Here is a 72,089-nt window from a genome sequence, read left to right as displayed (position 1 = left end):
TTTCACTCTTGGGACGTAAAGAGTGGAGAAGTTGGAAACAGTGAGCAACAAGACCCATCCAACCCCATGACTTTCTTGCTTTGCTCAGTAGTCAATGTTATATGGATATGGCACCAGATTTTTCTGTTAGGGACATGTGCGCCCCTGATGTGCGGCCTTGAAACACTTCCAGCTCATCCTGTAATTCCCAGTTTATGGAGCTCCCTTCTTGTTGCTTTGGTGCTGACCGAGTTCGCGAGTGAGAAATTCAATTCTGCAGTGACTTTTGCAGCTTTCGTCCTTCGAATTTTCGTCACAAACCTCTTCAATTCCCGTCTGTCACGATCAATCAACTAATAATTTCGTTCGCGTTGCAACTTAGAGGACGACCTTTTTCCGCTTTCGCTGTATGCGGTGTAAGTCTTCGATGTGGTGTCTGTTGTAAGAACCATACAAGCATCAACAATCAGTCCACGTTCGAATTCACTTGGCCCCGGCATAATACACTCACATCTACACAGAACACTGTTCTGACAGGGAGTGACACTTGAAAGGTATGAGCACACTGTACGGGTGCCGTTCGTGGTCAAATACGACAGCGCAACCTACTGGTCAGCATCTGCATTTATGTTCAAAGATGTATTTCACGGGGTGTTTCGATAATTTCCTCGTCAATTAAGAAAAATGATACCGCGTTGTCACGATCCCATAAACTTAACATGAAAGAGAAGCAAATTAATACACTGAGATAATGTTAATGTGAATGCATCGAAATATAAAGTTTAAACGTTTCTTCTGACGCCTCAGATAGTTGTAAAACCTTTGTTGGCGTTAGTATTCATAATACAAAAGGATGTCAAAGTTCTGTCTCTCAGAATTGTCCATCACAGTCCTGAAACGTTAAGAAAGTGTGTGCTGCAATAATTAAAAATGTGTGCGAGTATAGCTCAGTTATTCTCGTCTCCCATTACTTTCCCTGGGTCTATGTATTTGCGTTTATGTCATAACGTCTTTGCTATCTCGACCAGTGCTCAAATCAACGTGACCTCTATTGCTAGTTTGCTCAACTTGCAGTTTCCTGATAATAATTCTAGTACTCAAATTTACATTAAATATTAGTGAATTCCTGGTTTTCAGAAATGATTATCATGCTATGCCCAGTCTGCATTTTGTATCGTCTCTGCTTCGGCCATCATCTGTTATTTTGCTCCCTAGTAGAAACATACGTATGCGAACTTTTAGTGTCTCACTTCCCAAAATAGTTCTTTCAACAACATCTGATTCATTTCGACATTTCATTAGCCATGTACGTAAGTGAAACATGGACGAATGGATGTTCAGATAAGGAACAGTTTTTGGGAAGAAGTGTTACAGAAGAATGTTGAAAATACGATGGGTCGTTGGTGCAACTAATGAGGAGAAACTGAACAGAAATGAAGAAAAAAGAAATCTATTCGACAACTTGACTAAAAGAACAGAACTGTTGTTAGGACTCATCTAGAGACATCGACGAATAGCCAGTTGGGCAATAGAAAGAGGCATCGCGCGTTTGATTTACTGCATTACGCCAATTATAGACAATTTAGATCACTAGAAACTGAGCAGTTACTCAGATTTATACGTGCGACGCTGTATCATTGAAGACATTCTACGCTACATCATTGCTCTGGAACTGTGAGTTTTCTTCCTGAATATGGTCCATTTTCTTCACATGGCTGCACGACGTCGGCCTAGACTCATGGTACTGTTGATACAGCACTAGGCTCGTAACGAATTTTAACCATTCGTATATAGATTAGGAATATTTCATTACAGCTTATAAATAATTAATAACGGTCACACATATTATTAGATTCATAGTAGCGCTTTGTCTAACTAATTTTCTATTGCTAATATCAATTATTACCCATGCATAGATATGTCAGACGGATTGCACACTTGCATAAAGCTGTTAAAACATCTGATATGGCGACTAAATGCAAGTTAGAACATTTAATGAATTGCACTTAAAAAAATATAGCAATTTTGAAAGACTGTGTTATGTAGTCAAGCAAACCAAGAGAAAAGGTTACCAAATGCAACATGCCGCTTCAGTTTTTTGTGCCACAGTTCAGAAACATACAGAAATTTCGTTGTTGTCTATCTTCATTGTGGAGTAGTGTGTCATGTTTAGAACACAGGTACAGTCTTTCATACACTCATTTTAATGTGTTATTAGATAATAAGTCAATGACTATTCTTCATTTTTCTGGAATGCCACTTCTGAGTTTTAATTAAATGTTTTGTTCAAAGAAAGAGCAGATGGTGAAATATAGACTGCATACGAACTTGTTGTCTAGTCGTGATACAGAGAGCAGGGCGTTTTCTGTAAGGAACAAAGTTTTCATTCGGTTCGCAATTTATTGGGGCCCGGAGAAACTCTCAGAACTTTACGGCATCTCTTCTGGGCCGATAACCCTTTAAAGTAGGATCAAAGCATTTTTGAAGTTTATCTATAGGGCAATCTAAATACTTGCTTCCCAGAGCTTAGTTTACATTTTTGACGTGTTGTGGAACATTGTACATGAAAGAAGATAATTTCTTTTCGCAACGCTAAGTAGAAAGATTCATGCTCACATCCATGACAATGAAACAACACGTTGATTTGGAATACATGAAAAATAGTCTGAAATTAGATGATTGTAATTTTAGAGATCATTTTCAACTCTTATTTTAAGTGAGAGTCCATTGAGGCAAATCTTGTTCCCACAGAATTTAATTACTCTAGAAACCAGAGTAAACAAGGAACGTTGATACCTATAGATTACTGAAGATAATTAAAGCTACTTACTTTTAGTAACTACCATCAAGTGTAATTAACCCTCTTTACAAGGTATCAAAAATGGCTCTGAGCACTACGGGACTTAACATCTGAGGGCATTAGTCCCCTAGACTTAGACCTACTTAAACCTAACTAACCTAAAGACATCACACACATCCATGCCCGAGGTTACAAGGTATCACAAACAGCACTATGTAGCAGTAGGAAATACTTTATCTTGTAGTGAAATTGATGTACGTAGTTTGTACAAGTTAGTATTTATAGAAGTGAGAACTGGGATAAATTACTAAATGGTTCCTTTTACCGACGCCTGTCACCACCACCACCACGGAACCCACTCAGATGATGTAGTTGCCGAAAAGTTCAAGGAAATTTTAGTCTCATTTGGAATACATACACAACTCACACAATTATAATTGGTGGTGATTGCTGCCGGGAAGAAAATTTAAAGTCTGCATAAGGCTAAAACTTCGCCTTAAATTTTCCCATCATGATGGATACAGAAATTAAAGACCACAAGATCGTTTTTGTGAGAGTAAATACCATGGCAATCAAATCCAGCAAAAATAAAGGCCAAAACACATATAATTAAATAATCAGATAAAAAGTCACTTGACGTCTTTCTAAGAGACAGCCTCCTTTCCTTAGAAACTAATTATGCAAACCTAAATTCAGATACAAGGTGACGATTGTGAGTTTTATACCAAGTAAGATAGAGAGACAGAACAAATCCCAGGTAGAGTACAAAGTCCAAGACACTGTTGTGGAAACAACAGAAAAATTCATTTCATGAGTAAAAGAAAGCAAAATCTTCAAAAAGCTTGAAATTTAGCATTGACTTCAAAGCGAGATACATTTAGTAGTGTCCAAATTGGAACCGTAACAGAAAATCCAAAGAGATTCTGATCATATGGGAAGTATACCAGCAACAAGACACAACCTATGCTTTCAATGTGCGCTAGCAACGATAATATTATCCATCACAGGACGAACAAAAGGATGCAATAAAAATTCTAGAATTCGAATCGAGGGTAGCCTCAAGATAATTTATATGTTGATTCACTTGCTGCCGCAAAGCGAAAGTCACTCTGTAAACGGAAGTATTAGAGTCCTGGTTCTATAGTCCTGTTTCTACACCAGTTAGCTCAATTGGGAAGTAAATACATGATCTGACGCACGGGGTAAGCGGTAGCATGAGGCTGTTTGCTGATGACGATGTGGTGTACGGGAAGGTGTTTTCGTTGAGTGACTAGGAGGATACATGACGACTAGGAAAAAATTTGTAGTTGGTGAGATGAATGGCAGCTTAGTCCCCATTTACTTTAAAGTCTGTTAACCCGCCACCGCCCGCTTGGTAGCGCGGAACACAGTCTCCAAAGTGGGGTCTGCCCGGAACCTATTTACATTTTTGCTCCGTAAATACATCAGAAACATCATTCAGTAAATTTAGAGGTGCCTGTTAATATGCCCTTCAAATTTCGAGCCTCATGAAGAAAAACTGCCGTATTTAGCACAAAATGAAAAGAACCAAAACTGTTAAGTATTTTAATGACACCAGAAAGAAATATAAACTTGAGTAAACAATGAATATGATAACATCCTTATTTCTCGTATCAACAGAAATACAAACCTCCAGATTTTCATCGAAATTCAGACTTTTGCATGAACTTCGGAACTTTTTTGAAAATTGCCATCTCAATCAAGTTAAACGACCCAACTATACTGATTAAAGAACCAGGTGTAGAAAAATATAGAAACCCGAGGTATTGTATTGACATCAAAAATAAATGTACACTCCAGCACACTTTGAGTAAAACGGCACGTTTATAGAAACTGCCATTCCAGGGACGAAGTAAAAGCAACTTATACTACTGACAGTACCACAATCAGACTTAGAAAAGTATATAAATAAACTAACATTGCTAACTTGCATCACTCTATGAATCCGCAGCATCATATATCAAACGTAATCGACTTATTTTTCATGCTCCCTGCAAACTGGACGATTACATGTGGTGTATATGTTGGATTTCTCATTCTTTTTTTCTACCTCACATTTGGCATCTCATTTTCTTGAGAAGCGCCATACCAGACCATCCCTACTACGAGACGTAGGGTTCTCTTACTCCCCACATTAGCTTGCCACCGCTTCATATGAGGTTCATCAAGCTGCAGATAAGATTTTTCAAATATCTAATCGACGCAGTTTACTTCCAGCTAACGTGAATAAAACCCAGCTGTTTTTCTCATCATCGCAAGTGTGCCATCAAAATACCGCAGTGGCCAACGACAAGAGTCGAAAAATTCAACTCATTTTTTCGACAAATTATAGAACTGAATGACTTAAAGTTTCCGTGTATCAGGATTTACGGTTTCTAACTCATGTTTCATTGGTAAATGTATTATGTTTTTGGTTTTCTTTTCAGAGAAAGTTGTGAGCATTTTGTAGGGCTGGTAAACAGATGTTAATATCGTAGGATGTAATCCTTTCACAGCGAGCAATCCAGTACGTATTTCTCTTTTGTTTTTCCACATGGTGCCAATAAAAGTGACCTTACGTTCAATAAGCTGCTCAGCCAGTTCTTACGACGCAAACCAGTTGCTGGCTGTTATATCGATTGGAATTTTGTATGTTTTCACACAGGCGAATGACGCAGCATTCTGGCAAAAGAAGGGAGCCTTCCTTCTGGATTGTATTTTTGGCTACGTGGGGTACCACACCACACAGAGAAAATAAAATGTGCGAGCTTCACAAAGTGACACAGTCTCCAATCAACATTTATCTTTTTTTTTTTTTTTTAGGGATGCACATTTTAAAGCGACATCTCCCTTTCAAACTAAGAATTTATCGACAATCACATACTCGGACGGAGTATATACGTAATTCCCCACAGTCTTCACTGAAAATGTCCGATACCTCAAGAATGTGTGCTAATTTACACTTTCTTCTTCTCTCATTGCGTGTTTGCTTAGAATCAAATCTCAAATGTGGAAGAAGGAATTTTTGGTTTTTGGACATCACGCATCTGAAAATTTCAGACCAAATTTTCTGAAATAAAGACCATCGAGAGTCACATCAGAGTTCTTGGGAGCCCCACAAAGAAAGGTGAATCCGATAAGTGGTTTCATTCCAATGTCATCTGGGTCCAGTGTAGCTCTATAACTTTGGGGCTAAAGCCTGTCTTTTACTGATTTCTTTATTAGTGTGAAATACAATTTTCTCGATAATACTTTCAGTCACGAATAATTCAAGAAAGAAGAGAGGTGTTTCGCCTGTTCGGGCAAATCCTTTTGCACCATTACGGTGAGTTCTGGTTTTATAATTTCTCACATCCACGTCATCCGAATTGTCTCTCTAGTCTGCCCTAAAACGAAGTCTCTACCTTCACAGCCGTCCAAATCTGTCTCTTGTAAGGGATCCATCAGAATCAACGAAGATTTCGTCAGGCACCATATTGCACTTCACCGTCTGTTTCTTCAATATCCTCGTTCTCAGTTGGCTCTTCTTTCTCCAGTCTTTCCCACTTATCAACTATTATCTCCTCACCGATAAACCAAGGACCCCCTCCCCCCTGCGGCAACATGACGTCTTGTCAATAAACCAAAACCAAGAAGAACAAAATGTTCGGTTCAGGATGGCAAAATACCAGTATGGACAAGAAACCACTCTTCCTCATTCTCAGTTTTATCCATGACATATACAGTGAAAGTAAGCCTTACATAGCTCAAAAGAAGGAACATCTAAGAGCACAAAAGTTTCTGCATGTTTCAAATATTTTTAAACGGACTCCCACGTAGGGTTCTCTCAGAACAACGCCACAAACGGAAAAGTAAGGGTTACTGAGCTGCAGAATCGATGCTGCCTTGTGAACTTCTCAGGTACTACTCAGGAGGAAACTGTTCAAGAATGGGCCTACGAGAGGCAAGATGGCGATTGAGCAGTGAAAAGGAAGTGCACCTAGGACCGCCACGATCCCAATTGGCCGACGTACAATGTAAGCATATGAGTAGAAAAAATAATCCCATAATGTTCGAATAGAGAATTAGTAACGTACAGCTTCGATTAAATATCTAAACATAGCTTTGCAAAACGAAATGTAACAAGCAGCTAAGGACAGGTGAATGTTTGACTTCGGCTTATCGGGACAGTTTCAAAAGACCTCCAAGCAAACACTGGTGTGACCCATTTTTGAGGGCTGCTCGAGTGTTGGGGTTCGCCGCCTGATCTGATTAAAGGAAGATAGTGAAGTAGTTCACAGGCGGGCTGCTAGATTCGTTATAGGTAGGTTCGCACGTCACGCGTGCCGCGTTAACTGAACTGGGAATCTCCGAAGAGAAGACCTCTCCGCCAAACACTGGTCAGAAAATTTAGAGAACGGTTACTTGAAGCTGACTGAAGAACGATTCTACTAACGCCAACGTATATTCTGTGTATAGACCGCGAAGACAAGATAAATTAGAGCTCGAATGAAGGAATGCAAACAGTCGTTATTCATTCGCTAAATCTGCTTATGGAATGAGAAAGGGCATGACAAGCCTCACTCAGCCATACACCATATGGTAGTTTCCGTAGTACGTACGAGTGTAGATGCAGATATAGATATACATCAAATAGTTCCATTTTTAGCGATCATTCACAGGCATTTACATGGTGAAAGATCTGTACCTAATGACTGGAAGTTGCACTGATCAGTCCAGTACACAAGGAAGGAAATATAAGTAATCCGCTTAATAATAGACCATGTCACTCACATCGATTTCTAATAGCATTTTAGAAACATAGTATGTTCGAAAATGATAAAGTACTTCAAGAAAATAATTTATAGGCACATAACCAGCACTGATTTAGAAAATATCGTTTTCAGTAGGAAAAACAGTCTGGGTTGCAAAAATAGGATAATTCACCTTTTCTAGGAATCTTCACAGTTCGCATAGGAATATACTGAGTTCGAACATCATAAAGTGCCTCTAGAAAACAATCTATACTCGCATAAACAGTACGGATTTAGAAAATATAATTTTCAGTTGGAAGGAAAACATGGGTTCAAGAAACAGCATTAAGCTTTATTGACGTGATTCGACTTTTTTAGGCATCTTCATAATTCATATAGGAACTAAAGGTAGCGCTTTGGCGAAGGTGCACACCAGAATTTCGACTACTCACGACTAATGAGTTACCTGTAAGTTCCTATACTAATTCTGAAGATGCCTCAAAAAGGCGAATCTCGTTAATGAAGCTTATGCTATTTTTGCAACTTAGGCTGTTCTTTCTATTGACAAAACATTATGATCACTGCACCATGGACACAGAGTGGACGATTTATAGAAAACATCGCTCTTATGAAACAAAACTGACTCTCCATTTCTACATGGGATCTGTCAAGTCAGTTCCATATTTCTAGATCTCGACTGGGATTTTGACACCGTTCCTCGCAAGTGGTTCGCTGCGTGACTGTGGAGTATAGTCTCAACTCTGGGAACGGGTTCATGATCTTCTGTTAGAAATGGCAGTTCTTAGCAATTAATGGGGAATCATCAAGTGAAACAGAATTTATGTGTTGGCTTAACCAAGGAACTATTACAGCCCCTCCCTTCAGTTTTTAATCTGCTTAAATGTTTTAGGAGACATTCTGATCAGCCCTCTTAGATTTTTTGAAGGTGGTACTGTCGCTTTCTTACATTGATACGACAGCAGAGAAGGATTCCCTCATAAAATCGTAGAGGGAGACCAAGAGACGAATACACCAAGCAGATTCAGAAGGATGTAGGTTGCAGTAGGTACTGGGAGATGAAGAAGCTTGCACAGGATAGAGTAGCATGGAGAGCTGCATCAAACCAGTCTCAGGACTGAAGACAACAACAACAACAACAACAACAACAACAGCACAACTTTGCTCTGCACTTAACGTCTAGGGTATATTGCTACAACTTCTTGAATTTGTCCAGTTGTGTGGAACATATCCAGTCTCTCTATGGCTACTAAGTAATCTTAAATCTGTCCCTAATAAGCAATAGTGTAATTCTATCAATCATTACATTTATATCGACACGAATAGCCACTGAAGTAATAACGTCAACTTGATCACTGTCGCTAATGTAATAACGGCAATATATCACAGTTTCCTTGCTTAGTGTTAACTGCATCGGAAACCTCGAGAATTTTGTAACAGATGTATCTGCAACGGTGGCCTGACTTAACAGATCCCTGTTTAATTTATCAAGATAACCATCGTATAAAGAATTTGGAACAATATCCTATAAATGCCTGTCCAAACGACTCACCTTAATCAGTTTCTCAAAGTTTATAATGGTGGGTTGCAAACGTGCCCCAGAATACAACGTGATCAGAAAATTTACCATCGATCTTCCAAAAGTTCACTCCAAAATTGCGTCACTACCGCTTATAAAGCGGAGGCACTATAAAAGCACGCAATTACTGCCTTTAACATCTTCACTCCAGTTATTTTGAATCTGAGTTTGTAGTACCTGCACTAGAAATTATTTTATTATTTTTCGTCTATAAACACGGTTTCGCCACCGCTGTCCAATACACAGGACGAATCACCTAAAACTTGCACCGCCATTAATTGAAAATGGAAAGTTCCGCTGAGTGCGGTTTTGACAGAATGGACCGGTAGTCATGGGCTCGTATCGTTACCAATAAACAGATTTTAATAATACTTAGTTTCTTTTGTGATAACATTCACGATGGAACGATGCCTACTGAGACTAATTAACTTGAGAGATATAGTATTTTGAAAAGTTCCCACATCGACACTTGTAGAATACCTGTAGTAACACATACTAAAGAACAACACAAGTGCCGGCCGCGGTGGTCTCGCGGTTCTAGGCGCGCAGTCCGGAACCGTGCGACTGCTACGGTCGCAGGTTCGAATCCTGCCTCGGGCATGGTTGTGTGTGATGTCCTTAGGTTAGTTAGGTTTAAGTAGTTCTAAGTTCTAGGGGACTGATGACCACAGCAGTTGAGTCCCATAGTGCTCAGAGCCATTTTTTTTGAACAACACAAGTGCATACTCCAATTATGTGGATTCTGACCAGTAACGAGACAACTGACAACCAAAGGTTTCTTTTCAAAATTGCCACAGGCAGCGGTAATCACGCACCCAGTCTGATATGGGCCACCTGGAAAACATGTGCTTGTATTTCAGCGGAAATATCCGAGCAGACTACAGTAATACATGGTTGCATATCATCAAGTGAGTTGGTATGTCCTTGACGACAGCGTTTTCAGATTTCCCCAGAAAAAATGACTGCAAGAGTCAAATCCGGGAATGGACAGGCAGATACAGGTCCTCTATGTCCATTCAAACGATTTGGAAATAATTCGTGAAGACATGCCGTAGTATTTCGTGCACAATGGTCTGGACGGCCATCATGTTGGCGCCACAGTCTGCAGCGGAACTTTTTCTAGCATCCATAGAAGATGGTCTCTTTGGGGGTTGCGGTGCTTGTGCGCGTTCAGCGTTCCGTCATGAGAAACGGGCTCATGAGCTGATTGTTCACTATCCCACATCACACGCTTACACTCCGTTTACGCAGACGTTCCACATGAGGGTGCCAAAGTTGATTGTCAACACACCAACAGTGCACATTTCGGCGATTTACCTGGTCAAATTTGGAAAATGCGGCGTCATCAGTTAACTAGATGCATGATACATCTGGAGTATCCTGTTGTAATGTCCACGCACAGAAGTTAACACGATTCTCATAACCGTTTCCATGCAGCTCTTGATGGAGAGTGTCACGATAGAAATGGAATCATGTCGATGGAGAATGCGTAGGGCAGTTGCCTGACTCATGCCACTTCCTCGTACGACTGCGCAGCAGCTAACGTGCGGATCAACTGCAACAGAAGCAAAAATAGTGGTTTTCCCATCTTCTGTCATCAGTTGGGTCCTCCTGCTATATTGGCTGAGTGTTACACTATCCCTTTCACGTAACTGGTTGAAGCGGTTCTACATCTACATCTACGCCGATACACCGATATCCACCGCACAGCACTTGGGGGAGGGTATCCCGTACCAATACTAATGATTACCTTTCCTGTTCAACTCGCAAATAGAACGAGTGAGTAACGACTGTCCGTATGCCCCCGTATGAAAGGTATATTCTCGTATTTTATGCAAACAAAGGCTTCCGCGGCTTTTGTCACAATCAATAAAATTCTTCTGGGTTTGAAGCCGCATTGTCAACTATAAAACTCGGACTTTTCGGCGACTATTGCAAGACGCTTTCTACAGGGTGTACTGCTAACTGCTGAATGAACACTAGTTTGGCCGGGGTGGCCGAGGGGTTCTAGGCGCTACAGTCTGGAACCTCGCGACAGCTACGGTCGCAGGTTCGAATCTTGCCTCGGGCATGGATGTGTGTGACGTCCTTAGGTTAGTTAGGTTTAAATAGTTCAAAGATCCAGGGGACTGATGGCCTCGGCAGTTAAGTCCCATAGTGCTCAGAGCCATTTGAACAATTTGATATTAGGTGTTCTTTTATTCCTCTTTGCATTGCTTGTTGTCATTGGTGGAGACAGGCGTTTTCCATTGGTGTTTCTTTTATTGGTTGCCATTGGTGGGAATCGGCGAGTAGGAGGACGGCAATAGGAAAATGCAGAACGAAGCACAGAACACCGTCCTGCTACCATACGTACGAGGGGTTACTGTACGTATGGGCAAAATTCTCCGTCGGGCAGGTACTAAGCAGATTTTTCGTAGCAACAACAAAATCTGGGCTCGACGATAGATACAATTGAGAAGTTTCGTTCCGTCGGAGTTTATGAAATCGAGTGCGATTGTGAACTGGTGTATGTAGGTGAGACTGGGCGTCCAATAAATACATGCTTATCTGAACACGAGAGATATATCCGTCTCAAACAATACGACAAGTTAGCGGTGGCAGAACACCAGGAACAGTGGAGGATGAAGATCGAATTTCGAGAGGCCCGCGAACTCGCGAAACAGCCGTTTAATTTGAGGAGAAAGATTAGAGAGGCTATTGAAAAAGCCAAGCGACCCGACAACATGAATAGAGAAGACGGGCACCGACTCCCAGCGTCTTGGCTGCCAGCAGTGACAGCTTTGCGGAAGGACAGCTCTCACAAAGCAACAGGCGTGCATTAGGTCACAGCTGCGGAGGGTACACAGAGTGCTGAAGTGCACTAGTCGATAATAGACAGTTAGTAAACAACGCTACGTTGCAGTCGCCGCTCAATTTCCTATACACCGATTTCCACCAGTGGCAAGCCATAAAGGAAACTCCAATGGGAAACGCCTATTTCCGCCAATAACAACATGCAATGCAAAGACCTATCAAAGAATACCTAATATCCTTAAGTAACCAAATTAGTGCTCATTCATCAGTTAGCAGTACACCCTGTGGAAGGTGTCTTGCAATAGTCGCCGAAACGTCGGGAATTTACAGTTGACAATGCAGCCTCAAATCCAGAAGAATTTTGCTGATTGTCTAGTATTTTATCTTCGCGGTCCTTATGCGCAGTGTATGTTGGAGGAAGCAGATTCGTTCTTCAGTCAGCTTCAGATTTTCTCGTAAGTGTTTCAGCATGGGACTTGGGGAAAAGCAGGATTCGGTGTGGACCGGGCCTTACTCAGCTACCGTTGATTGCTCAGTTAAAAAAAGAAAATCACGTAATCTTTATTTGGAACCAATTGCAAATGAGATTGACAATAAGGAACAATTATCAAATTTAACTGTTAAGACACAGTGTCTATAAAAAATTCTTAAACAAGTTGCACTCCCGGCTGAAGGTCTTATTGACCACAAATTCAAATTATTTGTTGGCTGAAGGCTGCAATAGTAACAACTTACAAACAATTTGACGGCTGAAGGCCAGGATAGTGAATTCTTAAAAACAGTTGAACTTCTCCAAGAGATACTAAAATATATATATTCTTTAAAAATAACAATAATCAAATTTACTATTAAGAGACCATATCTAATTATTGGCAAGAGATTCAATTTGTTTGTCGGCTGAAGGCCCCAATAGTAATTACTCAAACCCAATTTGACTGCTGAAGGCCTAGATAGCAAGTTCTTACTAAAATATTATAAAAAAGGGACTGTCATATTAAGAGACAATGTCTAATTAAAAATTGTTACGTCAAATTGCATTCACGGCTGAAGGCCTTACTGACGATTATCACAATGTGACCAAATCAAGAGAGAAGTGGGCCTCAGACAGTGCTCCGAGGATCGGCCTGAGAAAGCCGCTCAACTTCGTAAACGATGAGACAGGCAGCCAAGAGTTGTATTCGCTTAACCGGGTGGCAACTCAAACTACTGACAGTTTAAACGCAGGCCAACACTCTTGCAAAATCTACCTAACGTCTGGTAACAAACTCAACGATGGAATAGCCCAGGAAAGACGGAAACGGCGGGCAGCACTGCGTCTTCAGAATCAGGTGTTCAGAACATCCAGAAGTAGAAGTAACCACTACGACCAAGGTAGTCCAAAAGAACAAAATATTCGAACCACAATCAAGTAGGCTGTCGAACTACACACCTTACCGGACAGCAGCGGCAAGGCGACGAAAAGTACACTGCAACCTAACCTCGAGGGCAGGTAACTGGGGCTTTAGCGGCCACTAGACAGAAAAATACCGCCCGTTGAACTTCATGAATAAACACAAGAAATTCAACGATTGATAATAAGAAGTGGAGGACAGCTAATAAATTTTGCTAACTCCAAACACTCCAATCGTTGCTCTTCGTCTCAGCGACCCTGCGAGCAGCAACGCAAGAACAAACGGCGTGATCTTAAAATAGTGAAAGTTTCACTACTGCGTTAATGTTCACTCAACTGAAACGTCCTGAGCATTTAACACCGCGGAGCACGAAGCAAACCTGGCAGTTCCTGCCACTCTCTTGTCTGCGTATTCCATCAGTTCCCCTCTGTCCAAGTTGTGGGATATCAACGACCTCCTGTCCCTGTCCATTACTCCTGAAGATCTTAGGGAAAATTGGGAGGGGGCAAACAACATTAGGTTCGCCCACCGCAGCCAGGCACGGCGATATAATGGGAATAGACGCCGCTTGAAGTAGGAGAAGAGGTTTTCGTGAAGAATTGTGCCGGTCGGGTGGGGTAGAGCCAAGCTCGGGATGTTCACTCCTTGTTTCATAAGCCCACACTCCATCATGAAAGTTCTGTGTTCAGGTAACCTGCTTTTCAGGAATCGGGCCACTGGTAAGATCTGCAGAGTGCGTCTTAACCATTTTGAGTCATCAGTCTTCTGACTGGATTGTGCGATCCGCCACGAATTCCTCTCCTGTGCCAACCTCTTCATCTCATAGTTGCAGTTGCATCCTATAACTTCAATTATGTACTTGATGTCTTCCCTTGCAGTTTTTGCCCTCTACAGCTCGCTCTGGTACCATGGAAATCATTACTTGATGTTTTAACAGATGTCCTATCATCCCGCTCCTTCTTCTTGTCAGTGTATTCTACAAATTCCTTTTCTCTCCAACTCTGCGCGGAGTGTCCTCACTCCTTACCTTATCAGGCTACCTAATTTTTAACATTCATCTGCGGCACCACGTCTGAGCTGCTTCGATGCTCTTCTGTTCCATTTTTCCCACAGCCCATGCTTCGCTACCATACAGTACTGTGCTCCAACCATACATTCTCAGAAATTTCTTTCTCAAAGTAAGGCTTATGTTTGGTATTAGTATTCTCTTGGTCAGAAATGCCCTTTTTGACAGTTCTAGTCTGCTTTTAATATACTTCTTTCTCCGTCAGTCATTGGTTATTTCGTTGCTTAGGTAGCAGAATTTCTTAACTTCATCTACATCGTAACCATCAGTCCTGACGTGAAATTTCTCGCTGTTCTTATTTCTGCTACTTCTCATTTACCCTCAATACAAATTCTGTACGCAGTAGACTGTTCATTCCATTCAGCAGGTCATATAACTCTTATTCACTTTCACTCAGGATATCAACGTCATCAGCGTATCTTTTCATTGGTATGCTCTCACCTTGAACAGTAATCCCTCTCCTGACCCTTTCTTTTATTTCCATCGTTGCTTCTTCGATGTACAGACTAACGAGCACTGGCGAAAGACTACATCGCTGTCTTAAACACTTTTTTAACCCGAGCATTTTGTTCTTGGTTGGCCACTCTTATTATTCCCTCTTGGCTCTTGCACGTATTGTGTATCACCCGTCTCCCCGTACAACTTACCCCCATTTTTCTGATGATTTCGAACATCTTCACCATTTTACATTGTCGAACGCTTTTTGCAGGGTGACAGATCCTATGAACGTGTCTTGATTTTTCTTTAGTCTTGCTTCCATTATCAACCACAACGTCAGAACTGCCTCTCTGTGCCTTTCCCTTTTGTAAAGCCAAACCGATCGTCATCTTACACATCCTCAATTTTCTTATCCATGCTTCTATATACCATTCTTGTCAGAAACTTGGATGCCTGAACTGTTTAGGTGATTGTGAGATAATTCTCGCTCTCGTCAACTCTTGCAGTCTTCGGAATAGTGAAGATGATATTTTTCCGAAAGTCAGATGGTTTGTCGCCAGACTGATACATTTTACACACCAAAATGAATAGTCGTTTTCTTGGCACTTCTCCCAGTTATTTTAGAAATTCTGATGGAATGTCGTCTACCCCTTCTGCCTTAGTTAATCACTTCATCTTCTCTAAAGCTCTATTTCTCATACTACACCACCTATTTGTTCTAAATCCACTCCTGTTTCATATTCTATCACATCAGACAATCTTCCCCCTCATAAAGGCCTCCAATGTACTGTTTCCGATAGTCCGCTCTCTTCTCTGCATCTGGCCGGAGTGTCCGTGCGGTTCTAGGCGCTGCAGTCTGGAACCGAGCGACCGCTACGGTCGCAGGTTCGAATCCTGCCTCGAGCATTGGTGTGTGTGATGTCCTTAGGTTAGTTAGGTTTAATTAGTTCTAAGTTCTAGGCGGCTGATGACCTGAGAAGTTAAGTCGCATAATGCTCAGAGCCATTTGAACCATTTTCTCTGCATTTAATAGCGGAATTCGCATTACACTCTTAATGTTACCACCCTTGCCTTTAATTTCACCTAAGGTCATTTTGGTTTTCCTATGCTGAGACAGTCCTTCCAACAATTATTCCTTTTTCGATTTCTTCACATTTTTCATGCAGCTATTTCATCTTAGATTCCCTGCATTTGTAATTATGTATTCCTGAATTCCCCTGAACATTTTGTACTTCCCTCTTTCATCAATCATCTCAAGTATTTGTGTTGAAATACTTAATCAACTTAAGCCTGTTAATTAACCTTCCTCTTCTTCTTCTGTAAGCTGTTTAACGCAGGAGTGTTAAGCTGTGGCGGGGAAGTAGGCGTCGTGTTTCGAATTTCTTGCCCCACCAGCTCGATCCGTTATGTGACGTCCCTCTAGTTTGAGTCCACTAGGGTATTTGCTCGAATTTGTTGATGGGATGGGATGTGTTGTGGCGTGGCGAGTAGTGGAGTGGCAGCGGAAAGCGGAGTCCGGTGTGAGAGGTCCATCCGGCGAGTAAGGGGAGCACTTGCGTAGCCGCCGTGGCCACTGCGTCCGGTGGGTGATTGCTGGACACAATTGTTGGCCGATTTGAATCCGTGGCTGACTTCGAGTGCTGTCTTCGTGGGTAGCCTGGCCAGCCAGTTGTGGGGCGTGACACACCGGTAAGAGAGTTGAAGCCAGTTTCGCTGCCCTGTGCTGAATTCTTAGCCCGTTTGAAAATATCAGGCTTCAGCTTCGATTCGTGAACTCCAATTAATTTTTGGATTTTGGGGTCTTAACTGTCACTTTATTCGCGATATCTATAAGTCAGTTGCGATCATTCCAATTTCTTAGCTGATCTATTTCACCACCAGTTCATTCCTTGAATTGTGGCTGTTGTTTGCATTTCCTCGGTCGATACTGGCCTTGGTTATATGTTAACTTCTTGAACTGTGCGAGCCAGTGGTGTTTCCTGAGGTGGATAGATAAGGTGTTTCTTCTACGCCGCGGCCAGACCCCCTGTCTCACGCAGTACCTAGATTGTTGTCGTGCAGCTGATCTCCCTGTCAAACATCTGATATCTATAAGTCAGTTGCGATCATTCCAATTTCTTAGCTGATCTATTTCACCACCAGTTCATTCCTTGAATTGTGGCTGTTGTTTGCATTTCCTCGGTCGATACTGGCCTTGGTTATATGTTAACTTCTTGAACTGTGCGAGCCAGTGGTGTTTCCTGAGGTGGATAGAGAAGGTGTTTCTTCTACGCCGCGGCCAGACCCCCTGTCTCACGCAGTACCTAGATTGTTGTCGTGCAGCTGATCTCCCTGTCAAACATCTTCGAACATCAGACAAGGACCTTTCTCTTGTGTACGGCCGGAAGCCGGTTTCGAGAAAGCTTCGAATATTACAGACCTCATCGCTCTGTTAATTATATTGGCTTAGGAGGTTCATTGGTCTCAAAATTTGCAGTTATCGAGGCTATATAAGTGGGTGTGGCAGCTTAGTTTTCTTTCTGGCGCTTCGCCGTCGTTGTAGAGGTGGTATCTTTCAGTGACGCGGGTATAACGTTTGGCTAGTTATTGTTACTTTCGCGTAATTAACCTTGCTGTGTTCATATTTTTTTTGCCGGTCTGGAAACCAAGAAAATGGCCTTGGAAGGCTGGTCCTCTCGTTGTAATCTTTCTTGGCCTTCCTATTCGGTGTAGTGTTGTGCCTCTTGCTTTCTGGTGAATATTTGTGAGAAGGCAATTCAAACTCTTCGGTATTTAACTGAAGCAGTTATTTATGAAGGCGTACCTATTTGGTAGTCTTACGTAACTGAAGCAATTATTAAAGCAGTCCTGCTATTTTCTGTTTGTTAATCTTACTTAACTGAGACTGCTGTCATTGAAGGCCTACTTGTTTTATATTTTGTAACTTTTAGTTAACTGAAGCTGTTATCGTTGAAGGCCTGTTTAATTTGTTCAAATGGTTCAAATGGCTCTGAACACTATGGGACTTAACATCTTTGGTCATCAGTCCCCTAGAACTTAGAACTACTTAAACCTAATTAACCTAAGGACATCACACACATCCATGCCCGAGGCAGGATTCGAACCTGCGACCGTAGCGGTCACGCGCTTCCAGACTGAAGCGCCTAGAACCGCACGGCCGCACCGGCCGGCGTTTGTTTTGTATTTGTTAATTTTACGTAACCGAAGCTGTTATTAAAGAAGGCCTGGTTTTCTATTTGGTAATTTTACTTAAATGTTGCTGTTATTACTGAATGCCTGCCTGTTCCCTTTCAATTAAATTAAAAGCTATTTGATAATTAAGGTTAGCTGAAACTCTTATTAATTAAGGCCTGTCTCTTTTTATTGCTCTATTATTGAGATCTGATATCTTACTCAATCTGTGTTGTAATTATCTGAAATTGTGATTGCCAGAGGCCTACCTGTTTCAGAGGTATTTATGTGGGTAAGGCAGTAACAGGATATGACACATGATGGTACTTGGGCCCTAACCTTTGGCCCTACATAACTGTCGGTTCCAGTGCCGAGCTCGTGTATGTTTCCTTTTAAAGACTGTTTTATATTAACTCACCGGTTTAGTGAAATATTTAATGTGTGTCAGTTATTTAATTTTATTTGTGTTAACTGTTGTAAACTGTGGTGTGAAGCTGATCTTCAAAAATGGCTCTGAGCACTATGCGACTTAACTTCTGAGGTCATCAGTCGCCTAGAACTTAGAACTAATTAAACCTAACTAACCTAAAGACATCACACACATCCATGCCCGAGGCAGGATTCGAACCTGCGACCGTAGCGGTCACTCGGCTCCAGACCGTAGCGCCTAGAACCGCACGGCCACCCCGGCCGGCGAAGCTGATCTTCGGTGGCCGGTGTTGGCGTTCAGTGAGGTCCTGTACTTGGCTGTTTCATCAGCTGGAAACATTTGCTGAATGCAGTGTTGTAGTGGTTTAATGTAATGAATTTCCATTTTAATCAATTTTGGAACTGTTTTTTTGGTAATAAGTTTGCGAACTCAAAGTTGGCTTCTTTTGGATGGTTTTCCTGTTAACTCCCAGAAAAGGTTATCAGCTGGTCAAGAAAATATACCAGTAGACGAAATAAAAGCCTGCTTGTAGAAGAATGTTTGCGCAATTTTAGAAGCTAGCTTGCATTGCCCTTATGTAGGTTCGAAGACACAGCCACTGAATTAATTGGGTCTCTATCACTCTGTGACAGTTTGGTGAAGGGAATCATCATCGCAATTGAGTACTGCAGTATTTTCAGTAAAACTTAGTTTGTAGATATGTTTGTATCTATTGATGAACTGATGTTAACTATTCCTCCAGTTTAGCTGCGATTTGCCATCTGCCGTTCTGATGAAACACTGCACAGCTAAGGTTACATGCTCTCAAGTATGACACTAAACGCTTGACAGTAACTTTATTACTGTGTTAATGACTAGAACCTATATTATCTGTTCACTTATATCGTCCTCAGAAACGAGATTTTAAAGTGGTGTTTCCAGTAGTACTGCTGAGTAAGGGGTTAAGGCTAAAGATAAAATTATTAACGTGGGCTTATCGAGGATGTAATTCAAATAAGTGTGTGAAATGGGAGTGTCTTCTGTAAACAAACGATTTAATTTCACTTACGGTTGGCCTTTGGTTGGACGCTAAACAAATTTCAGGGTGTGTATCTTCAAATGTCTGACATCCAGTTTCGGGTAAGTGTTTCTAGGACAGTCAAATTTACGTGTCTTGTTCAAGTGTTAACAATACGTACGTGTATTGTCTGGAGGTAACGACTGTAATATTATCTCCCTTAATGTATTGTAAATAATTGACGATTAACTCAATTATTTAAAAATATAACGAAAGTGTAATGGAAGAATTGCGCATAGGGTGACAGAACTCCCAATCAATCCAGTGAATGTGACTTCGAACATACATAAGGGAAATACAAGCTAGTTTCTATAACAGCGCAAGAGAACTTAAATATAGTTACCTATTTAGAGCTTACTATTCAGATCGTACAGAGGGAGAGTCGTCAACTTGTACTGCTACAAAGTACCCGTCATCAAATTCTATACAGCATGCTAATGTTACTTATCCTCGAAAGGTTACCTGGAAGCGCTACATGACTGCTTTTGTAAATTTACATGTAAGCCCACGAACAAAATAGATTAATTACATCAATAAGAAGGACGAGTATGCGCTTTCTCACTCTGTAAAGTAGGTTAGATTTTAGAGTTACTGGCCGCATATGCACAATTCTTCGATCAAACGATACAAAGAAAAAGATGCTCCCGTGGGGCCACGAAAAGGGTGAATATGGTTACTCTTTGAAAGGGTATGACAGAGAAGTGGTAAACCCACTGCCACAATCGTTATTACGCCTCCCCCAACAAAAATTTTGTCGTACTAACAAATTTGGGCTCTTTTAACAGAAAATTCTTAATGTTTTATACAGTCTCTCTTAGTAGTTAAACCTCCATATTTAGCATCATTCTCGCACTGCCACTGTATACAAATGTTTCTTTCTCACTGTCTCCCTTTTCCCTCACTTACACTATCTTCTAATGTGTTTCTGTCTGACTCCCACACTCTCCACCATGCCTCAGCAGCTCAAAAATTCTGGCGTTTAGAATTAATTTTTTCTCCTGTATCCACGTGTTTAAAATTTCGGTCCAAAATATGCCATTCCCTGTACGCACTTGCTAAAGTTTGGCTGTCTGGAAGAGTTCAGACCCGCCAAACCTATGTCGGAGTCCAGTGATCTCCATTTTTCATTTTCAATGTCTCTTCTCTCTTTTGCTCTGACTGATTCTATGTCTACAGCTCTCTCTTTCTCTTTCACTGCCACTGTCGTTCACTGACTCTTTCTTTGTCACCCACTGCTATTGGCTTTGCACACCTCTCTTTTCCACAACCACTTTCTCCCCCACCCCCACCACCACTGTCTTTCTCTTCCACTGGGATTGTCTCCCCTTTCTTCTACCGTCACTGGCTCTGATACATTCTTTCAGCACTAAAAAAAGCTAATATATTCGAATGGCAAAATTTTTCGTGACGATGGTGGAATGAGGATTGAAGTAGCTGTTCCCCACATTTCTGTCAGTGTCTTAAAGAAACACATTTGCCTTTCTTGTGCACTGAGACTACCATTTTTCTGCTGCTTCCCTTCTTTTCTCTTCTACAGCAGGTTGTGATATATAAAACGAATTCTATAGACCAGTAAAGTTTTCATAGTTTATTTATATATTTCGACACGTTTATATACTTTGACACATAGAAACAACAAGCAATTGCGCATAATTTAGGTTAACGAAAAATCATTTGCTTTGCTTTTTCTCTATATACGTTGGTCATCGATCGCAATTCATTGAAAATCCCTGATTCATTAATTAGTTAGTTAGTTAGTTCGTTAGTTACATGTTTCGTATTTCATTTGATCGATTATTTCGCCGGCCGGAGTGGCCGTGCGGTTATAGGCTCTACAGTCTGGAACCGAGCGACCGCTACGGTCGCAGGATCGAATCTTGGCTCGGGCATGGATGTGTGTGATGTCCTTAGGTTAGTTAGGTTTACTTAGTTCTAAGTTCTAGGCGATTGATGACCTCAGAAGTTAAGTCGCGTAGTACTCAGAGCCATTTGAACCGATTATTTCATAAAATTGATGTGGGATGAGTCAGTTTACAGGATACGTATACATGAGTAGTTTTAACACTAATGAATACATTCTCATTTTATTCCTCCTCGTACAACTACACTGAAAACAATTTTTTTTTGTTTTTTTTTTTTGTTTAGAGTCTACGACACTTTAAGTAGAAGTTTGTCAATGGAATAAGAATTCCCCAGGAGAAATGATTTTAAATTAGATTTAAAACTTGATTCGCTATCTATCAGAAATTTTGATATTGGGCAAATGATCAAAAATTGTTAGTGCTGCGTACTGAACTCCTCTCTGAGCCAGTGACAGTTTTAACAATGGGTAATAAAGGTCATTTTCCTCTCTAGTGTTGTAGGTATGTACATCACTGATTGTATCTTAAGAGACTAAAAATGATATTAGAAATATGATACTAAATTTGCAGTGTTTCCAGTTGTACATAATTTTTGGCTGTCATTTTCTTTTCAGGCATGTTAGGACCCTATTTAGCCCACCGCAGTACCACTTTGTGCATACTTGTATAGGCGTAAAGCGCTCATTATACAGAAACAGCGCATCATTAAGTTTTATATGCAAAAAATACTGAGTGAACACAGTTTGTGTGGCTTCAGAACACTTGACATGACCCTACAACCCTTGTCACGTGCTCACTACGTCAGTTAAAACGACGCTCATGCCTGAGATCCGATATTAGGCGCATGTTTTAAGAGCGTAAGTACGGGAACCTTGCGCCTCTGTATTTCTGTAACGAATACTGATATCGAAAAGGTTACAGAGTTCCTCGATAACATCATCTTAAGAAACGATGCAAAAATTTTGACGATCAGCCATAAACAGAAATTATAGATGTGGCCATCCTCACAAATGGTACTTCTCGTACCCAAAACTTATGGTTTTTCGGGGTTTTCTCAGGATCCACCGCAAAAAAATGGTGTTTTTAGAAGCCGTATACCACACCCAACACAAAGGAACCAAACGATTTTCAGTTTGTCTGCTCTGAAGGAATGTGCGAATTTGAAGTGTTGACCTTATACTGTAGAATAGCTACAGTAAGCTCGTTCTTCCGATAGGTATACAAATGGTCGCTAGGTCAAGATTATCCAAAACACCTGGCACCTTATGTCTGGTCAATGGATACTGAGATATGAACTGTGAAGAATCGCATTTTCGGGCGCGACCATGTGGAACATATTGGTACCGTGCACTGCCACGCACAGACCGATGGAGTCAACATTTTTACGATTGATCAAAATAAAAGACGTATTACCACTTGGGGTCTTTAAAGTGACGTATCAAAGGACTCTAACGCCGAACGTGCAGTATGTTATAACAATGAGTGAAAATAACAATATGGGAACGTCAGGAATAGTACAGCGGAAAACAGGTTTTCGATACCGTACAAATGCTAGGAATGGAATGCAACATTTTGAAAAAGGAAAGCCTGGAAAGTGGCTGAGATTTATATGAATGAAAGCAGTTTCAATAGAGAGTAATTTCAGTAGCTGCAGTCTTCCTGCTTTGTGGCTTCCCGCCAACACCGACGTAAATACCCATGCATAGTGCGCGGCAAGCAAGCAAACAAACACCATCAGGCTAGGCGAAGTGGTCCGTAACAGGAACTAACGTGGTCACATGATTAGGTACAGTTACACTACGATTAAGGAAGTGTGCGTTGTTACGTCTCAGTGCAAGCGCGGTAGATTAGCGCCTCAACGCCTTCACGGGCAGGCGCGACGGCTTGCGATTAGCGTAGTTCAAATGGTTCTGAGCGCTATGGGACTTAACTGCTGAGGTCATCAGTCCCCTAGAACCTAGAACTAATTAAACCTAACTAACCTAAGGACGCCACACACATCCATGCCTGAGGCAGGATTCGAACCTGCGACCGTAGCGGTCGCGCGGTTCCAGACTGTAGCGTCTAGAACCGCTCGGCCACCCCGGCCGGCGATTAGCGTAGTTAAATTTGTTGCCAAAGATAAAGGAAGGGCCGGCCGTTGTGGCCGAGCGGTTCTAGGCGCTACAGTCTGGAACCCCGCGACCTCTCCGGTCGCAGGTTCGAATCCTGCCTCGGGCATGGATGTGTGTGATGTCCTTAGGTTAGTTAGGTTTAAGTAGTTCAAAGTTCTAGGGGACTGATGACCTCTGAAGTTAAGTCCCATAGTGCTCAGAACCATTTGAACCATTTGATGAAGGAAGGTGACGGAAAGTGCAAGATTTATATTTGCAGATTACGGAGGGAGGAAGCTGAGCACTGTGAAATACAAGTGCCTACGCCAAAGAAGGAGAACCAAGGTGCTCACAATCGATATTTCACTGTCGATATGGATAAATGTATTGTCAGGCGTTACTACGCTTTTACCGACAATATAAGCAAATAGCAACTTTGCACAGAACTGAACTTAAAGACCAGCAAGGAAACTCGTAGGAAAATGGTTCTGTCTTCGTGATTTAGTTTTAAAAAGTGGAACATAAACATGTCGTTATGATGAACGAGAGGAGAGAGCTGCAAGAAGGGCATACTACATTAGGTTTTTGCGGAAGAATGAAAGCGAACAGTGGTTTACTTAGATGAAAGGAGGATTTACAATTATTACACCATAAATAAACGTTGCAAAGTGACCGTGTGTGAGAAGTATTGTCGAATAAAATTTCTGGTCAGCATTTTACTGTTGTGCATGCAGGCGGCGACAGGGGTTTCATTAATGGTTCACTCCACATATGATTCACAAACCAAAACATCGGACTTCCATTCAGAAATGGACCATGAAGTCTTCTTAATTTATTTGAGGAGAATCGCCTTTTACCTTTCCTTGACGATACGGGATACATAAACGCTTAAATATTTTCTAAAAACAAAACCAACTATCTCAACCATAACAGATTACTTTGGAGGCTAATATGTATATTATTTATACACGTATTATCTCACTGGAAAAACCTCTCGTCTGCACTCGTTTGCTTGTGCCAAAGCCCCACATAACTCACAAGGGAAGGGTTGGATTTGACTTTTAGGCACCATCTATACAGTGGTGGGCAAATAAAAAAGTTAATACAACGATTAAAATGACGCAGAAAGGATTAGAAATAAATTAAATACAATTAATAGACTTAAAGCAACGAATAAAGTCATTTTGATAAATATTTATAAATTAAAGTGCACCGAAGGGAACTGGAACTGACAACCTCTAAAACCCTTCGCTCACGGGATAATATAATTATTGTTATAGAGCATCAAACTAAACATGTTCTTTTCATCGCTCGGAATAGTTTTGCCCATTCGGAATACTTATAGCCATTGCAAGCTTCCAAAACGTTCAGGCACTTCGCTTTGTAAATTATGTAATTTCCATAATGCCCATGTTCTGGAGATAGTAATAAAATACTCTTTCATGGATAAGATTTTCGAAGATTGCGTCTTGGACAGCCTCCTATCCCCCCGCCCCCTCTTCTTATCTCTCTCTCTCTCTCTCTCTCTCTCTCTCTCTCTCTCTCTCTCTCTCTTCACTCTCTCACTCACTCTCTCCCTCCCTCCCTCCCATCCTCCCTTCCCTCTCCCTAAGAAATAAAAAAAAATTACTAACAAGACAGTGATATTTCACTGCACGGAGTTGACTGAATCGGAACAGTAGATTTATGTTTTCCAGCTGTGTCAGATAAGTGAATTTGAAACCGTTGTTTGATCGGGTTAGCAGAATAGATTTACGATAGCAAAGATCGCGTTTGAATTTCGAAATTAGATTTCCGTCTTCGGCAAATCGCGTGACGTGTAAACCTGACGAGACTCGAGCGGCGTGTGACAGCGTTCCACTGCCACCATGACGAGATTAACGGTAGAAGTAGTGGACTTCGCCGTACCCCTTGAAATACGACGTATGTGATCCTTGACTCTTAGTGGGAAACTGCGTTTTTATTGATGTTTGCGTGGTGTTTTGGGTGTCGCTATGTTAACAACACGATTAAGATAACTCTGACGTGTAATCAGAGGATAATGTGGCGTCTAAAGTGAATAGTACACTCTCAGAAATAAATTTTCAGAAATAACCAATTTTTTATTTTAAATATTACAGACGAAATTCCTCAGTGTTTTATCAAACATCATTAAAAGTAGAGAGCAAAACAATGTTTCACAGTTTTTCTGTGTAAAAATACTGAAACTGAGTTAAAATACCCTGTCTATAGGAGTAGTAATAGAATTTTTACTTTTACAGACAAGCAGCATGTGACTAATATGCTCTGCATGTGTTCTTGCTTACTACAATCAAGGAACTAAAGCATAAGAAGAAACAATTTCGTTCTGGAACTAAAAATGTTTCGAAATATTTAGGAACAAAGGGAAGGACGTAACTGTCTAAGTCGGAATGGGCTCACAGTTAACACATTACACAAGAGTTTTAGTTTGGCCGCTTTAGGACACACACACTTGTTGCACTTGAAACATACACGTGATGTTTTATTCCCCTTCTGTTCTTTGCAGGAAGCCTGATCTTAACAACGTTTCGTATTTCCATGTTGGCCAGCGGCGCTACCTAGAGCCTGCAAGGGGAGAGTGCTCATTTGTTACTCCGAGCGTTAAGTCGCGCTGTGGAATCCCCTTAGAAGTAAGTACATTAAAACTGTCTGAGAATTGGTCATGGTGAATTAACCAATGTTGTAAAAGACATGCACAGGCCATCGGTAGGTGTCAGCTCGGACTCTGAAGAGTCTAGTCATTAGATCAACTGTATCGTCTCCACCCATAGTTTCATTATCAAAGTTCACAGTTTCTGGAAGTGACATCCAGCATGCATGTTACTCAGAATGACAATTTTTTTCTTTTTGCCTCGGTATACTATAAGAAAATTGTCACCCGACTTGCACAAGTGTATACCATACAACGTGTAGTCTCCACTTAGCGGGAAAGATCTCTGAGTGTTTACAGAAGAGTGCCAAGTCAACTTTCCATTTTTTGTTTCAGCTCATCCATCAGTTTCACAGAGGTGAAGAAGTTGACAGTCGTTACGACCTAATTGAGGAACGGCTGTACCAGCTTCATAACAAGATGATGACCAAGACCCCTGCTTCCATCACGGGTGTAATGTTTGCCACGGTAAGCGAATCAATTCAGGCAGTAGTGGTCCAGCATCACACTTGAGCCAGTATTTTATCCCTTACTTATTAGCTTTACTCGGAATGTACAGTATGAAAGGGCACCAGCAATTGCAAAGATACAGCTGCTCATCAACAGTCATGAGGCAAAATTTATCAGTTACAGAAGAATGCTGATGATTAGAGGGGTAGATCACATAACTAATGAGGAGGTATTGAATAGAATTGAGGAGAAGAGGAGTTTGTGACACAACTTGACTAGAAGAAGGGATCGGTTGGTAGGACATGTTCTGTGGCATCAGGGCATCACCAATTTAGTATTGGAGGGCAGCGTGGAGGGTAAAAACCGTTGAGGAAGACCAAGAGATGAATACACTAAGCAGATTCAGAAGGATGTAGGCTGCCGTAGGTACTGGGAGATGAAGAAGCTTGCAGAGGATAGAATAGCATGGAGAGCCGCATCAAAGCAGTCTCAGGACTGAAGACCACAACAATAACAATCTTGCGTTGGTTCCTTGATGACATAAAATGAAACCTAAGATGACTGCATATTTTTGCAAATCTTTTCCTTGACATGTCAGAGTAGACTTGCATCCCACGTTTTCAGCTATGTGCTGCATTTATTTCAGTCTCTGGCTTCCTCTCCAGTTATTACCCTCTACAGCTCCCTCTACTACCGTGGATGATATTTCGTGATATCTTAACAGATGTCCTGCCATCCTGCACCCTCTTCTTGTTAGTATTTCCTTATATTCCTTTCCTCACCGATTCACCGGGGAACCTCCTGATTCCATACCTCATGAGTCCACAAAATTTTCAACATTCTTCTGTATTACCACATCTCAGATATTTTGGTTTTCTCCTTTTCCGATTTTTCCTCAGTCAAAATCTCACCACTGTTGTACTCCAAACGTACATTTTCAGAAAGGTCTATGTTTGATAATAGTAGGCTACTCTTGGCCAGGGATGCCGTTTTTGCTAGTGCTCGACTGCTTGTGTCCTTCTTCTCCGTTCGTCATGTTTTCTTTTCCTGCATAATTCTAAGTTTACTGACATTTCATAGCAGGATTATAAAATTAAGCTTTGAGTTTTTTATTTCTTCATTTCAAAATGTCTTTTTTTATTTAGCAGATTAATTTTACGTCTGAATGCAGAAAGCTGAAGATCATTATAACTAAGAATTACCTGTTTTTTTTAAACAACATGAGTATGCATTAAGTGAATAATTTAATCAAGGACTGAGACAGTCTCTTTGAACACAGTAACTCTCATTATTCGTACACTAAAGGCCATTAAAATTGCTACACCACGAAGATGACATGCTACAGACGCGAAATTTAACCGACAGGAAGAAGATGCTGCGATATACAAATTAGGTTGGCGCCGGTGGCGACACTAGCAGCGTGCTGACATGAGGAAAGTTTCCAACCGATTTATCATACACAAGCAGCAGTTGACCGTTGTTACCTGGTGAAACGTTGTTGTGATGTCTCGTGTAAGAAGGAGAAATGCGTACGATCATGTTTCCGACTTTGATAAATGTCGGATTGTAGCCTACCGCGATTGCGGTATATCGTATCGCGACTTTCCTGCTTGCGTTGCCCGAGGTCCAATGGCTGTTAGCAGAATATGGAATCGGTGGGTTCAGAAGGGTAATACGGAACGCCGTGCTGGATACCAACGGCCTCGTATCACTAGCAGTCGAGATGACAGGCATCTTATCCGCAAGGCTGTTACGGATCGTGCAGCCACGTCTCGATCCTTGAGTCAATAAATGGGGACGTTTGCAAGACAAAAAAACCATCTGCAAGAACAGTTCGAAGCATCGATCATCAGCTCGGAGACCATGGCTGCGGTTACCCTTGACGCTGCATCACAGACAGGAGCGCCTGCGATGGTGTACTCAACAACGAACCTGGGTGCACAAATTTCAAAACGAGATTTTTTCGGATGAATCCAGGTTCTGTTTACAGCATCATGATGGTCGCATCCGTGTTTGGTGACATCGCGGTGAACGCACATTGGAAGCGTCTATTCGTCCTCGCCATACTGGCGTATCACACGGCGTGATGGTATGGGGTGCCGTTGCTTACACGTCTCGGTCACCTCTTGTTCGCATCGACGGCACTTTGAACAGTGGAAGTTACATTTCAGATGTCTTACGACCCATGGCTCCACACTTCATTCGATCCCTGCGAAACCCTACATTTCAGCAGGATAATGCACAACCGCATGCTGCAGGTCCTGTACGGGCCTTTCTGGATACAGAAAATGTTCGACTGCTGCTCTGGCCAGCACATTGTCCAGATCTCTCACCAACTGAAAGGGTCTGGTCAATGGTGGCCGAGCAGCTGGCTCGTCACAATACGCCAGTCACTACTCTTGATGAACTGTGGTTTGAAGCTGCATCGGCAGCTGTGCCTGTACACGCCATCCAAGCTCTGTTTGGCTCAATGCCCAGGCGTATCAAGGCCGTTATTACGGCCAGAGGTGGTTGTTCTGGGTACTGATTTCTCAGGATCTATGCATCCAAATTGCGTGAAAATACAATCACATGTCAGTTCTAGTATATTATATATGTCCAATTAATACCCGTTTATCATTTGCATTTCTTCTTGGTGTAGCAATTTTAATGGCCAGTAGTGTAGGTAGCCGCATTCTTAACTTCATCTACTTTGTGATCACCAATTCTGATGTTAAGTTTCTCGCTATTCCCATTTCTGCTACTCCTCCTGTATTCATCTCCATTTTCACTCAGGATATCTAAGTGTTCAGCGAATCTTAGCATAAATATCCTTTCTCTTTGAATTATAATCCCTCTCTTGAACCTTTCTTTTATTTCCATCATTGCTCCTTCGATGTACTGGTTGTGGCGTAAGACTACATCCCCGTCCTACACCCTTCTTAATCCGTGCACTTTGTTATTGGCCTTCCACTCTTGTTGCTCCCTCTCGGCTCTTGTACATATTGAATATTACCCGTCTTTCCCTTATTTCTCAGAATTTCGAACACCTTACACCATTTGACGTTTTAGAATGCTTTTTCCAAGTGTACAAATCCCTTTCAGTTTTGCTTCCACTATCAAGCGTAACTTCGAAACTACCTCTCTGGTGCCTTTACCGTTCCTAAGGCAAAACTCATAGACATCTACCATGTCTTTGATTTTTTAAGTTTCTTGTGAATGTTACTGTTGTTTCAGCTTGGATGCATGAGCTCTTAAGCCTATTCTGCGAAAATTTTCGCACTTGTCGGCTCTTGCAATCATCGGAATTGGATGGATGATGGTTTTTTCCGAAAGTCAGGTGGTGTATCGCCAGACTCATGCACTCTACACACCAACGTGAATAGTCATTTAATTACCGCTTCCACCAATGATTTTAAAAAGTCTGATGAAATGTTAGTTATGGTTTGATCTTATGGCTTCCAAACCTCTTTTAAATTCTGACTGTAATATTGGACCCTGTATCTCTTCTGTATCGTCTTCTGTTTCTTCTTATATCCCGTCCTCAGACGAGTCTTTCCTCCTCGTAAAGGCTTTCAATGTACTTGTTTCACCTATCCGCTCTCTCCTTGCATTTAATAACGGAATTTTCATTGCACTCTTAATGTCATCACCTTTGCTTTTAATTTCACCAAAAGTTGTTTTGAGTTTTCTGTAAGCTGAGGCAATCCTTCCTACAATCGTTTCTTTTTCGATTTCTTCGCATTTCTCATAAGCTTATTTCATTCTTAAGTATTCCTGAATTTCAGTGAAGATTTTTATACTTCAGGCGAAGTATTTCATCTGTTACCCATGGTTTCTTCACAGTTACTTTCTTTGTACCTATGTATTCATTTCCAGCAACTATGATATCAGTTACTCTTGAAGTGAACTGCCTAACGAACTTTCCTTATCGCAAAATCTATAGCGTCAGCGACCTTCAAGCATATCTCTTCATTCCTCAGTAGTTCCCCACTGAGAAGTAGAAGTAGTATCCCACTTCTATGTCCAATGGTTCTTCCTGACTCGTCTCTTAAATTTCAGTCTGTTCTTCATCACTACTACATTTTGATCTGAGTCTGTAACTGTTCCTGTGTACGCTTTATAATCCAGGACACTTTTGAATTTCTCCCTGACCATAATGTAATCGAAATGAGACCTTGTCATATCTCCCGGCCAAGTATACCTCCTGTTGAACAGAGTATTTTCAACTACAAGCTGAAATTTATTGAAGAACTCAGTCTTCCTCCTCTCTCACTCCTAGTACCAAGCCCATATTCCCCCGTAATTCTTTCTTCAGCTCCTCGCCCAACAACCACAATCCAATTCATCTTCCTTTACTTATTAAACTGTCCGTTCCATATCCCCACGTATTGTTCAATGAGTTTTCTACAGAATGCCCTCAGCACCATTTTCTTCACAAGCGAAAGCTAAGCCAAAGAATCAACTGGTTTTTTCAGGCTTAGGAACCACTCATTGTTACCAAATGTGCAGTGAGCCTTTTCTTTAGTGTGGGTTTTTATCAGTTTCAGGATCGGGTCGCTGACATATAGCCGCAACACAGAGTGTGCCTACGCGTATACAACATGTCGTTTGGCATATCCATCGGCCCGGGTGTCTCCAGCAGCATATTATGGGCGCTGCGCCCCTCACAATCTCGTGAATAATGTCCAGGCACGCCAAGTCAGTAAGAAGTTTGAAAAGCGTGTTACTGATATCAAACTGCTTTAGACTACGTGTGGGTCGAAAAGGACCTACGCGGTACTTCAGGTGCAACAGGTAAATTTTTCATACGTCTGGGTGCGCTAGGGGAATGAAATTTTGGAGAGTTGTACAGCCACATAAATGATTAAAAGTCACCGGTGGGTTTGGTCCTACGATGATTATGGAGGGGTAGGATCCTCGACAAACACTCTTGGGTAAAAAATTACCCACGTGGTACTCGTAATGTTAACATTCACATTGCCGACTTATTTTGGGAAACACTCTTTCTCTCTTCTCATTTCTCAGTCACTACGTATCCAATACCGATGGTTCACCAATAGGACAACTTTCACTCAGTATTCACATTTCTTCAGGACAAGCGCGGGAAAATTCTCTTTTATAAGTAAATACGACACTGATCTTTGACAGCGTTCAGGTAGCTGCGGATACCAGAAGGTTCTGAAGAAAATTAAGGCAGGGGGTCGAAAGAGTTGTGTAGGAAAAAGTTTATGATGTACTAGGTACACCCTAGGAACCTAGAAGGTATTTTGTTTGTTTGACATAATCACTTTGTAACGTTTTCAATTAATCTGTAAATTTGTTATCAACACAGAATACTTGAACGAAGAATCTTTGTCATTCATTTCGATTAGTTACATCTACTGTTATTTCTGAATGCATGAAAACACTGGAAGAACCATCTACGTCAATGACATTGGGGACGGAGCACAAGCTCCAGTTGGTTCAAGGCTGGGGATGGAATTCGGCCGTGCCCTTTCAATGAAACCAACTCAGCATTTGCCTGAAACGATGTAGCGAAATCACGGAGGACCTAAATCTAGATGGCCGGAACGGGATTTGAGCCGTAGTCCACCCGAATGTGAGTCGAGTATACTAACTGCTGCGCCACTTATCTCGGTTCAAATAATGGAAGCAAGGCATAAAGTAGAGAAGCTTCCATTCGAGGTTTCAGGGAGGCCTACATATTCCCTGTGCGATGGTTTCGGTTTTTACTACAGACTGGTGTTTGGCGGAGCGTGAGATTTGCTTGAAATAACGATACTTGAGAGGGTCGGAATTCCGGAGTCCAGGCATACTTCAGCCGAGAGACTTACTGTTTTCGGAAGATTCGCTTCAGAGCACTCTGCTGCAGAGGAAAAAATAACCCTACGGCGGCAACTGCGGCCGTTCTGTACATTGTTAGTCACGCCTGCGTACTCTACATCTGACGTTACGGAATATTTACCTACATTTCACAACCTACTATTATAAGGGATCATAAAGTCATTGAGTTTTAATCTACCATTATACTTATCTAGAACGGTCAAGCAGAGAAACGAGAAAAGCATCTCCTTATTAGTAAATATTTATCATTATTTTATATATTTGTGGAACATATGGCGAGAAAGATGTGTACAGAACTTAGAAAACTCGATGAGAAAAAGTGGATGTTAGTAATATGCACTCCATACTTTAAATATGCGGTTGTTACGGTAATTTTAGCAGACGATGATAATTTGACGTTCACCTCGGAAGATGTCTGTCAGGTTAATCGAGAGAAAATAAAGGAAACGTAAAGGTATTCCCACTGGGAGAAATGATTTTCAAGATAATTACTGTAGTGGGATGACACAAAACTGAGGAAGTAAACAGATCGAATACAGTTTAGCTACCTTAATACATTAGAGCGCGGCATATTGTCATGTAAGAAAACTATACCTTCTGTGACGAATAAAGTATATCCAAGAAAGGAAAAGTTCACATAATGCAAGTGGAAACTACAATTGATAAATGATCATCCAGGTGTTTTACGTAAAGTGTGGCTTGTAATGTCTCCTGGCAAAACACATATTATATGTGGTACAAAAGAAAACAGTAATTGAACTGGATAATTGTAATTTTATTTCTGCATGGACAATGATTGTGTGATCTCTATGTACTAAAGAGAAACCATTATGTGTTATGTTCTATACTTGTATAGAATATTGTACCGATTTTTTTAAAGATAATGTCTGTGTCGGCAAGTACAGAAACCGCCACAGACGATACTTATTAAATATTAAACAAAGATGAGCCGAGTATAAATAGTAGTAACCGGGCATTAATTTCTCTGTTGTCTTTCTGGAGTTACGTGAGTAGGAAGAGCCTGTGACGCTGTACTGTGTGCTCGTGTAGCATTCTTTTGTCAAAATTGAGAGAAGGACCCCATTTAATCTGTCTAAATGTTTTGAATAGAGTTACTTAGTGAAAACTGGCATTATGATTTGTAATAAGCTTGCCTGGCATTTTATCCCATCCTTTTAAGACATTTTCATTTATTTAAATATTATTCGTGGTGCAGAGCTGCGCTACAAACGAACGAGCCGCTGACGCGGCGCATTCAGACTGCATTAAATGAAACAAATCATACCGCAAAGTAGCGGACAGGTAATAGTGAACTAAAATTATTTCTTTCAGCTTTCGGGATTGCAGGGCAGAGCATCAGATTTTGTGATGTGTTTTACAGGTGGACGCGGGCTGCGGATGACATATTATTAACAGTGCAAGAAGATAATTTGCCTTCATGACATAAAAGGAATCTTGCTGTGCTTAGTTCTGGTCTGGCAAACATTATAGTAAAAATATTTTTTCTCTGATAATAGTCTCATGTTCTCGTGGTCGTGGTAGTTATTGGTGTTTTAACAAAAATCCACTGGAAAATTTTGATGTTGAACAAACATTGCGTACTGTAACCTCAGTATTGATAATGAAATAATTTTCATTAACTTTTTCAATAACTCTGAAATAAGGAAGATATGTTGAACTTTATAGCGAGTTACAGTAACGAAACAATGTTCTTTATATAGAAAGCCAGATCCAGAATAACAAGAATATAATATATTTTGTTGAAAATTAATGTTCCAAAGAAAGTCACAGCACAGCATCCCTAAAAAGTATTTCAGTGCTCTTTTCGTAGCAACGTATTTTATCTCATATATTAGTTGTTACAGGAGCGATAACCGAGCAAAGACAGCGAATCTGATGCCCAAAAGCATGGGACAGAATTTGCAGTGGCCACGAAAATAATAAGTGTTTTATGTGGTTTGTCTCATTGTCTTGTTCATGATTAATGCCATGTGTTAATGAATGTACAAAACTTCTTTCATGAAAAAACGCACCACTGTAAGCGAGTCAGAGGAAAAGATCCTGATAGTACTGAGAAACTGTAACAGGTACATAATCCGGGGTAGCCGAACCCCCGAAATCAGATAAACTAGATAAACTAAAGGTAAGACTACAGTGTAGTTGTCCTGTTCGTAGAAGCTTAACTCCAGTGAAGCGATCGCATATCGCTAGTTGTGTGCGTAGTTTGACGTTAGTATTTATGACAGGGCAAAATTGAGTGTAGATAGTAATTTTTAGTGTGCAGTGTATTGTAGATAAATTACCATACTTTGTGTGCAAGTGGCAAAATTGACAGATTCTGTTTTCGAGTAGGTAATTGATGAATATGGTTACATTGCGTAGTCAACGTCCGAGCAATATGGATACTGAGGGACAACAATTAGTTAGTGCAGGAAATGTAGAAACGGGTGCATTAAGCAGTACAAGTACTCTCTTTGAGGATATACCATGTGAAAATCTGGGGACGGGGGCACAGGAAGTGATGCCACCGCCCACCAGTGCTCAAGGAGATGTAGATAAAGAAACTGTACCACCCCCAGAATAGCAGGAACTAGAGAGTGGTAATCTGCCTAGTGGGTATTCACTTCAGGCAATATTAGAGCGTGTGCTGGATTACCAGTCCAAATTAGCGCAACAACAAGCTGAATAGGACGAAAAAATTGAGAGCTTTCTCGCACAGCAAGCTGGGCGAGATCGTCAGCTAACGGAAAATTTCCTTACCCAGCAAACAGAGCGAGATGGCCAGCAAAAGGAAAAGTTTCTTGCCCAGCAAGCTGAGCGTGACCAGCAACTTGTGCCATCGTTAGAAATTATGAAAAAGAGAGATTGCCTGTATGAAACAGAATTACGAGTCGATACCTAATACCGTGCTGGAGTTGATTGTACAGTTCAACTACCTGCAAGTAGCAAACACTAATATTGCATACGAGATGGGTGTTTTGGCCAACCGATTAGAAAAGCTATAAATAGATTCCACACAGCTTGTGGAGCAGAAGTGGAACAAACAAACGACTAAAACTGAAACCGAATTCAACTCACGGTTAGAAGCGAAGGAGAGCGAGATCAACATAAATATTCGTTCTAAGGTACAAACAGCCATGGCAGATAGAGATTCCGAATCGTTCAGTACCGCAGTAAATAGTCAAGTACAGAACGACGTGCAAACCACCAAACAAATACTCAATGAGGATATTCCGCATTGGCAAGTGAATATCACCAAACGGATATCCGACTTGGAAAAGGGTTTAGCACACAGCAGCAAACATCTTGAGCGTGAAACTATGTCGCCAACAGCCAATGTTTTTGGCAACGCACAAACTTATGCGCGACGCAACAATGGTGAATCTTTAGGCGATAATGCGAAGAGCTGTCGCTTCTGTTCGGAGCACACAGCCTATGTCCCAGGAGCAAACCAGTATAGTCCAAAAAATATTGGTTGAAGAAAGTTTGATCAAAAATAGGCAGTTTCAAACGTTTACTACTGAACGGAAATCAGTACATCCAGTAGTATTCATAAAAAGCTTTAAAATTATCTGTTCCACTAGGCATAGTGTGGGGAACGAAGCACAGAAAATTCAATATGTAATATACATTCAGGGTGATGCAGTGTTGTGGGCTACGGAAGTAGCAGACAGCTGCATGAAGTATGAACAGTTCGAAAAGGCGTTTTTGTCGAAGTACGCCTTGTATACAAGAGCGGCTAAGAAAAGAAGTATACAATCGCGAGCCGTACTCAGCCCGTCTTGGGAATCTGAGACGGTATTTCGAGAAGTATATAAACAGGACACGATACTAATATGAGCCTATCTCATCAAGAGACATAATAAGACTCCTAAAATCACATTTACCCATTCATATCAAAGAGAAAGTAATACACGTACCAGAGAACGACATGGAACATTTCCTGTCTGTTCTAGATTCAATAGACTTAATGCAGGAAGACGCAAAAGCAGCGTATGATCACTCACGGAACAGTGGATCAGGGTGTAGAAATGACAGGAATAATAGTGCACCAAACCACTACCATGGAAGTGGTGGGGTGGTAACAAACGGCAAGAGCTCTCGCAAAATGGTAATAACGGTAGAAGTCAGAACGGCTAGGGGCAGCCGTCTCATAACAAAAAGCGTCGACTTGATTACTGGTGCAGTTCCGGGCCGCCTGGGACCAACTGCTGGAAAAGTGCGTGAGGTCAGTGGCATAGCAATTACAGCGATAGCAATTGCAATTGGAATCAGAATCACCGACCAAGCCCAGAACAGCAAGGTAATGACCGGTACGATAACGACAGACCACCGCTTCAAAACGCGCCTATTGCGCAGTCGTGGCAGCCTACAAATTAAAACGTACACATAGTAGAGGTCACGGACAGTAGCCGTCCAAGTACCTCGCAAGCAAGCCATCCAACAAACTAGAATTAGCCTCGATATGCTCTCCGTCGCTGGCCGAGGGGTGGAGTGAGAGCAACACGAATGACAATACATATGCTGCCATACAACGGCGGTATCAGTATGGAGCAAGATCTACTGACCGAACCCCATTAATGTAATAAAGATAGCAATGAAAATGTGCAAGCCGTAATAGAAGCGAAAATAAATGATGTTGCAGTGAATATAATCATCGACACAGGTGCCTCAGTGAGTTTAATGAGTACAGAATTGTTTAAAGCACTGGGGAACGGACGTAGCATACCGACTTTCCTGGTTAATAATTGCAAGGTGTCTGGAGCTAGAAGTGCACAGAGCCAATTAGTTAAGCACAAAGTGCAGGTAGAGATTTGTAAGGGGGGGGGGGGCGAAGCCCTAATGAGCTCGTTCCTCATTGTTAAAGGGTTAAAAGTGGCCTGCATTCTGGGAATAGATTTTCTCCGTGAGAGGGACGCAGTGATCGGCCTCTCCTCGGGAAAACTAAGCATAGTTAATAAAGGTAGGAGGATTGTGTTGTCAATGATGAATTTGAAGGAGGTACTTGTGCCATGTTGCAACCGGATTAATATCAAGTGTAGGAAACCCTGGGTACTACACCTAGATGATTATTCACATGTGACAGATCTTTATTATCCTAGTGTGGAAGACAGAAATTTTGAAACAAATGTTGATGCATTTCAAACCGAAGTACAGGAATCTGAAAGTTTAAGCAATGTACAAAAGCAACAGTTAACACAGCTTCTATCGGAATATACCATGGTATCTACCGCCGACCAGGAATAACCAAGGGGTACCACTATCACTTAGAGGTGATGCCCCACAAAACGTACTGTCGCCCATATTACTCCATCCCTTGGTTGAGGAGGGATGTAGTGGCTAAAGAGATTCGGAAGATGTTAGAGTGGGATAGTAAAATTATTTATTCAGTGACCTGGCAGATGTAAATAGTAGCAATGAGAAGATTTCAAATGTGTTTTGGAGTGTAAGTATGTCAGCTTTAAGAAAGAATTTGTGCGTATTTAAAATTTTGAGAAAGCAAGACATTTAATACGTAAGCGTCGCATGAAAGTAGGATCAATAAACTGAGCAATAGCATGCAAATTGAAGATTTTGTTTATCGGCAGCTAGTTGGTTCAAATGGCTCTGAGCACTATGGGACTTAACTGCCGAGGTCATCAATCCCCTAGAACTTAGAACTACTTAAACCTAACTAACCTAAGGACACAACACACATCCATGCCCGAGGCAGGATTCGAACCTGCGACCGTAGCGGTCGCGCGGTTCCTGACTGAAGCGCCTAGAACCGCTCGGCCACACCGGCCGGCAGACAACTAGTGTCAGTAAAATACTATATGCTCATCAAGCAATGAACAATCTTTTCGTTGGCAAGGTAATGAATAATTTCTTCAATCATTTTTCATTTGTAGTAAGTATGTACAATTAATGATGAGATTTCATTTAGCAATGTAACAGGTGTAATTCTGTTAGAATTAAGGAACCCTGAGGGAGTCTCTACTGGACAAAAAATGACTTTGTAGTACGAAATAATTATGTGGAATAATATTACTGCCAATATTGATCTGAGAACGACACTGGAGCAGAATTCAATCAAAGACAAACCCGTTTCTTGTATTCTGCACTTTCTACGTAATTATGCTTCGGTTGAAGCCCGTGTACTTAGTACACGTCCTTGAATATTAATTAAGCGGTACGCGAATCAAGTCAATTTACGCGGGAAGTACACTGTAGTCCTGTAGGAAAAGATCATTCGAAGAAAAATTCTAATACTAAATGAAATATTTATTGAGCAATATGCCCAAGTCCAGCTGTTATGAACATGGTAAAATCTTTTTGCTACATGGGTGATAATCTGGGAAGCTACACCGAAAAAGGAAAAGAAAACTATGTACCAAAAATCACACACCTTTAAATAATTACAAAAAAGCCATATACGCCTAGTAACATTACTAAAAGTGTGTAATGAACTTGGTAAATACAATGGACTCAATATAGATGAGAGTGATTATGCAAAGAACAGTTGATATGCATTAAAAATAAACTATATGCACAAATAATCTAGGAAAGGACGAAATATTGTGTGTAGCATGGACAGAAAATGACTATCGGATCTGCACCAATATGTTGTTTGTTGTTGTGGTCTTCAGTCCTGAGACTGGTTTGATGCAGCTCTCCATGCTACTCTATCCTGTGCAAGCTTTTTCATCTCCCAATACCTACTGCAACCTACATCCTTCTGAATCTGCTTAGTGTATTCATCTCTTGGTCTCCCTCTACGATTTTTACCCTCCACGCTGCCCTCCAATACTAAATTGGTGATCCCTTGATGCCTCAGAACATGTCCTACCAACCGATCCCTTCTTCTGGTCAAGTTGTGCCACAAACTTCTCTTCTCCCCAATCCTATTCAATACTTCCTCATTAGTTATGTGATCTACCCATCTAATCTTCAGCATTCTTCTGTACTGCACCAATATATACGTCGGAATAAGTCAAGTGTTGAGTGACTAACTGTCATAGTGCAGTGCTCAACGAACAATAAATTTACTGTGTATAAAAATGGTAGATATTGATCCGTTCCAAGTCGATTAAAACAAACATCGCTCGACGGAAACATTTAGAGTGTGTGATCCGAAACATTTTCGCGTGTTCAGAGACGCTATGGTAGCGCATCGACCGTGAGAACAAATGAAAGTGTGTAGTACAGCGTGCGTGTGACGAACCCTAAATGGCAGTGTCACAGTGCATTCAATTGTGAAACCACAAGAAACCAGTTATCACGCCAAAACATTCTGTGCAGACCAGCGAAACGACGGCTTAATGAACAATAAACGCTTTTAACCAAGTTGCATTTTCTTCCACATCTAATAACCTATATCCTTAAAGACAGTAATCGTTGTGGAATATTTGTTTCATGCGTTTTGACGGGGAGCCCTACGGAGAAGCAGAGACGGGTGCTGTGCCGCCCGCGGGAAACAATTGCAACACGCCGACATTGGTGAATGCTTCCGCACAGTTCGCAACTGCGCGGGCGCCACCCCAACGCGCCGTCGCTGTTTTTAGTACTGTGTATAAACTCAAAATATTAATTTGTTAGATGATATATGTTATGTTTTCGTCACATTAGTGAAGCAAACTGAGACGTTTGCCATACCATGGTAGAGCATTTGTAGTGAATAATAGTAGAGACAAGTTATTATACTACTGTAAAACTATTTAATGATTGACTTTCTGTGTGACTCAGAACACACACTCAAACATTACCACGGATGTGGAAGAGTATAGAAGGTACATTTTCAACAAGGCGACTAAAAGTTTAACATTTTGTCATCAATAACTTTCGTGTGTGACACTTTATCTATGAACGTTTGATAAATGCCAACCTTATTTGATGAACAATCAGACTGCGTTTCACTGCAAACCAGGCGAGGTGACCATGGCTCCGGCGCAGTTTTCCCATGTTTCCAGACCGCACATAACCCGAATGGGGGCGACAGAAATCAGTAATGACCCTGGGACTAGGTTTTCGGTCACCTCGTAAAGTTTGAGAAAACCATTAACAGTGTAAATAAAACTATAGTGCAAAAGAGCAAACAAAGTGAATAGTGAATATCCCAAATAAGGTGAGAAACAATGACGAAACGGACGTTAGTGGCAGCGTATTGCTGAACATTCTTAAGGTTAGTCAATTGCTGCTAGGGGGCATTGTAACGTCTCCTGGCGAAACACATATATGTGGTAAAAAAGAAAAAAATAATGTAACTGGATAATTATAATTTTATTTCTGCGTGGACAATGATTGTGTGATCTTTATGTAATAAAGAGAAACCATTATGTGTCATGTTCTATACTTGTAAAGAATATTGTACCGATTTTTTTAAAAATCATATCTGTGTCGGCGAGTACTGATACCGCCACAGACGATACTTATTAAATAGCAAACAAAGGTGAGCCGAGTATAAATAGTAGTGACCGAGCATTAATTTCTCTGACGTCCTTTTGGAGTTACGTGATTAGGAAGAGCCCGTGACGCTATATTGTATGCTTGGGTAGCATTCTTTTGTCAAGACTTAGAGAAGGACGCCATTAGGCATTGATTTCTAAAGGTGCGTAAGAATTTAATCTGTCTAAGTGTTTTGACTAGAGCTACTTAGTGAAAACTTCAATTATGATTTGTAATAAGCTTGCCTGACATTTTATCCCATCCTTTTAAGACATTTTCAGCTATTTAAATATTATTCATGGTGCAGAGCTGCGCTACGGACGAACGAGCCGCTGCCGCGGTGCATTCAGACTGCATTAAATGAAACAAATCATGCCGCAAAGAAGCGGACAGGTAATAGTGAACTAAAATTATTTCTTTCAGCTTTCGGGATTGCAAGGCAAAGCAGAAGATTTTTTGATGTGTTTTACAGGTGGACACGGGCTGCGGATGATATATTATTAATAGTGCGAAAAGATAATTTACCTTCATGACATAAAAGAAATATTGCTATGTGTAGTTCTGGTCTCGCAAACATTATAGTAAAAACATTTTTTCTCTGATAGTAGTCTCATGTTCTCGTGTTAGTCGTGGTACTTATTGGTGTTTTACTGTTAACAAAAATCCACTGCAAAATTTCGATGTTGAACAAACATTGCGTACTGTAAGCTCAGTATTGATGACGAAATAATTTTCATTAACCTTTTCAATAACTCTGAAACAAGGAATACATGTTGAGCTTTATAGCGAGTAACAGTAACGAAACAATGTTCTTTTTATAGAAAGTCAGATCCAGAATAATAAGAATATAATATACTTTGTTTTGTTGAAAATTAATGATCCAAAGAAAATCACAGCACAGCATCCCTAAAAATTATTTCAGTGCTCTTTTCGTAGCAACGTATTTTATCTCATATATTAATTGTTAAGTGAACAGTAACCAAGCAAAGATAGCGAAAGACTCTATATGCGGCCGGGACATGGACGTTCAGAAAGAACAGTGAAAATAATGACATACCATGTGAGACTGGAAGAACTTAGAAAAAATTAACTTCCTAGGAAGGGTTAGCATCACAGCATTAATGTATGTGGTTGCTGAAAGTATGAATTATCACTATACATTATAGAGAGATGGAGATGCTTGTTAGAAAACTATCCAGAACGACAACGCTTACTGTCACATGCATTGGTATGAATAGAGATAGAAAATGTAAGAAGAAAGAAATAAGTGCAAATAGGTAGACAAAATGAAAATGCAAAATTCATGTAATGACAAAATTTATGCCATAAATGAGACAAGAATGATGTGCCTATATATTGTTATATACAGGAAGTAGTGACACAGAAAACTCAAAATTCCGATGGAATTAGAAAAAAATAGAACCTCGGAGAATGTTTGTGAGGTTCTTACGGGGTCGACAATCATTTGTTGGACAGTATGTCAAAAAGGAGAGAAAATAAAATAACTGATTATAATCAAGATGATTAAACCCAAAGGGTACTAATGTTGAGTTCATACATGATTCCGTCTATCTCACTAAATTGTAAAATAGTTTATTTACATCATAAAATTTTAATACCATTAGAAAAACATATTAATGAGAAGTGATGGATCGCAAATGTGTATAAGCATAAGTCAGGTTTTGCAATCGAGAAAGAATAATTCTATCCGAAAAGAATATGGCAGACACAAAACACAGAACCAGCGAGCGCTTACCACGAAAATACCAAGGAACGTAAAAGAAAACACAAAAAGAAAAATTAAATTAGATCCACGAACATGCTACTACTGCAGACTGATGAAAGCTACTCAGTCCGCTCAATTACACTACGTTTAGTAATATTACTTCAACACAGAACACTGCTTCCATTCAAGTCACTATTTGCCCCAAAATAAATTGCAACGCGTTTCACAAACTGACATGGAAAGGTGTAAAAACCAATATATGTTAAAACACCGTTGATCTAAAACATTAGAACCACTGCTCGTAGCGAGATTGAATGCAGTTTTGAAAGCCGGCTGTTGGAACTGTGGGCACGGCACGCAGGAGGGAAGTATATAAGCGGTGAGAGAAATGATTCTAGCGACTGTACAGGGCGAAAGACGGTATATGCATCGACTTCAGCTACTTTGATAAATGGAGGTTGTCATGGCCTCTGGGAATGAGCACCTCCATTTGTGAGAAGTGGTTTGCTGAAAGGCGGTATCACGCGAAGGCGACAGGGTGTTTGTCATTTGCGGCTTATCACAGAACGTGAAATTTGGAGACACACCGTTAAGCGCACGTTGTTGAGCATGGTGTTCCACAGCAAACGACCTCAGAGTTGTATAGTCGATTGACGGAGAGGGACAAAACAGCGAGGTCCTGAGTCCCATCGGATTAGGAAAGGATGGGGTAGGAAGTCGGCCGTGTCCTTTCAAAGGAACCATTCCGGAAAACCTATTTCAGGATGGACGGACGCGGTTTTATACCGTCGTCCTCCCGAATGGGAGTTCAGTGTCCACTGCGCCACTTCGCTCGTCAATGACCCCGGAGTGCCCTCATGTTGAACAAACGACAGCATCAATTACGTTAGTTATGGGTACGGGAATATAGAGATTCGATCATGTATCAAAGGAACGTATGTCACCTGGTCAGTTACATTACGTTTCTTGTTACACGACTAAGAGGGTCGTGTTTCGATACACCGTCATCCAGGTGCATGACTGCTTGAAACATGACAACCCAGTGGTATAGTTTGAAGTGAGCGCGGCTCAACATGGAAAATCAACAGGTTGTCCAAGAACATCCGACGGCCTCGTTGAGCTAGTGAGACAGCGTTTTGTCAACAGCCCTACGAAATCGACCCGGTGTGCATCTTGCGAACTGCAGATCCCGCATACGACTGTCTGTCATATGTTGAGAAACCGTTTGCATTTGAAACCGTACAGATTGACGATTGTACGGTACACTGATAAAACTGCTCACAAGAACGTCTATGAAGATATGTTAGATAGACTGGATGAGGATGGACATTTCTTGGACAAAATCATCTTTTTGACGAGTCGACTTTTCACTTAAGTGGCAAGGTTAACACACATAGATGTAGGATCTGGGGCAGTGGAAATCCACATCAAACATGACATCATGTTCGTGATAGCTCTTAACTGAACGGTTTTTGTGCATTGAGCAAGAACAAAGTGTAGGGCTCCTTTTTTTGCCGTGAGAGACCCATCAACGGAATAGTGTACCAAGATATGTTACAACAATTTTTAATACCGCAGTGGGGTGACGATGAATGAAAGGTTTACTTCATGGAAGATAGTGCACCACCCCACTACCGGGCTGACGTCCGGGATTTTCTTAGTGATCGCTTTCCAGGTCAATGGATCGGCCGTGATGCACCAGTTGCATTGCCCTCCACCTCCGCCAGACCTGACATTACGCGATTTTTTAAATGGGGATTCATCAGTTTAGAGCTAGAATTTGCGCCACCACTAAGCAAGTTACACCTGCAATACTACAACGAGTGTGGGAAGAAATTGACTTCCGATGGGATGTGTGCAGGATAACCAAAGAAAGCCACATACAATATCTTTAGTTGAAGGTAAAAAAACTTGATGTGTTTCCCTAGAAACTAACACTAAACTCAACTCAACTCTGTATATTCTTTCAATAAATTTACATGAATTTTTAAAGTTGTAAGGTCGTTTCTGAAACCCCTGATACTATGTTCTATTTAACCAAATGTGATTTCTTATCGTAAGTCTCTGACGAATGAACCAAAAACTACTGTAAATTAAGAGAATATTCTTTTCTGGAAATACATATATCCGAATTACAAATAATTGCTACTCTCTTGCGTGTACAAACTGAACCTCTTTAAAACGCAGAGATGTTGTGGTGGCATCGACCGTACTCAGTAAGAACACAAAAGTCTAATAAGCAAAGGCCTACTACAAATAAATAAGGGTCCAAGACAGTGTGCCACATAGCAGCACCTCTCCGCTTATTTTCTACAGTACCTAATACGAGCAGCCCTGAATCACGTAAATGACTGGACAACCCGACGATCATTGAGGTGCAGCTATAGCAAGCATAATCGATCTGCAGAGACAATTCACTTTCACTATAATTTTAAACAATGACAAAGAAAGTTTTAACTCTCGGTGTTAATGCTAAATGCGCCCACGTGTGTGTCATATGAAACATTGTGCCTTGTGCGTGAATCTGATTTATTAATGAGACTGGACTCAGTCTAGAGAACTGTATTCCAATGAAATCTCTAGATTTTCATTTCTTCTAACTCCTAAGTCCATGTTATTGGTCGAGATTACGTTGTCATTATTACCATTAAAGACGGAACACTAGCGCATCAATGCCGCGATAGAGAAGCAAAACGGCCATCTTCTTTGTAAATAATTGTCTCGACATCGCCGGTAAGGAAAGCAAGGGAAACAGAACGCCTGGCAGAGATCTTAACCACAAGTCTGTTGCTGTCGTACGTTAAACATCTGATTTGTTAGGTGACTCTATATTCCTCTTCAAATTTCTTCAGTACTCGTCGATTCCTATACTCCCAGATTACCGTGACACAGATGAAGACTCCCGAAGAAGATCTCCACAGAGAGATCGAGAATTTGTAACAGGAATACGACTCGACCTACCATCTCAGACAATTTTGCCACAAATCCGATTCACGTTTCTCCGGAATTCGTGTCTGGGCGTTACTCTCGCTCTGCCCTCTTGTTGTACGTTCTTGGGTTACGCATGGAGGTCCAACGTCTGGTTATTTACTAATATTTTCACCGTCATTCCTTCACACTGAAATCCAGTTGTATGACAAACCAGTTTAGATATACTTTTTGCTGCCACCTCACTATTTCTACTTTATGGAATTTGGTAAAATCGGCAGCTTTCATTTTCTTTTGTGGACTGAAATTATTTAATAATATTTCTGTTTTCTATACCCGTATCCTATACTCCTCGTACAACCTACATGGTCCTACACGCCGTCATAGCAAGGTAATTTCCACAGGAGATGTACCTTTATGATCTAATTGGGTGTTACACATACTTATGAAAACTAACGGCTAAAAGCTCTTGGTATTAGGTACAGTTCGGTGTACGTCGTAATTCTTCGGTGCTCTTTAGCAGTTTTTTTTCTGCTAAAACATTTCTGTAGTCTTTCATTTAAATGATTAAGGCTGAGAGTACATAGTGCGAGATCCTTGCTCTGTAGATAATGGGAATATCACTGATCAAATGAGTAGCTTATTATCAAAGATGGACATCTGTCGTTTTCAAAGAATCGAGGTATGTTTCATTTTTTACTACGAAATGTGGAACTGATATATTTCCATGGTGCTTGGTGCATAATTAATTTTAATACTACAGAAATCATTCTGAAAAGTTGTCAACATAAATTTAATTAGATAAACCAGTTAAAATTAACTTTGAAAATATATACGTCCATATTTGAAACAAAAAATATGTAGATGTCCACTTTTGATGTGAACATGCTTGCAGGTGTCTGTTTTTGATGCTCAGTAAATCGCTTTATAATGCTGAGAATCTTTTACAAGGGTATCTGCTGTGAAATTGTAGGAATATGGGTATAATGAGAAACAAATTAAGTTTTAAACCATACTATTTTATTGAATAAAATTAAAAAATTACAATAATTGTAATAATCTTTTGAGTGTTACACACAAAATAAGATGTAACTTTTAGTGGTGTTTGACATGTTAAGCTCATTTACAGGATTCTGAGTACTAATGAAATGTGTATTATTTGCAAGTTCTTACATTTAGAGGAAATTGCCACAGGAAGTTAAAATTTTAATTTACATTTAGAAATGTAATAACAAATAGACTTGAATCTGATCTCAAATAGCCATTGAAACGAGGTCATTGCCAAAATCGTTCTGCTGTGTTTCACATTCACATTGATCATTAGATAAATCTGAGTCACGGGGTGGTCTCTGTAGTACATTTTTGTACCACTCTTCAAAATGTTTCACTAGCAACTTGTCAACATCTCGAAGTTTTTCTGCCTTGATTGGTACACCAATTGGAATGTTCTGAGTGTTTATATCTTCTGGTTTGCTGTACACTTTACAAATAGATCTCTCTGTTCCCGCGTCTATGTTGTAAGCAAGTTCCCCTTTAACCATAACTTTGCCTGACTTTGTTTTCCGGAAAATTATGCTCTTGCATGCTGACAGTTTGCAGTGAAGCTGACCTGCGGACTTCATATGACGCTTGGCTTGTTCGTTCCAACCTCGAGGTAACCAAGCTAAGCCAATTACCTTAAGAGTTCCATACGTCTCAAAAACTTTGTATTATTCATGTTTATTTATGATGGTATCTTTTTTCCTTGGATCCCTTTCTATTGGGCCAAACACTATCTGAAGGTAGGAAAGAGTGGCCAGTAACTGGGAAGACAGCTAGCCAGAAACTTGTTCAACATTGTTAACATATTGATATTCTTGTTTTGCCCTGCACATCCGTCCACCACCAGGCGAATTGTGTCGTAGACGGAGAGATCAACAGCTTTCAACTCATTGAATATTATGGAAGCCACTTCATTCGACGATTTCGTGGCTTCATCTTCCGTCCAGCTGTATATTGACACAATAGCAGGATTTAGACAGTCAGTTGACAAGCCTTCAACAACTGAAAGGTTGTAGCAATAAAACTGTCTGGAGTAGTAGGCAATTCGGTCTGTTGCCTTAGGTAGAACAAGGTTTTTTTGCCAGTGAAAGCTCAAGAGAAAACAGCCTGTTGCTTTTATACGCAAGTACTGGAAAAAAGATTGTGCTTGTTTCTTGTGTAGCTCCAGTTTCATAGTCAGTCCACCTTTCGTAGTCTCATTTTGTTCCATTGAGATTTCATTTTCCACCTCTATACATGTGCTACACTCATCTACACTTGGGTAAGAAAATCCTATATTAAACTCAGTGCAGAAGACTTGAGTAACTTTCTGTTGATAATCTCTCTCTGCACTGAACATTCTTCATAGCTTACTGATGTTGAGACCTGTTGGCAGATATACACGGGATGATTTTTCTCTTGAATAATGCGATTCACAGGCTTTTAGACTGCAAATGAAGGTCTTCACCGCTTCTCTAAGTGGGCCAAATTCGATCTGCTTTCGATTTACACCTCGTGTTTCCACTGGGACATGGGAGTTGCCTTTATTGAAGTTTTTGAAGAGCCCCTATGATCCTGTGCTTCGTTATTGGTGTCAACACCGTGAGAAATGTTTCACGACAGACTTGCATATTGTTACCGCATTGATTTACAATACTGTATTTGAAGGTAGTGGATTTTCCTTTAACCACGTCTTTCTTCTTCTTCTTCTTCCTTTTAGGGTTGGGTATTTCAGCACGACAATATTTCAGAATAAATGCATCTTGCTTCATCTTTTCAGGGATGGAGTAAAATGAGTCGTGGAACACCTTGATGTCAGACATCGTTAGTAATGCACACTGATAACCAATTCTGTGGTTACATGTAGGAAACTCAGGGTGTATATTAAGGCTACTGCGTTTGAAAACACATTTACTTTGTTGGTTCATGTATAGCAATTAACTATTTATTTTTGTTGTACTTTAGTGCGTATTTTGAACATTGAACCTTTCCCCTCTCCTCTAGGCCGCTTTACCCAACCCACGAACACTAATTTTATCATCAGAATAACGATTACAAATTTGCCCTTCTCTGAGTCAATAACGTGGTCTACAACTACTTTTTATGGCCCTGAACCTCGGACATTCGTAGCATAAGGCCAGTTAAAACTCTCATCAGATTTTTCCCTTATACTCTTACATTATGTCTGACATCAAAATACACTCCAACAATTGGTAATTACAAGCAACACGCACAAAACTGGAACAATGTAGATTATAAGCTATCCTTACCTTTTCCTCTTTTCAATGCTTCTTTTCCACTTCTCAGATTGCCGAATTCTCTGCCTGGCTTTCCCTCCTGTGGCTGGTGAAACACTGTGTTCCATTTCACTCACTTATAAGGTAATACCGTAAAAAATGCTTCAAAACATGAAGTACATGTTAGTACGTCTTAGTTTCTGTCACAGACCGTCGCTATGTCTGATTTTGGCAGTCACATGTTCATATACGGTATTACCATTGGTTCAAATCGTTTTATTCATCAAATGTACGTAATTGATACCAAGCTCTTGTGTAGATGTCAACGTTTGACGTGAACAGTGAACTTCAACGAGTAATTTATCACATTTACGTCCTTTTTTGAAACAAACGGACTTCACCAATGAAAAGAGCGGAAAATTTCCTATTGGAAATGACTGCTAACTCAGTTTCGAACAAGAGGTCAGATTTCCGGATTTGATATTAGGCTACTCAAATTACACTGTTATTGGCATTAATGAACACTTTTAGCGAACAACATCCGACAATAATTTTCCACGTGGATCGTTTAGGTTTTATGGAGAAATGCCAGTTCTGTGTCACAAAAATCTATTGAAATATTATTTTACGCGGTTCTAAGAAGGAAATTCATCACCTTCGCAGTAAAACATATAATTTGGTACACGTTTTAGCAGTGTTTATCATACGCAACCTAAGCGTCACTCACTTGGACCTGGTGGTTTATTGAGTATTAGCCGAGAAACACGGCATTGCCAATTTTCTGTTATAAAGGGAAATAAAGAAAAGAGAACTGAACTGTGTTTGCCGTGTAATATTCCGAACAATTCCTGTACGCTGGTCGCAGCCGATTTGCATGTCTAAACGAGATATTGTATACGACTCTGACAGTTGCTCCTCATAGCTCTATAAATGATAACTGCTTTCACCTACAGCTATTAGTTCTTCGCAGTTGAAAGACGTCAAAAGCGGTACTAGGTGTCAAGGATATCCTTCACTCGAATGTAGGAGTGTCTTAGTAGTAAGAAATATATGTATTAAAACTTCATGCAAGATGCGGTTTTTTCACGCATCCCAGTGCTTATTACGTCATGTGTGTTGAACTATGTGTCGAAAACTGATGTATTTGTGTAAGTACATTCAGTGGGGCATGTGGATACTGTCTGCAAAGTATGTTGTAAACAGAGTTAGTAGCAAAGAAATAAAGACGTGTGCACAAAACAGCAGTTCTTCACGCATCTCATTGTTTATGATGACATCTCTCCTAAATTGTATGGGCTATCATTATATAGTTTTGTAGGTGCGTTTAGCTGCACATGTGGTTATTGTCTGCGAATGTTGTTAGTGGCGCAGAGGTAATAAATTCAAACGTCATAGATGATGCTGCAGTGATTCACGCATCTCCTTGTTTATGGCGTCAAATCTTTGAACTGTGGTAGGGTAAGTGGTTCTTACCACGACAGTGATTGTTCCCAGACGATAAGGGTTACATGCACCAAGTTTGATTGACTGACTGACTGACTGACACACACACACACACACACACACACACACACATACACACACACACACACACATTTTATAAAATATATGTAGATTTGATAGTTCTTTTTTATCTTTAACGAAGTATCCCTGAATATTCCAGGAGAAACTGATTAAACGTTCGTCACAATTAAAAGTTTAATTTATTTAGCTAGACCAGTCAAAACTTCATGTAAACTAGCTTAACAGCTCGTTGGTCCACCTTTGGAAAGCAATATAGCAGCAATTTGGCACGACTTGGATCTGACCAGCTCTTTGTAGGTTTAAGGAGGTGTCTGGGACCAGGTACACGCTTATGTCATGCAATTACCGAAAATACCACGCCGGCGGTTTCTGGGCGTGTTGCTGGCACCATATAGCTGACAAATGTATTCCATTAGGTTCAGTACAGGTGATTTTTCTGGCCAAGCCATCAACATAAGGTCACTGAGGTGCTCTTCAACCTGTTGTGGCACGGGTCTGGCAAGAAAAACAGTTATCTTGCTGGACGATGCCTGATATTGTGAAGGATATTCACCATTGTGCCAACTGCATGGAGCAAAGGTACAGTACGCACAGGGCTCTCGTAGACTGAGGATTTAATAAAATAATCGTTTTTGTTTTTCAACGGTCTCTCCAAAGGAAATTTGGCATTTTTTAAAAAAAAATCATTGTAGTTAATTTCATACAATTTAAACAAAACAGTCAGAACCAACCATCGACTGAAATTAAATACAAAATAGTTTGAAAGATCTTGACCATTAAGGTTACAACTTGAACTCGCTATTGCAATCACCAAAGCAGTTTTAAAACCAAGTACCACACTTCGATTACCACTGTAATTACTGTTACTAGCAAGATAGATACACGGACTGGTTTCAGAAGCAATAAAAGTTCATGATCTGGTCCTCTGTAACAAGAACAACCAGTCACACACCAATAAGACTCAACTCCGTAATGGTGTGTGTGTGTGTGTGTGTGTGTGTGTTTGCGCGGCTTATAAGGGCCACTTGCCTACAATATATAGGACAAAAGCTACACACATGCCTTACACTTGAAAACATAAAAAATATTACCAACTAATGGGCAGTAAAATATGAAAGCTGTGCCAAGATTAATTACTAGTGAAGCTATTATTTGCAGTACACTGAACGTAATAATTCGAAGGCACAAATGTCTGTAGTTTATGTGACATCATCGCCTAGTTTTCTCCTACTTTCCGTTAGTAGACTTCTAGAAACTGACCAGATTACGAATTGGTTTCTCCACGAGAAAAGCCACTTAAAACGATGTTCAACAGAAATAGTTCTAATATCGACAAAGTGCGTCCAGGGACAGTGCAGTCTGACAGAAGACGACGCAATGGCTCTGATTAACGAATGAAGGTTCGCCAGATTCAGCACGATCCTGCTGCGCAAATGAGATGCCTCAGCAGATCTCCGATGCAAGAGACGCAAAACGCTGCCGGACGACACTGCTCGATAGCACCGTTCCTCATGGAGTACCAAATCCGATAAGCAGCTGCTACAGTCCTTGTAGTGCAATGCATGGAGCCGCTACACTCTTCTGCAGCGATCGTAGTACCAAACAAGAGTTCTAGCGCAAGGCCCGGCGAGCAAGACCTCTGTTTCACTTCACCGTGCGACGCTAAAATCCTCATTTTACCTCTTCTTTTAGTTTATTTCTGTGTTTTGGCTTCGGATTACAAGAACCATACAGCCAACAGCGGTTATAAAGTGTCAAAGAAAGCTAACTGAAAAAAAAAGAAACAAAATAGAGTAAAATTACGAAGTTGGCATTCAAACACACTCTTAAAGATAAAAGCGCAAGCGGACAAACACCAGACAGCGGGCGGCACTGATAACAATAACATGGGGGCGGAATTACAAACAACACTGCACAACATCATCATGATAAACACGCATATGCTCTTAAAGTAAAAGACAAAACGTGAAAGGTCAGTCATCGTACATCATACAATAAGTACAACAGCTGTGGAACAAAATTGATAGTAATACTTATCATACAACGATGTGAAAGATTTTGCATGCAGACAGACGTGCTGAAAGTGAAAGAAAAACCCAAAATGAATGACAAACACAATACAATCTACGGTATGTACAATAGTACCAGTAGGACAGTAATTTTGAACCAAGTTTTAAAATCATGTCCATCATTGAATGATATAGCATTACCCAAGCGTCATAGTCCAGAACTATGTTGGTTTTTGAGTTTTGAATTTTTAATATGCTTTTAATGGCGTTTATGGAAACCAATTTTTGGTATTCAGACCCCAATTTTCACATTCCAGATTCTTTAGGTACGCTCAAAAACATATTTCCACAGTTGTAAGCATTCATTCTATGAGAAATGCAATAATTTTTTCAAATTTTAAACTTCAATTTTCCTTCTATATCGGCACATATATGTGGCAAAGTAGGCAAACTACATTTCCACGATATTAATACATAAGAGTGTGCAAATACCTCAACTTACTGCAAAACTTTCATTGAAACTAGTTAATATTTAGGATAAAATGTAGGCAATGAACTTAGATGAACAATCTTATGCGGAAATGTATTTTAAAATTTTATTAACAAATCCGTACTAATACGAAACACATACCCGTCAAATTTCAGAGCTCCATATATTTTTGCTTCCTGCAACTATAAGGTTTCTTCTTCCGTAATTTCAAAATCAGGATAGCCGTTTACTTCAATTTTTTCATCTCTGGGTAGCATAGTGGACGCTTTGTTGATCTCTACATAATATCTTCTTCTGGGAGAGTGATAAAGGAGTGTTGGGACTCCTGTTCTCTTCAGTCTTCATACATCCCATACTAAAACGAGAAACAGCTTCTGCAAGACCCAAAGTATCTTCTTCCTAGACACAAAATTTTCTTTGGGACTCTTGTACCAAATGACACTGTGCAAAGTGTTATTTGCATTTTGTGTTTTTCCACCAGTACGTGTTGGCAGTAGTGCATCAGATAATAGTCTCGTTGAGATAAATGTTAGCTTGACCACAATATCCGTAGTAAGAAGAGTATCAATATTATCTCCGTGAGGTCCTAGTGTTACACCTAGTAGTGGTAATTTGAGTACAGCCAAATTGGTTTGGCATATAAGTGTAAGCACTCCACAGATGTGAAATAGCCATTGAAAATGTTTTGAAAAAAAAAAAATTGAAATTTTAGGGTGCTGTGCCTCTTAAGCACGAAAGGACGTAGATAGTCCGCGATAAAGTTGACACAGTGCACTGCTGTCTAGGTGCCTCGGCTACTATCATGGGTTCCATGGAAATCCAGGTAAATGTCACCCATAGCGCAGTAAGGACTCCACCGGGTTGCGACCGCGGCGCGTTGCACGTTTCGAACTGACTTTCGCCTGGATGACGGTGTATCCAACGACAACCATCGATATGGTGTGACAAGTAATGTAGCTTACTCGAGGAAGAGACGCTTTTCCATTCATATCAGGTTTAAATTCTGTAATCCCGTGCCCACTGAATTGTAACTGACGATATCGTTGTATAAACATGGAAACATGCTGAAGTCGTCTGCTGCAGAGCTCCATTGCATTGTACTCTAGCATTGTACTCTACAGTCTGTCGCAGATGCCATCTGTCGTACATTCCAAAGCGATTACACCTCCACCTCCTATTTTTACGTAATGTTATGGGGCGTAGACGCCCATCATGTTGTCGCTTACTTGTAGTTTCACCGTCTTTAAACCATTTTCCATAATGCCTACATTAATAGCAAGCGAGCAGCTCGTCAGCTCTGCCGTTTCCGAGATGCTCGTTCACAGGCGCAACGTCATAACAATCGGCACTTTGTCAAAGTTGGTCATGTCAGTGGAATTCATAAACTGCGCTCCCTATCGCCGCCATAATAGTTCCCTACTCACCCTGCTTGTTAGTGAAGCTATTTAGTTCTTTTAAAACTGTTGTATCGCTGCAAGGTTAGCCACTACTACATTCCAGTCCCTATATTATTACCATTATTTCAAATTAAAAGAAGATATCATTGAAAGTTTTGTCTTTATCATTGCGATGGTTTTCACTGACCCATGTTATGGCACTTGACAATAACTTGCCTGTTTCATGCGCAGGAAATCCAGTTCCTAGTAATTGTTCCGAGTGATTTTTCTTTTCTGATGTGATGTGATGGATCCTCTTATCAACAGGACGGTATTGTCACACAAAATAAATTGCACTTCCAAACGCTCCTCAATTCTGCATTTTGGTTTGTCCAGTTCTAAATTAATGTGGCATTCATCATCGTTAATACTTACGTATTGTCCATGATCCACTATAAACGTGCCAGTATCCTTATTCCGATATTGTCAGGGCTCCAATTGCTTCATAGACTTTCAATCAGCAATCACTGAGTGCCGTGTTGCACTACTTCTCAATCATTTCATCTATGGTGGAGATTTCATGACCCCTTTCATGTTGATTATTTTAAATCACCTTTCGGCTGTATTTCAATAAAGTCACTCATATATTTATTGCTGAAACTGACGCAACAGCGTCGTTATATACTTTCGATAAAATATGGGTCAATTTTCATCAAGATACCTTTCAAAACAAAAACAATTGTCACTACACTAAATTCCAATCTTTTGAAGGAAAATTCCATTGGTCCAGATGACACTTCAGTTATATTATTTGGCAACATGTAAAACAACACATTCTTGGTATAAAAGTCGTAGCTGTGTACGCACTGCAAATTTTTTCTTGGTCTCGAATTGTTTTACGTCTTATGATAAGTAGAAAACAGGTATCTGCAAATACGAACCCACATTGTGCTGCTCTTTCACTGCCTTCCGTGTTCTGTCCACTACCGTCCAGTCTGTACAAACATTCGCGGAACTGCAGACCGCGAAAAAGTGAGAGAGTGTTTCACAACAGGATACGTCGGGGATGGGTGGAAAGGGAACAACAAGCTTCTCTGTAACTACTCGTACTTGTGTATCTCATCCAACACCACTTACTTTTAGCGGCACTTTGTATACATCAGTAGCAGACAAGCCAGCCAGAAACTTATGCTTCTCGCAGTGTGTGGCTCCTCCGAATTCAGTGTCAAAAAAGTTGCGATGCCATATGCAGAATGAGGCCCTCCCAGCGCTCGTCCTTCAAAAGAGTGAGGCAGACCCCATTAGCTGATTGCGTTGCATTCACAAGAAGCATCGGAACGTGCAGAGCCATTTCTTTTCTCGATAAATACTGTTGCTTTTGAATTCCGTTGCCGGGGAGCGGGTTATATTCGGTGGGAGAGCCCATCGATCCAGCTAGAAGTATTTAAATTTTGTCAGATTGTTTTTGTGTCGGAAAAATTGTTGCACAGATACCACTGGGGCTACAATTTAGGCACTGAAAAACAATTTTTGGTATTGTCAACGACCAGACTTTGAGGTAGTTCAGTACGCTTCAGTGTGTCAGTAAACAGGAATAACTTTAAGAGAGGGAGAATGTTACAGGAAAGATTGAAATGCAAATGTAATTAAATCAGTTTAAAAAACGATCTCAGTACGTTAGAAGACATGCAGGTCAAAAATATATGTTTTGTTTTACTAATTGCAGAACACATGTTATGAAAACAATTTGCTGTTACTCTTTATTTGTGTGTTATCGAAAACATTCCCACGTTTAAATTTTCTCCCCGTTACACTTCTACGACGAAAGTAATGAAATACTGCACAACTTTTCAATCAAAATAAAACGTTTTAAATGTAAGGAACTTAAGGCATCTAACCGAAGTACTACGAAAACCGTAAACGCCGTTATTATTTATTACTGTCGATATGTTGTCTTAAATTTATTACAATAACACTGATTCAGATTTATTATATCGCATTTTTCTGTTATAAAACAACATTTGCTATTTTTAAAGCCCTCCCAAGACGGATTGAAGTGGACAACAGCAATACTGAAATTATTTTCAACTTACATATAACAAATAATTTTCAATTTACATATTAACTTCCTTAAAAATTAACCATTGTCGTCCCTCACCTCCATCGCCCTCTGAATGGCATGCTACAGTGCTGTTGTTGAACAGATATTTTCCTGAGAACAATGTATCTGCACACAAGTTGTGACTTTCTACAAAAGTAGTGTAATGAGTCTCTTCATATAAGTGACCCATTTCTGTTGTGATCTCCTGCCACTGTAGTCTTTGCTCGGAAGTTATCAATTGTGGAACCTGTTTCAACATCCAGTTCATCGATATCTACATCTGTACTGTGGAAATTACTGTGAAGTGTGAGTCACTTTTAGTTCTATATTTTAGGGACTCTTCTCGTTACAGTTGAAAAAACAAATGACTGCTAATGCTATTTTCCCTCACCTTAACCTCCGTAGTCATATACGACATGCGCAGACAGCAGTGAAATGCTGAAAATCAATACAAAGATCAAAAATAGCTTTGCATCACCTCGGTTCCTAGAGTTCCTTTTTTCTGCTCATGAAAACCACACTTTGCGTGTTGTACCACCATACAGCGAGACCTTAAGAGGTGGTGGTCCAGACTGCTGTACACATCGGTACCTCTAATACCCAGTAGCATGTCCACTTTCTTTCATGCATGCCTGTATTCGTCGTGGCAAGCTATCCACATGTTCATCAAGGCACTGTAGCTCCAGATTGTTCCACTCCTCAACGGCGATTCGGTGTAGATCCTTCAGAGAGGTTGGCGGGTCACGTCGTCCATAAACAGCCCTTTTCAATCTATCCCATGCATGTTCCATAGGGTTCATGTCTAGAGAACATGCTGGCCACTCTAGGCGAGCGATGTCGTTATCCTGAAGGAAGTCGTTCACAAGATGTGCACAATGTGGGCGCGAATTGTCATCCATGGAAACGAATGTCTCGAGAACATGCTGCCGATATGGTTGCACTATAGGTCGGAGGATGACATTCACGTATCGTACAGCCGTTACGGCGCCTTCCATGACCACCAGAGGCGTGCATCAGCCCCACATAACGCCAACTTAAAACAGCTGCGAACTTCCACCTTGCTGCACCCGCTGGACAGTATGTGTAAGGCGTTCAGCCTGACCGGATTGCTTTCAAACAAGTCTCCAACGATTGTCTGGATGAAGCCATATGCGACACTCATCCGTAAAGAGAACATAATGCAAATCCTGAGCGGTCCATTCGGCATGTTGTTGGGCCTATCTGTACAGCGCTGCTTGGTGTCTTGGTTGCGAAGATGGACCTCGCCGTGGACGTAAGGAGTGGAGTTGCGCATTATGCAGCCTATTGACCATAGTTTTAGTCGTAACACGACGTCCTGTGGCTGCACGAAAAGCATTATTTACCATGGTGGCGTTGATATCAGGGTTCCTCCTAGGCATAATCCGTAGATAGCAGTCATCCACTGCAGTAGTAGCCCTTGGACGGTCTGAGCGAGGCATGTCATCGACATTTCCGGTCTCTCTGTATCTCCTCCATGTCCGAAAAACGTCACTTTGGTTCACTCCGAGACGCCTGGACGTTTCCCTTGTTGAGATCCCTACTTGGCACAAAGTAACAATGCGGACGCGATCGAACCGCGGTATTCACCGTCTAGGCATGGACGAACTACAGAAAAGACGAGCCGTGTACCTCCGTCCTGGTCTGGAACTGGTGAGCTGTCGGACTCCCTACGTCTAATAGGTGCTGCTTATGCATGGTTGTTTACGTCTTTGGGCAGGTTTAGTGACACCTCTGAACAGTCGAAGGGACTATGTCTGTGATACAATATCCACAGTCAGCGTCCGTCTTCAGGAGTTCTGGGTAGCGAGGTGATGCAAAACTTTTTTATCATGTGTATGATGTATCAACTATATAGTACGAGGGTCGTTCAATAACTAATGTTCCACAATTTTTCTCACAAAATATTCGTTGTTCAGAGTAAAAAATTTTGTGACAATATACATCAAAATGTGTTGTCCATGTCCTACGTTTCTACGCAGTCTCCGTCACATTCTATGCCTGAACATAAACGGTGTGGAAGAACAGATGTTCCCTCCTGCTAAAACCTGTTGTCCTGTAGTTGTAGCCATGTTTTCACTGCATGTCTGTCACTCCTGTAATCTTCAAAATGTGTTCCCCGTGGAGAATCCTTAAGCGGCCCAAAGAGATGGAAGTCCGAGCGTGCCAGGTATAAACTGTAGGGTGGATGAGGCAATGATGTCCAACCGAATTTGGAAATGTGTTCCCAGATTCTCATACTTGTTTGTGGGTGCGCATTATTGCGTTGGAGCAAGATTTATGCAGGATTCTTGTCCGATCGAACACGTCGGAAACGGTTCTTCGATTTATTCAGAGTCTTCACGTATGCCTCTGAATTGATGGATGACCCTCTTGGCATCACATTCATGACACCATCACAACCCCAGAAGACTGTCACCATGACTTTTCTGGCAGAGGAGGTTGCCTTGCATTTCTTATTTTGTGGTGAATTAGGGTGATGCCGCTTCATGGAATGCCTTTTTTTGTTTCTGGTGCATTGGGGTGCCCCCAGATTTCGTCCCTCGTGAAGATCCGTGACAGAAAAGAATCTCTGCCGGTGTCAAAACGCTTCAACAATTCAGATGAAATGGCCTTTCTTTGAATCTTGTGATTCGCTGTGAGCATTCGTGGAACCCACCGTGAGCGCCTTTCTGAATGTCCGGGAGTCATGATCATTACAGACGCACTTTCAATGTTAACCAACAGCTGTAGAACCAATTGTCGAGTTGTGATTCGCCGGTCGGCGCGAATAATGGCATCCGCGTGATTCAGCACGTCTGGAGCAGTGGCTGCGACTGGACGTCCCAAGCATGGCTGATCATGGAGCATTTTCGGAGGCTGTAACGTCCCTTACCCATCGCCCATCTGTACTCCTATCGACTGCAGCATCGCCATATACTGCACACAAACATTTATGGATGTTCATCACGGTTTCTTTTTCTCCACACAAGAATTAAATAGCAGCACGCTGCTTGTAACGTGAGTTGTATGTAAACGACATTTTGACGCTGTACTATGGCTCTGCCATCTGCCAGAACGGTTCGAAACGTCACCGGCGTACAAAACAAACATCAAATGTGAATTACCAACAAGGACGTTTGTCTATGTATATTAATAGCTTTAAAAATGAGGGGAATTACTTATAACGACCCTCCTAGAATATAAGTAGGCAGCAACGAAGGTGACATACAGGAAAACATATAACTAATAAAAGAAGATGCAAAAGAGGGCGCGTCACAAAAATCTGTTACAATTTTTGTAACTCGCTTCCTGCTGGGAGGGGAGTGAAGCTGCTTCCTTAGCGTTTCTAATTAGGGTCCAATAAAGTTAGTGATTGCAGTGGCAATTTCCGTCTTAGCAGATTTTTTTAACCAAAGTATTAGTTTTTCGTTGTTGTTGCTTATGACTTCTAAAATGTCATAGAAAGCAACTTAAATGATATATTAACATAAAACAGCTACTGCTAAGTGGCATACTTTCTTCCATTAAGGATTCGGATTATTATTATTATTATTATTATTATTACAAGTTGGTTCATCTCGTACCACAGCCACAAATTTATTGAAGGGGAATTCCACTTTCCACCTTTACTATTATTTCCTCACTGGGATTTACATCTCTATCACCTGATCTAGGCCGTTAGCCATTTTGTAGTGAATATTCCTATGGTCGAAAGACGCGGGCGACAACAGCTTTCTGTGCTTGTCAAGATTCTAAAATAACTACTGCGCTGGTTTACCTAAAAAAATAAGACTCACCACGCCATTTACAAATGAAGTCGTCATCCCTGGGTTCATAGGAGTGCTTCTTCTTCTGTTGAGGTGGCAATATGAAATAATACTTTTTTGTGGACATATAGTGGACAACTTCTTTTTATCGGGGTTCACAGCCACGAAGAATTTTTTGAAGGATATTGTATTCTTCGCTGACTGCAGAAATAAATCACTTATTTCAAAATTGCAATTTCGGCTATTTGGCCTTTTTAAAGTGGTAATGCAAAAGATAAAAGACTACAAAACTGAAGTACGTCATGTATGTACAGAAGTGCACAAACGTGTCATGGAGACAGTAGAACATACAGAAATAATGAACATAACCCATCACTTATATTTTGCTTCAGCACATGTCAGACTTCAAAATCCTCTGAGAAGTGTACATGCCATATTCAAAACTAAGCCTTTTCACTGTAAAAATACAGTAACATCAAACGAGTGTGAAGCTCTGTATATATTGAAATGATATAAATGACGGGAACATTCATTAGCACTAATATTTCTCAAATAAATTACTACAAATAAAAGTTCTAACACATTGCATGTATCTGGACTAAGGCTGCTGGCGCAAAAACAAGTTCACAAGTCACTATATCTCTGAACTTATCAGAGATAGTGTATTAGTGAGATAAAAATTTTAAAATTCATGTTATAATATCTTTTTACATTTGTTGACAACATATATATTTCTATGAGATGATATAAGGCGCAAAGGGGACAAGATAGGAAAATTTACTGACTACAGAGTAACGTAAAATTACATGTATTCTATGTCTAAGAGGTCTCAGACTGGCTTTGGTACAGAAACAGAACATTTCATGTGTATCCTCACATATTACTTTCTTTGCTTGTGCGCTACAACTGATGAAAAAACACACAAGCCGCAAAATGCTCGCCAATGATGCAACCAACGGAGTAGCACAACAGTTTAAGACATCACATCATAAAATGTTACCTCGTAAGTACAGGATTCCTCTTTTTACCAAGCCATAATATGGGGAATTTAGTTATGTATAAGGATATGTACATGTAATAATAAATCACAAACAGTTTCAAATGCTGTCAAGAAAATGTAAAACGTAATTAGACTATTTATGATGCACTACTAAAATAAATCACATAAGATACTGTATAGATACAATATAGATAAAATGACATGAAGAGGATAAAATTAATTACCAAAAATAAGAAAAAAAAGCCTGGGAATGCACTAGACTCTCGCGCGTTATCATGTATAAAAACTGCAATACAATCGAAAACATTGGGAGAACTACTATTACGTACAAAGCTGGGATACTATTCGTGTACTGGAGAGCGTCAGCAATACTGATAATTTAAGAAGGGGAAAAAGGGCTGAAGGCATGAAATTAGGAAAATTTGGAATTTTGTGGTAAGGTCTTATGAGACCAAACCGCTGAGGTCATCGGTCCCTAAGCTTACACAGTGCTTAATCTAACTTAAACTAACTTACGCTAAGGGCAACACATACGTCCATGCCCATGAGAGAACTCGAACCTCCGACGGGGTGAGCCGCGCAAACCGTGGCAAGGCGCCTTACATCTCTCGGCTACCACGAGGGGCGGTGGACGGCATGAACTAAAGTTTGTGTTAGGGAGAGTTTTGGACCAGGTAAGTCCATGCATCTGTGTTGGCCACACTACTACACTGGTGGACTGGTTACCAAATCTGCCTAGTAAGCAGGAGACCCGAGTTCAAGTCATAGGCATGGTACAGATTTAGTTAATTTCTTCAATTTCTGCCTTTTTTATTGTAGTTGTAAATTTCTATCTCTTCAGAAAACATGTAAAGTGAGAATCAACATAGTATGTGCAACATAGATTCACCCCTTATAGTACTGAATACTGTGTCTAAAAGTAGAATTGTGAACATTCTTCAAGAAATAGAAAGCATTAGAACGTAACGTTTTATTCACCAAACCATAAAATGAACTAAATTTCTTCGCATGAAATACATAACGGAGAAAACAACGTGGATGAAAATTCAGCAGGATTTCATATTGACACGTGTGATCTTCCAAAAATCCTGATTTGTATGAGGCATGTTTCAGTACGTAGGTTAGCGTTGACGAAGAGAGTTAGTTATGTACTAGTGACTGCAACTTGATTTTGGTGTTACCTTTCCACCAATCTTGTACATCTTGTACCCATCTCCCAACTTGTGGAAGCCTCCTTCTTGTTGCCTTTCTTTGGCAGCCACTAATGTTTAGCGACGTACCATAATCTCCATCCCCTTTCTTTGACTCCTGCCACCATGTAAACGATTGTTGACATAGGTTTCGCAGTTCCCTGCCAGACGCAATTTCTTGGGCTGCGCTGTGACACTTTAGTATTGTGGAGGGGGTAGGGGGGGAGGGGGGCAGAGGGGGGGGGGGGTAGGTCACGTATGTGGTTTCCCAAGGCTGAATCTTAGGTCCACTATTGTTCTACATACATCGAGAATATCTTCCGTTTAATGTACAACAAGCAGAATTATTTTTATTTTTGCAGATGGCGCTGGTACTTTAATCAATCACAACATAGAAACACACGTTCTTAAAGGTACCATTAACTGGTTTTCTGCGAATGGTTTCACTCTCAATTTTAAAAAGCCACAACATATTCAGCTCTGCACATGTAGGTCTACCAAACAGATGATAAGCGTAACATAGGGTGAAGAAACAATCAGTCGAGTCGAAACTTCAAAAATCTTAGAGGTCCATATTAGTGAGAATTTAAACTGGATAAATCATATTTTGGAACTATTAAAACAAGATAGTTTAGTTACGTTTTCACTTAGAATTATTACAAATCTTGGAGAGAGACAAATCAGTAAGTGGGCATATTTCGCATATTTTCATTCAATAATGTCATTAAGAATAATACTCAGGGGCAACTCATGTTTAACAAAGTCATCACTGCTCAAAAACGTGCTGTAGAATGATATCTGACGCTCATGCAAGATCGTCTTGTACACGTTTCTTCAACGAATTTGGCATTCTGAGTATTGTTTAACAGTGTATTTATTCTCTTATTAAGTTTATTGTGAACAATCTACTGCAGTGCCAAAGTAACAGTGACGTACATACAGTACCAGCAGGGAGAATGACATTCATTCTTCCTCATTAAAGCACTCCTTAGCACAGTGCTGCAACTAAAAATTCTGGTAACTTACCCAGTGACATAAGTAAAATTTGAAAGTTACTCCCTGATTACTGATTGTAATGTGTAAAAATGGTAGATAAGAATTATTAACTCCATATATTTAAATAAAATAAAATTAAATTAAATAAAAACCTTACAAATGTTGAGTAGTAGTCCACATCTGCAATTTAATTTCGATTCTCAAGATAACACGACACGTTTCACGATTTACCATGCAAATGAACCATGGAACATAAAACTCACTAAGCAAGTCTATTAGTTTGAGTACTACATGGACGCTGGATACATTTTTCCATTCCTGTATATTGTTATTTCTGTGTTGCTATTTCTTAACCTTCTCCCTCTTTTCCTACGATTTAAAGTAATTAAGATTCTTATATAACCTATCTTTCGATTATGTTTCATATTGTCACTTACAGCTGGCCTCTTGGATGTCCTTGATGAAGATGGTCCTTTAGAAGCTCGTGCTTGATATTCCACTTGAAAGGGAAACATGCATCTTAAGTACTTTTTGTCTACAGCATTTCTATTCAGTGTTAATCCAACATATCTGATTCTGTTCACTAACCGTACTCTATACACTATCACAGCAATTGTTTGTGACTGAAGAGTGATTAACTTGCTTTTGGCTCGATGTTTGTGATTGTTTTCTGAAACAGGAAAAAGTGACAGTTAATTTTTAGTTGTTGTTTGCAACATGGCGAACGATATCCTCGTGAATGACAGTTTGGTAACAGAAGTTAAAAGTTCTGACTGTCAAATGAATTAATCTGCTCTTCTTCAACCAACAGCGCACACTGGCTATCGATTCTGACTGCGCAGAGACAACCCATACTATCTGTTCAACTCTTATATATTTAATCACATCTAAAACATTTTGACAGATTAGTGGAGCTAGAAAATTTGCCACTTACTTGAAAACTTGTTCATATCTACTTCATATCTGGCAAATAACAAAAACAAAAAAGTTTCAGTGCTATGTCCCATGACAAGTGATCGAGAAAAGGACTGACTTGGTCCCAACTACGTGGTTTCTAAGATGTGGCACCTCCTACTGTGATTCTTCCTTTCCGAATTTCCTACCAAATTAATGTCTTGATTTCAAGGGATGGACCCAGATTTAACAAAATAATAGAAATTTTGGGCGTAAATGGCACTTAATGAACGAGTGGAAGATGTATTGATTTGTATACAGATTAACGTGATCAAGGAATGGGAAAATATGGATGCATTACAGTTTCGCCCCACATTTAGACTCGAATAACATTTATCTATGTGCACTCATTTACGGATACACACCAGGACAAAAGCATTTCGGAACAAGGAAAATCTCATGCTCGCTACAAAATAAACGAATTCTCCTTTAATTATATATATATATATATATATATATATATATATATATATATATATATATATATATATATAGAAACGTAATGAATGACAGAAGAACTTATAAGATATAACACGCACACGTAAATCTGTAAAACCAGTCTGCAAACGCCTGGCCGTATCCTTAGAATATGTGTGAGACAAAGGTCTCAGTCACCAAGAGATAAATGAAAATATCGAGATGGACTAAGACAACCCAAATCGCTTACGCAATATGACAAAGCATCTCTTATTCGCAAAATCATCACAGATGAAGTCCTCATGAACTACAGTTTGGTAACAAAGAGGCTTAGTCGTAGCCAGACCCAGACTCCAGGTGCTATACGAAATAGCAGAGTTGAAATACAACTTACTCTGCAAAATATTTAGATCCTAACAGATATGTCAAAACATGAAATTGCTATTATTTTCGAAATACATGTCCGTAACTGAACCGCTCAGTACCTCTCCTCAGCCTGTTGGGATTTTTGAATGAAAACAAGGAAGTCTTATAAAAGCCCGTCGATCTACCATGAACAGATAATGAAAGAAACCAGCACCACTACCGCAACATTGACTGACGATGCTGTTATCTAGAAAGATATTTCGTTGTTGGACGATCGTAAGGAGAGGCAGAATGACTGGCAGAACTTCCACTACGTGTAACGAATCGCAGTTTTATTTAAAAGTGAATCACTGCAGCGTAAAGCCTCTAATAACGAGAAACGACCTGATTATAACAATAGTGGTAAATAACCACGAACCTACTACGGTGTCGTAGCAGGCGGAGAGGTGATACTCCGACGTGGCGCGTCCCAGGTGGCGGATAGGGGGGGTCCTCACCGGTTTACCGGCGGACTTGAGCGAAATAAAATAGCTCTCGCGGACCAAACACTAAACAACCTCTACGGCTAACAACCGTAGTTGTAACTCGGAGCTTGCTCCATACAAGGTTGACTACCTTTGAAAGTCAAACATGGAAGGAAATCTTTCAAGGAATAATCCACCGCTTGGCAATAACCTGAAAGATAACTTGGATGAGTCGGAGCATCTGAAAATACCCAAAACGGACAGACGACCAAAACTCAAGACAGGACAAATAAACTAAATTGCGACACTCAATATAAATTCCCTCATACAACCAGGCAAACTCAAAATTCTGACGGATGAAATGGATCGCAAGGGGATTCTCATAACCGGACTTCAAGAAATGAGAAATACTGATCAGGAGCCGATAGAATCACAAGGATATAGGATTTATAAGGGAATACCAGGGAAAAGAGTCATGAAACAGTGTCCACAATTTGGAACAGGATTCGTGGTGAGTCTGAAAATAATAGAGTCCATAATAGAATTTAAAGCACAATCTCCCAGGCTCTCAACATTAACTCTAAAAGCTGCAAATAAAATGTACACAATAATAAATGCCCATGCCCCAACAAATGATAAAAATAATAAAAAAGCACACAGAGAAGAGGTAGAAAAATTTTGGGAGCTCTTAGATCAAACGACGAATAACATTAATAAAAATCACATCAAAATTTTAATTGGAGACTTCAATGCCCAGTTAGGAAGGGAAAAGAGATATAGAGACATAATAGGGAAATGGACAGCAGAAAGAAGAACAAACAAAAATGGCATAAGACTAGTGGAATTTTGCAGAAACCATGACATGATCTCAAAGTCGACGTATTTTAAGAGAAGACCAAGTAAACTAAAAACTTGGAAACATCCAGACTGGAAAAAAGGAGAATGGCAACTGGACCATGTCTGCATGGATAAGAATTACCACAAGGAAATTTACAATGTGAAAGTACTGAGAGGGACAGATACCGGATCAGATCATTACATGATAAAAATTAAAATTAAATTAACCCCATTAGCAAAGAAAAAATTCCACCAGAAGAAGAAGAGAACCTATGACCCTCATAAACTGATACAAAATGAGGATTATGAAGCACAAACCAGGGATATAAAAATAACAGATGATCTGGAAGAAATAATTCCCAAATTGAAACAAATAGCTGAACAAGTTGCCCCTATAAATCCAAGGAAAAAACACCAGTGGTGGAACGATGAATGGGATGAAGCAGTGTTGGATCGACACCAAGCCTGGTTAAGGCATCAAAACGAAAAAACAGAAAAATCATATTTGGAACTCACAAAACAAAGGAAGACAACACAAAAAACAATAAGGAGAGTTAAACGTCAGTACCAAAAAGATATACTTCTAATGATAGAAACAAATAGTGAAAAAACAAACTCAAGAGACTATTACAAAATATTTGGCAGACAATTACAAAGATATGATCCTCCAACATTAATGTTAAAAGATAAAGATAATAACCTAGCCCATAGCAATAGTAAAAATACAGAAATTCTAGCAGAAACATTTAACAAGTTACTAAATTGTGAAGATCCCCCAGAACTTCTTCAGATAAACACAGAAACCCCAATTAAAACACCAGCAGAAAATATAAATCCACCTACAATTAATGAGGTCTACAGAGCTTTGAAAGAACTCAAAAACTACAAAGCAAGTGGAGAAGATCAAACGTTTGCTGAACTTTGGAAATATGCAGCAGAACCAGTAAAGATAGCATTATACCAATGCATAGTAAAAATCTGGAATGAAGAGAAATTACCAGAAAATTGGACTACTGCTATAATACATCCATTACATAAGAAAGGAGAAAAATCAAATCCAGACAACTATAGAGGAATTTCCCTTTTGGACTGCACGTATAAGATCATGTCAAGAATACTATACAACCGCTGTAAAGATCAACTAGAACTGGAACTGGGAGAATATCAAGGAGGATTTAGATCCTGGAGAAGCTGCCCAGAACAGATAATCACCTTGAAGTTAGTTATGGATGTCTACAAAAGAAGGCAAAAACAACTAGTCATAACCTTTGTAGATTTCAAAAAGGCGTATGATTGCATCCATAGATCTTCAATGATGAAAATATTAAGGAATTTTGGACTTCATCCTAAATTAATAAAAATGATACAGTTAACCTTAACAAACACCAAATCCAAAGTAAAATTTAGAGGAGAAATATCTGAACCATTTACGATTAAAACAGGGTTGAGACAGGGAGATTGTTTATCACCATTGCTATTCAATTGTGCTCTTGAATATGTAATGAGAGAATGGTACAAGGAAAATCCTATGAATATTAAAATTGGAACTAAGAAAGATAAAATAAACCTAAATTGCTTGGGATTTGCTGATGACCTAGCATTACTAGCTAATAATATTCAGGAAGCCACGAAACAAATAACAAGCTTACAAAATATAGCACAAAAATTAGGACTCCAGATATCATTTGAAAAGACTGAAATAATGGTAACGGATCCACTTGTAATAGCTCACATCACAGTGAACAATAGGGAAATTAAAATAGTGAAACAATTTAAATACCTGGGTGAAATTATAACACATAAATTGGACGAGAAACCTGCATGGCGAGCAAGAATTAATAAAATGATAAAAGCTCAAAAACTAACATGGTCTACGTACAATAAAAAATGTCTATCAATTGAAACAAAATTAAAACATTACAAGACGGTGGTTCAACCAGATGTTACATACGGAAGTGAAACTCTTTTTAAAGTCACCCAGAAAAACAGAATTGACCAAATTTTAAAAGTAGAGAGAAGAATTGCTTGAACATGCATAAATAAGAAATATCAAAAAGCTGGGCAATGGCAGATAGTTCCAAATGAAGTGGTATACAGAGAACTGGAGCCCATCACTGATACTATACGAAAGAAAAGGATCTCTTTTTGTGGTCACATTCTGAGGACACCAGAAACCAGATTATCAAGGAAAATTATTGAGAAACTCTGGAATTTGAAACAACAAGGAGGACGGCTTAAGGAAATAAGAGAGGATATGGAAGAACTGGAAATAACTCTGGATGATTTGCAGAACAAAACGCCAAATTTAAAGAAGTTGAGGGACACAGAAATAAGATTTAAACCAAAAATTGACAAACGACATACAATGAAAAGGGTATTTACAGATAAGGAACGACGAAAAGCATTGGAACGAATGAAGAGATACTGGGCCACTCGGAAGGGGAAAATACCTAAGAAGAGGAACAGAAATGATTGACTGAAGTGGTCCAGTGAGGCCGTAAAAGCAGAAGAAGAAGAAGAAGTGGTAAATAATTTTTGAGGCTTCATTACATGCATCCTGTAGTCCTGTAGACACGCATTTTGGGATTTTTGGCAGACGATCGCTTAGCTTGTTTAAGACGTTTCGCCGACACGAATAGCTGCTATTATCAAAGATTCACTCTGCATTGCTGGTGGGGAAAAAAGTCAGTTCCAATTCTGGAGGTTATCTCTATTTGACGCACCAAGCCTGAGGGTATTTCACTGGTAACTACTGCTATAGCTCTCTGCTATCCGCAAGCTTTACCTGGTATAATGGGAGAACACAAGCGATGTTTATCTTGACACTTCCCTCTTTCTTGTTGAAGCTATTAGCTTGTTTGTGAGTATCTATGACAATCCAAAACAAACGTATAAGATTGTACATCCCCACATGGAGAAGCAGCATGTCGGTGAACTTTAAGTCCCTATCATTAGAAAATATCATGGTCTACGTTGTTTTCTAAATGGGAACTGAATCAAGATTCGAGAAACGTTTTTTATCATTTATCATAAGCAAGAACGGTTGTACCCTGTTTTGAAGTCATTCTATGAATGTTCTTCCACTTCAGTGATCCTCTGATGTTAAACTGATATAAATATTAAACTGATACAAATATATATGTATAAATATACTTATTAGCATAATGATAGAAAGACGTACCAGTATCTGGTGGACTTTGTCACTGTTATTTGACGTCATACACGAAATAGTCGTCTGAAGACCTAAGATAGCACTAAGGTAGAGTTTAAAAAGTGTCACTACTGGGGTAATAATGAGAGCGTCAGCAACATTTCGGCGGTAATCGTACGTTACTAAAATTATCGTTGTGTTCCTTTTGCAGTGCGGCACAAGAAACTCAGCTCACTATGGCACGGTGCTTACATCAGTTGCTCACTTCCATCGACATGAATGCACTCTGATTAAAACCATTTCTGGTTGAACAATAGCTTCAGTTACGGTGTCCATTAAGACCTGTCTGGTTGTAATGGATTTACACGTGTGTTCGCTCGAGAACAGTGTCGAGAGAGAGAAAATCTAATTTCGGTGCTGGTGATTCGATTAATGAAGCCGATAAAACACTGCAAACACACTGCAGGAAAGGATGAGGAGGAAATTAAACTTTCGGCAGGGTATAGAAACGTATTTTAGCAGCAAATGACGTAGGCTCGAGGCTTTAGAATTCCTTTAAGAGGGTAATTAACAGAACAAATTGAAAATAAATTAATTAAAGATATTGGCGTTGCTTGCTCATTTCGAAAATGGACATTGTCACAAATGTGCCGCAGAAAGATGAATTGCTTCTGTCGTAAAATACAACGCGAAAATTACATCAAGTCATATTCACACTTGGAATGTCTGTCGACGTTCGGCAGCTCTTCTCTTTGTTTTACAACAAAATTATAATGGCTAAATTTCATTCCGAGGTACATCAAATCACGTGAACGAGCTGTGCAGGATTGACGCTGAAATATTCTCCGGACTATTATCATGTGTGTGTTTATAGCTGTAAGCTCTATACTGACGTGTACCTGTCATATATTGTAACATCAGCAGTAAAACCTGTCTGTGCTAGTACTGCGAATGGCTAAAGTCAAAGGAAATGTACAACGGCTACTTTCTTCTAAGATATTCTGCTCCACTGTATGATTAAATAGTAAGGGCATCCTCTGGGGTTAAATATTCCTAGGTTACCGTACAATAATTCCTCGTTTGAATCTTTGGGCAGGGACAACTCAGGTGGATGGCATAACCACGAAAACAAAATTCTACGGATCGGAGCGTGAACTGTAGCATCCCTTAATCTGATAGGCGGGAAATGCTCAGTTTGGAGTGAGATTTAGCAGGGATTAGTGAATATCGGTAGCAAGATGAATAAGACTTATAGTCATTGGAGTTCAGGATTATACGTAAAATACGAAGTAGATGGACTGCAGGAGTAGGCACAATAAATCGTGCTGCAGCCGGTGGTCACAAGTCACGTGCTATTGGTGCCGTCTTGCTGTTACATGGCTGCGATACGCGGAAAGTGACAGTCTTTACACTTCAGTAAGTGCGTGGAAGGTATAAATCACCATGGGAGCGTACTTTCGGAAGAATAATGTGAAACAGGAATTCGTCAAACAACGAGCCGACAACAGCTCTTGATATCCAGGGATGAGAATCAAGTGGGCAGTCCGTAACTTAATGCTAACGAGTCGATCTTGTGTTTCAAAACTTGATTCGTCGTAGTGCACGAGCGAATAATCCGTGAGAGTACTCGTCACCTTAACATTAACAACGGGATTTGACGCTATTTTACCGTTAGTCCAGTCGAAGCCAACTTGACAAAAGTGCATGTCTTTAACATCCCCTTGGAAGTTCCAAACGAAGTAATAAAACTGAAATTGCAGACGTATGGAAACGTTCGTGCGATACAGAACGACATATGATCCATCATGGATACGTATACAACATTATGAAAGAGAATCCACAGCCTCCCAAGATCTGAGATGGTATCCATGATATGGGACAATTTCGGGGAATAAATAACATCAGTATCAGCACATGTAAAATGCACTTTAAAGATTTGCCAGAATTCAGTTATTAGTTTACAATATAAATTACACTTGTGCAACTGGAGATGCCTAAGATTTGATGGTTGAGGTTAGAGGACTAGTTCAAGTCGCCCCGCCATCTGTTAGCAGAACATGTGATAATTACAACATTCCTGCTGCTCATCCTTTGAAATACGATAGTGAAATGAATTATGGTGGTTTATCATCGAACCGTGTGTCATTCGTAGTAGCGATTTCTACATCACTATCTTCTACCTTTCTCGAGAAAAGTTTGCTTAAGCATAACATTTCCAGAAAAACGTGACCAAGCTACAGCGCAGAATCTCATTCCAGACATAACTTTTAATTTTTTTTCTTCTTTGAAGAAATTTATTCAGGCATTAAGGGGCTAAGTATGTAGTAGGTCTTTATGATCTTTTTTCGAAGTATGTCGAACTACGTTCTATAAAGAGGAGAGCAGTGCCTGCCATCGTCTGAATTAGAGATTACATACTGGTAGTTGGTAAGCCTGTCATTTTTCTAACAGGTAATACGTCAAATTGTAAAAAAAACCAATTAAATGTTTGAATGTATTTTGAGAGAATTTAATCTTTTCAGCGAATATGACATTGTTGAACCATTGGAGTACCGAGTGAATAATTTGCCATTTGACACAATCCTTTACGCTCCCTCAGATCTCTTAATGAACAGTAAAGATATTAACGATTGGATAAAGCCACTGCCACACCTACCTAAAAGAGAACGCTGGATGGAAAAGTAAGGAATACGGTACTTGCAATTTTATGAGCAGGTTAGGAGTCGAAACAACGCTTATGACAAAAGACTAT

The sequence above is a fragment of the Schistocerca piceifrons genome, chromosome 5 (assembly GCF_021461385.2).
Source record: "Schistocerca piceifrons isolate TAMUIC-IGC-003096 chromosome 5, iqSchPice1.1, whole genome shotgun sequence".
NCBI lineage: Eukaryota > Metazoa > Arthropoda > Insecta > Orthoptera > Acrididae > Schistocerca > Schistocerca piceifrons.
This window is presented reverse-complemented; position numbering follows the sequence as displayed.